A 71,674-nucleotide genomic window follows, 5' to 3' on the forward strand; every position below is an offset into this window, starting at 1 on the left:
CTCTGGGTTGGGCAACTGAGGAAGGGAGGTAGGTAAGAAGAGTTTTACTTTTCATTTTATACCTTTTATTTATTCTTTGAAGGTTTTTTTTTTTAATCATGGCCTGTATCACTTTTATAACTAAAGGCTTTTTTATTATAAAGTATACATAAAATAATTTACCATTTTAAACATTTTTTAAGTGTACAGTTCAGTGGCACAATGTTCACATTTTTGTGCACTATTAATATCATCAAGATCCATCTTTAAAATTTTTTCATCTTCCCAACTGAAACTCTGTGCCCATTAAATAATAACTCGCCACTTCCTCCTTCCACCAGCCACAAACCTACTTTCTGCCTCTAGGAATTTGGCTACTCTAGGTACTACATATAGGTGGAATCGTACAATATATGTCCTTTTGTGAGGGACTTATTTCATTTAGCATAATATCTTCAAGGTTCATCCATGTTGTCACATGTGTCAGAATTTCCTCCCTCTTTAAGGCTGAATAATATTCCACTGTGTTTATTTAATATACGGCACATTTTGTTTACTCATTTATCCAATGATGGGCACCTGGGTTGCTTCCACCTTTATGTTATTGTAAACAATACTGCTATGAACATGGGCATACAAATAACTGCTTGAGGCTAAAACCTTTTAAATTAAGCCTATACATGGGATAATTATGGGGGGAAAAATTAATGAAAATCCTGAACAGCATGAATGTGTTTTGGTGATGAGGTTATTTCATTTTTCATCATTTTAAAGTCATAAATTTTCTTTAAGAATCACACATTCCTTTAGAGGAAAAATATGTACTTTTTTTAAAGAAAAAAATTAAAAAGAATTAGGTAAATGACCTTAGGAACAGAAAAGTAAACATAAGGAAGGGAAGAAACAAAACAATATTCATGGTGTGCCTATTATATGTGAGGCATTTTAGCAGGCTTTAGTACCCTTTTTGGTGTGCTAGAAGCTTCTAAAGAGGAAAAATACTAATAAGTAAAAAGTAGGTCATTAAGTTTAGGAAAAAATGTAATTTGAAATAGAAATTTGCTGATCTGCACAGAATATTAACTAGTTAGTACATTCCCTTATTCCCAATTAGACAATTTAAGTAGAGTTAATTGCAATCCACCACAAATAGCCCACAGAAGTCCGTTTTCTTAGGATGTATTGCATAGTTCTTATTGTTGGAGAACTATAGAAATATATATTTTAATAGTTAACTTTCATGAGTTCCTTTCCCCTTTTTAAATACATCAGCTACTGTGTAACAAGGCTTTTGGTGTTTCATGCCCTCAGGTCCCTAAGTGTATCTTTATCTCTAATAAAAATTATTCTAAATGCCTTATCATAAAAAGGATTACTTGAAAATGACCACTGTGTAAAGGTGATAAATTTCACAGTTCCCTGCCTACCACTGGACCGTGTGTTAGAAGGAAAATCTCTTTCCCATGACAATAGGCACCAAATTCAGTTTCTTCCTGTTGGCATCAGAAGAACTCAACCAAAAGTGGGGGCAGATTGTTTAAATCAGCAGATAACATCATCATCCTAGAGCTGCCTTCTCTTAGCTCACAACCTCCCAATGAAAGAAAATAAGAGGAAAAATATTAAAAATCATATGTCCCTAAATGAAATTAAGAGACTATGTCAAGGAACTTGTCTCAAACTAAAACATGGTAAGTTGAGCTCTCTTACAACCTATCAAAGCAATGGCTTGAATACTAATGTAATTGGCTGCTTTTTATAGGCCAGTTGAGGTCTCCTAGGTGGCTCTGATTTTTTGGGACTTATTTCTTCCTTCTCTTGTTATTCTGCCTATCTGAATCCAGATGTAGCTAAGAAAAAAACCAATGCAAAAGAACTGCCCAGGCAGAGCTTCGTGGCTCATACCTATAATCCTAGCATTTTTGGAGAACGAGGTGAGAGGATTGCTTGAGATCATGAGTTCAAGACCAGCCTAAGCAAAAGCAAGACCCCACTTCTACCAAAAATAGAAGAAATTAGCTGGGTGTGGTGACACACACCTGTAGTCCCAGCTATTTGGGAGGCTGAGGCAGGAGGATTGCTTGAGCCCAGGAGTTTGAGGTTGCAGTGAGGTCTGAGGATGCCACTGCACTGTAACCGAGGTGACAGAGCAAGATCACATCTCAAAAAACAAACAAACAAAAAGCCCTGCCCACACTATTTAGTTGCCAGGTGCTTTTCAGCTCTGTTTGCAAACCTAGATGACCACCCAAAGATTTTAGGAATATATACAAACCAACTTAAAAAGCACTGAGTGGTTATAGTGTCCAGTAACCATTCTGTGCTGGGAATACATTAGTAAAAAAACAAAAATAAAAATCCCTGTCTTCACTGAGCTTATATTTTAGTGGAAGAAAGAAGCAATAAATATATAAATAAAATATGCAATATATCACATGGTTAAAAGTGCTGGGGTTAAAACAGTAAAGCAGTGAGGGAGAACTGCAATTTAATTTAATTTATTTATTTATTATTTTTGAGACAGAATCTCACTCTGTTGCCTGGGCAAGTGCCATGGCGTCAGCCTAGCTCACAGCAACCTCAAACTCCTGGGCTCAAGCGTTCCTCCTGCCTCAGCTTCCCAAGTATCTGGGACTAACGGGTACCTACCACCACTGGCTAATTTTTTTGTTTCTATTTTTAGTTGCTCGGCTGATTTTTTTCTATTTTTAGTAGGGGGTGGAGGTGTTACTCTTGGGGGCCTTACTCTTGCTCTTACTCTTACTCTCATGGGGGCCTTACTCTTGCTCAGGCTGGTCTCAAACTCTGGAGCTCGTGCAATCCTCCCACTCAGCCTCCCAGAGTACTAGGATTACAGGTGTGAGCCACCACACCTGGCCAAGAACTGCAATTTTAAATACAACGATAAAGGAGAGCCTCACTGAGAAAAGAACACTTGAGCAAGGACCAGAATGAGAAGGAAGCCTACACATACCCTGGGAAAGAAATCTCCAAGCAAAGGATTAGTAACTGCAAAGTCCCTGAGGTGGGAATGTTTAAGAAAGAGCTGGGAGGCCTGCCTAACTGGGGGGAGTGAGGATGGAGCAGAGCAGTCGAACTCCAACAGGCAATGAGATCAGGGCCTGGAGGGCCTTGCAGTCGCTGGAAGAACTTTGGCATTTACTCTGAGACAAGGAATCGCTAGTGGGTTTTGAGTAGAGGAAAGCCATGCTGTGACTCTAACCTGATATTTCACAATGTGTGTGTTGGGTAAGGGGACAGGGGATAGTAAGAAGAGAGAGTTTGAAAGTAGCCCCAACAGAATTTACTGACAGACTGAAAGGGAGGAGTCCGTGATAACTCCAAGGTCTTTGGCCACAGCAACTGGAAGGATGGAGTCACCTCCAGTTGTTACTTACCTAGATGGAGAAAACTGTCATAGGAGCAGGTCTGGGGGAAAGGATCAGGATTTTAATTTGGGACACCTTAAGTCCAAGTGGAGGATTTAGCTGGATATGTAAACCTGGAATGTTGGGCAGAGGTCTAGGATAAAGATATAAATTTGGGAGTCAACCACATTTAAATGATATTTAAAGCCAAGAGACTGGATGAGATTATAGGAGAAAATGAAGGGAAGAAAAGAGAAAAGATGGAAAGGTTGAATCTTGCAGAAATCCATCATTATATGTAAATGTCACCTCATCACAAAACTGGCTCTCTTTTACCCCTTCTTAGGGGAGTCTGAATATTCCATCAGAAAATTTTCTCCTCTATGAATCAAAACTCTGTTGGTTAAAAATCCTCTAAGTCACTCAAAAGGAGGGCTTACAGCAGGGGATGATCAGCAGCTCTCTGGTCATCCCCTGCCGTAGCCCTCAAGCAAGAAATAAAGCAAGAAAATAACACACATATTATGCTCACTTGTACATGCACGAGGAACACATTTAAATGGATCAAAATCACTGTTGAACTAGAGGCAAGAAGCAGGTACAACAATGAACATTTATTGAACACCATAAACCAGGCACAGCTGAACTTGCTAAAATGGGTTTTATGCAAGTTAAATAAACTAGCCCACAAAGCTGGGCTTAGCCCCATTTTGCTGATGAGAAAACTCAGAGCAGTGAAATGACAGCTAATAAATAGAATCAAAATTTAAACTCAAGTCTGACTACTGGTAGCTTCAAAGTTTTTGCCTTTCCTCCAGTAAAAGCTGCCTTGGGGACCTCAAGAGGTTCCTAAGAAGATTCCCCAGTGAAAAGAGTAACAAAAATATCTCTATCAAGTTATTTCAGATGAATGAAGCCTCATATGATTGTATCTCATATCCTAACCCTCCCATTACAGGAGTCTGGAGAGATTAAGTGATTTTTCCCAAGGTCAAATGATTATGATGTGACAGAGCCAGAAGGCTTTACTGAGCAGTGTGCCAGGCACTGGGACCAAAGGAAGAAGGTTCCAGCCCACTTCTCACTAAGTATGTGGTCTGGCAAGTCTTGTAACCTCTCTGCACTTAACCTTAGCTATGGAACAGAAGACCTCAGGTGATGATTAAATGACAATTCATACAATAAACACAGCACACAATTTCCATGAGACATTTCTCATCTCTATAATAGGATAACCATTTCTCTTAGTCGTATTGCTAAAGAGAGAGACAGAGAGGTCTCTAATGCCTCCCACCACCTCCCCCTGTGAGGCCACACTGGATAGCCTATGCCAAGACTTTTCCCCCAAGTCCCACCTTGGTCCCCGTTGGCTTTCTTGGTCCCCGTGAGAGACTGTATCCACCAGCCATTGTTACAATATTGATGCATAACACATCACCTCAAATCCATGGCATTGTAGGTCAGCTCTACCAATGGTCAAAGCAAATCATGTGGCCAAACCCAGTAGCAAGGGCTGGTAAGGGAGTAAATAGGCAGTCCTAACCTAGGGGGAGGAAAGAAACATTTTAATAGTTCAAGGCTCTCCATGCTCTGAGGCTTGTCACTGGCTGAAGTTGAGACACTGTGCCTAAAGTCCCAGTGAGAAATAATATTTCTCATTTACTCCTCATATTTAGGAACTGCCTGAAATTTCAGGTTACATAGATCTTAAAGGGTTCCTGGCTCACCCATGGTCAAAGAAAACAGGACCTTGGCCTCAAAACTGAGGGTAAGGTAGAAAAAAATGACCTCCCAACTGCTTTGGGAAAACTCTTGCTACTCACACACAAATGATACAGTAGGAACCTTTGTCCCGTATAAATTCCAGTGAGCTGTTTCATATAAGTTCTTGGCATAAAACGGACTGGGCTGGAGCAGCAATGATGAATCCTCCTGTTAGCGGTTCAGTTTCCTCCCGGAGAAATTGGCCAAGATTAGGGAAGAAATCTGGCCTGAAATAGAAGTTTAAGTTATTCGACTCTTCACAGCTAAGACAGAGCCTTCAGAGCCTTCTGACAAACAACAGTCCCAGATACTTACATCTGAGGATGGGGACTAAATAGCTATTATTTTAAATAGTTGAAGAGCTTTCACACTAAAACAAATGGATCAAATATTACTACACTTAGTCTCCCATTCGATACTCTATGTCACTAAAGAATCTCAGATGGGAAATCCTCTTCCTTGCAAACCACTCTTTCGGGAAAGGACTGATTATGCCTTAGTTTTTGTTGAAAGCAGAAAACACAGATCCATCTTTAAAGCTCCCTGTCAGAGTTGCAATCAATACCTGTTATTTCCTTGTTTTCCAGTTTTGCAGTGCAACAGTTTCTTGCCTGATATTAAAGGGTTCAACTACCTTTGGGAAACAGCTATGTGGGAAAGAAACGAATGCCATGTATCCGTTTCTCTTTCACCAAAGGGACAGACGACCTGGTGTTTCCCAGGTCACTTCCGGAGCATTCGTCAGCATTTAAAAAGGCCTTGCTTTGTGAAATATGGCAGGAACGAGTGTCAACTGGAAAGAGCCGCCTTCTTCCTTGAAGATCTGCTCCCTGGTGGCGCCAGTTGTTTCTTCTCAGAAATTGTAATCTATCGCCACCTGGCGGTCGCTCTGTATTCCTGTTTGGAATGGCAAGAATTGGGCGTTTTAAGGTTTGCACAAGGAGATTTGCCCAAATACAAATCACCTTGCTCCTCCTTGATTAATTTATTTATATTTTGAATGTTTTCGTCTTCTGACTATCTAAGGGGAAAAGACCATTTGACAATTATCTGAGGAATTCAGCTCTCTTTAGGAGAAATGATTGTAATTCCCAGAGTCCTCTCCAGCTTTCGGGCTGGGATTCAGCCTCGCCTCCCCTCCCCCCGCCACACGTTTAACCCTTTCCTGCCTCCCAGGAGTGAGCGCGGCGTGGTCTACTGGGATGGGGGTGTGGGTTTAGCTAAAGTCCAGAATGATTCGGGGAACTATCTTTAAAGTACACAAACACAGTGAATGGACCTTAGCTTCGACTTTTAAGGAAAGCAGAATGTAAGGTTAAGCAACACCTCCCCCGGTCTTCATCTCGGGAGACCGACATTTAAACGGTGAGCACTGCCATTTTTTTCTTTTGGTCATAAATTAGATACTTAAAATAGATTTTAAAGAAACAGCTGAAATGAACCAACGTCGTGGCTCTAAATTACCTTCGCTGGAGGCTAAAAATGCTAAGTGCGTCAAAATGAACCCGACATCCCTCGTCTACTCACCTTGACTGACCATGTTTTAGGCATAAAGGTCTCCCCGGCTGCCCGTGTGGTGGGTGTCCCTCGCCCCTCCTACCCACCCGTTTTGTTTTGTTTTGTTTTGTTTGTTTCCTTTGCAGAAAAGGCTCGGCCCCAAATCCGGTTCGAATATCTTTAAACCTCCCGGGGAAAGGGCATTGTGGGCGGATGGTCCTGTTCCCAAGTTCCAGCCATGGGTGACCTGAGGAAAGGTTGTCCTGGGCAGACAGGAGGGAGTCGCTGGCTGCAGGCTCGCAAACCCCCAACGCCCCGAGAGAGAGATCGGAGGGGTAGCACAACGCCCTCTCCTCCCTCTGCCTTCGGGCGTCGCGTTCCCATTTCTTCAAAGCGCTAAACCCTAGATCAAATGCGAACGAAACAGCTGGGCGGATACCACTCCCTTCCGGGCCACCCCTCATCGCCGGTTCGAGTCCCGGGGAGGATATATTTTTTTTCCACTCCCATTATCCTATGAATGCTCCCCCGGGAGTAATAAAAGATTAAAAGAAGAGTGGAAAGCACAAACAAAAATACAGATTCCAAATGTTCTGAAGAGCCAAATGACAACCACAGCCACCCTTAATCCAAATTCTTGCCAGGGGAGGAGAGGAGTGGGCGAAACGCTCCACTCCCCAACCCCAGCCAGGCAAAACGAACACAGCGGTTACCGCCAGGTGGGAGGAGGGCGGGAGCGAGCCAGGAGGGTTGGCCAAGAACCAGAGGCGGAAGTGGACAAAGGGAGGTGTGAGGCACAGAACCGCGGGCACTGTCCTTGGTGCTGAAAGAGCTGTGCCCTGTCTCAAAACTCAACCTACTGGATCTGGGTGGAATGCCAGGCCTTCAATCCCTTCCCTTCCCTGCCGAGCCCAAGTTGGAGTGGTAGACAACTGAAAATTAAATCAAAGCCATGAAGTCCTGAAGTCTGCTACTCTCCCTGCCTAACAGGAATGTCAACTCCATGCGTGCAAGACAGTATAAACTGCAGGGACAATGTAAGCTCCAAGATAGTAAGCCTGGCATAAAGTAGGTGATTAATCAATATTCGCTTAACTAAACGAATTAATCGCTAGTATTCAATTAAACGTTTCAAAATTAAGAATGAACAAGAACTTTCATTTCCTCTCCTCACCATAAAAGAGAAAGAGAGCAAAGTTCCCCAAGCTGGATATGGACTCAGCCTTAACTTGCGATCCCTAGACTTCTAAGACATCTTTTTCCCAGAGATTATTTTCTTGGCTAAACGTTAGAGGTGACCGTTTTGGATTCCGGGGTCAGAGGAGGAAGTGGCTGGAAATTGCTTAATCTCATGCCACAGGTGAAGCGAACAAATCTTCCTTTCCAGGGAATCTGGCGTTTGGGGAGAGGGTTAAGTAGACAGAGGGCGAGCGCTCGTCTACGCGGGCCAGTGAACACCTTGGGGACACTGAGATTTTTTGCCTCCTCCCTCCTGTCTCCTTGCTCCGTGCATCTTGAATGCTTTAGCACTGGCACCTGGTTCCCTGATTGGTGCGACCATCTTGTTTAGGGAAGGCTGTTGGAGGGGGCGTGGGTGGAACTCCGAGGCTCACCTTGTTGTAAACCAAACTGCTCATTTCAAGCAGCGAGGAGAAGTTGCGGTTTGGGGCGAGGTTTCCGACGCGAAACATGCACCTCCATCCTGCCTGGCCTAGCGTTTTGGCGCCCGCGCTGCGCTTACTGCGCGCCCCGCCGTTCAGGATGCTTTGGTGTCCCTAAAAAGTGCCTGGGTTTTTATTGTAAGGTGGAGAGAAGGCGATAGAACAGGTATTTTCTTTAGTATCTGAGGCAACGCGGTTATTTCAAACCTCACAGAGAGATCTCCCTGGCTAATCGGTCTGTATCACCCCGGGGCGGCATCTTCGATCTCCCTTATGGAACTTTTGGTGATTTTTAAGTTTTTCGGTGTTTCCACTGGTCATGGTGAAAGCCGATAAGACATTCAACGAGAAGAGACGGGCCTCGGCGAGCGCACGAGGCTTCAGACGTGCGCATAAATAACCCTGCCTGCTGCACCGATAACAGGGGGAAAATTGTAAAAAACGAGTAAAGGAATCACTAAGCACCCGGTGTCACCCAGACACGCACAAAGATCAACTTTGTTTTTCCCTAAAGAAAAAGGAACCGAGGGAGAGGAGGAGAACTTAAACTAGCGGAGAGGGGGCTGGGGGAGGCGGGTAGCAGAGCCTGGTGTCCGCCCCGGCGCGGGAGCAGAGACCCGGCGAGCGCAGGGTCCCTCGGTCTCTGGGCGCTTGGCGCCCTCTGGTGGGATGTTTTCCGCCAACGCCTTTTCACAGTGAGGGGCTTTTCCCATCGCAGCAATTTATTTTAATGTTGCTTAAATATTGCAAAAAGAAGAATCCTTAAACGGCGTGAAATCGAAGGGGGAGTGAGGGAAGTGGGCCAGGGCGAGGAGGGCCGGCCCGCCCCTCCAGGGCCACCTCTGTGCCCGGGTTCCTCGTGCGTGTGGAGCGGCACTCGTGCGTGTTATTAACCTTCAGACGTGATCAATCAGGACTTCTTTCCCCATCACCAAGGGAGCCAAAGCTACCAGGGTGCGCACAGCGAAAGGGAAACGGGGCCCTTTTGCCTGCCGGTGACATCGGGTAGCTGAGGCTAGGTGTGTTGGGGGGAGGGTCCAGAGCTGGATGAGGAAACTGGAGTAAGGAGATGGAGGCTGCTCCATGCTCTGAACGGTGCCCCCTGTCTCTGCCTCCCTTGTCTTGACAACAATCCTAGCTCAGTAGAGAGCCAGCGAGGACACGACCCAGAGCTCGTTTTCGCTCAAGGAAGAGTCACGGGTTCGCAGATCTGGGGGTACAGCGGGGCTGGGGGAGAGGATCTAGGCAAGCCACTGCTCTACAAGATATGGGAGGGGGAGGAGAAGGAAGGGAAACGCTCACAGAGGCAGAATTCTTCGTAGGAATGATCTTTCCCCTCCTCTCACACGACACCCTGACTATTTTGAGAAATAGAGCGTGTTGAGTATGTTCTGGATTACTCATAGGACCTTTTTTCCCCCGGGCGCAAAACCGTGAGCTGGATTTATAATCGCCCTACAAAGCTCCAGAGGCAGTCAGGCACCTGCAAAGGAGCCCCGCCGCCCCGCCAACAAGCTGCCCCCGCGAGCAGCGGCCTCGTGATTCCCCCGCCGAGCCGGTCCCCGCCTCCCTACTCCGCCCCCGCCTACCCCGTAGCCGAGCTGCCGCCTCTCCGGATCTCTCTTCTCCAGGCGCTCGAGTGCGGGACGGGACTAGCGAGAGCGAGGAAGCAGCTGGAGGTGACGCCGGGCAAGTTACACCAGGCAGGGCCGAGCGGAGCCAAGCGAATCACCGTGCGCTGCGCGGAGAGCGGGAGTGCCTGGCTCGCGGTCGCCAAGCCGAGGTGGGTAAGCGCGCGACCACCGGGACTTACCAGCGCCCAGCCTCGGTTGTTCAGCTGTGTCCTCTCCGCCCGCGGCTTCTCTGCCAACCCCTACACCCGGCGCCCTCCACGCTCCCTCCGGAGCCGAGTGCTTCCCACCCGCCCCAGTCCCAGCTTTCCACTGGGGAGTTGCACAGGGATCCCCGCCCTCCGCACTCTTCCTGTCTCTGTCCGCTGGATTCAAGCCCCGGGGACACACAGAGGCTGAGGCTGTCGCTGAAGTGGGGCGAGAGCGACTTTTTCTTACGTGTCCAGGATGCGAGCGCCGGTCTCCCCAAAGGGCGCTTGGGCAGCAGCGGCTGAAGGCGCGACTAGGAGCGGTAACCTGTTACTTCCCCAGCAACCGTGGCCCACTCGCTGCCAGCGCTGCTGTGCGAGTGCGCGCGCGGGCTAGATATGGGGCCTGAGGGAGGATGTGGAGGCGGTGGCCAGTGGGTCTTAAATCTACCCAGATTGGCCCACACTCTCCATCCCGGGGCCTTCGGACGCCTTCGCGCCAGCGCGGAGTGCAGAGCAGGGACGCCGCGCACCGATCTTTGTCCGCCGCCTCCTGCGCGCTGGGCGCAAGTTCGTTTCCCCGGTGACGTTCCCCTTTCTTACCTCCCCCACCCTGTCTGGATCTGTAGTGTGAAAAATCTGGGGTCCTGGGGGGGGGGGCTACATAGAGGAGAAACACCGAAACCGGGACGAAGCCTCGCCCAGGCTTTAGATGGCTCAAAACCCGGTGGGACAAGAGGGAGATGAGCGAGGTTCCGACCCGCTGCTTTCTGGCTGTCTGGAGTGCAAGGTGACTGTGTTTCTTCCTCGGCCAAAGCTGAGCGAGAACATAAAGATACGGACCTTTTTCCCCTCTCACCTTGTCTCACCAAAGTCCCCAGTTCCGGGAGCAGTTAGCCTCCTTCTTTCCAGGGAATTAGCCAGACACAACAACGGGAACCAGACAACGAACCAGACGTGCCCGCCCCGTGCGCCCTCCCCCCGCCTTCCCGCACGCCGGCTGCAGAGAGTCCAATGGGGCTTGTCGCGGCTCGGCTGGAAAATCGCGCACCGAATGCTCCCTTGTGCTCCTAACCCATACCCCATACCCCCGCGTCTTGCACTGGCCTTGGACCCCCTTCGCCTCGGCGCTGCACCCCAGGTCTCCCAGCCGCACCTCCAGATTCGAGAGCCACCCAAGTCCCGGAGCTAGAGCGCACGTCTCCTCTGCCCCCCACCCCCGGCGCACTCGGACCGGGCAGGCTCGCTGCCCTTCCTCCTCCTTCTCCCTCCCGCGCTGGGACTTCAAGGAGAGCGTCGGCGCCCCCGGCCGCTCAGTCCCTCCAGTGTGCAGGACCCCGGAAGCCCTCGCCACACAGCTCTCGCTTCTCTTTGCAGCTGGTTCCTGCGCGCGACCCGCAGAGTACCCGGGACAGTAGAGGCCCTGGGACAACCGAGCCGATGGCGTCTTCGACCCCATCTTCGTCCGCAACCTCTTCGAACGCGGGAGCGGACCCCAATACCACCAACCTGCGCCCCACAAGTAGGTCCCGCCCCAGTTTCTATCAAATGGTCTGCGGGGAAGATGGGGGCGCTGAGACGTCGGGAGGCTGCGCCGGCGGAAAAGGAAGGGGGAGCGCAGAGATGATGGAGGCTGGGAAATAAATGGGGTTCTGATCCAGGTCCCCGCCAGAGGTCATTCGACTGTCAGGGACGCTAGGTGACTACCAGGACACATGAGAGCGAGAACCACGCAGGGTCTGAGCAGCGGCGATTGTTGAGGGCTTCGCGGCGGGGGAGGGACGCGCGGCCGGAGTGGTGTTTTTGTTATGTTGCGTGTGGTTTTTTTGCTGGTTAGGACGACAAGGGTCAGGGCAGGGGGGCTGTATGAGCCGGGAGTCCCAGCAGGAATAGAGTTTTCTGTCTCTAGCTTTCGTTGAGCCAAGATCTGACCTCCTCCTTTTCCCCTGCGCTGTGCTCAAAGGCTATAATCAGCGGAAATTTCGACGTTAATTGCAGCTTTTAGAAATCTCAGGGTCCCTAATTGCTCCAAATTTGTGTCGGGCTATTGACGAGTGAGGGAGAAGCCAGGGGCGGGAAAGGTGCATACAACTGAGACTGAACCTCGACATTTCATGCAATTAATTACATCTCGGAGACAAAAGGGGGGAGGGGAGCGGGCAACATCCTGAATGGTTGAGAGACGGAGAATTGGGAGGGGGCAAAAAGGTTTGTCAGGGAAAGAGGAGAGAGCACCCCTCTCCTTTCTCCCGAGCAAGAGACTTGTCAGCAGGTGACACCTCCGGAAGACAGAAGAAAGGGTAAACCAGATAAAAGGAGAGGAGGCAGGGATTTATAAACCTCTACTTTTAGCTCCACGCACTCAACCAATTTCCAGAATCTGTCTTTAATTTGGATTGATTTTGTACCTCTGTAGAGGCGTGGGGATGAGGGAATTGTTTTTCTATTTTTTTTTTGTTGTTGTTGAAGTGTCTCCCTACCCCACTCCCCTAAAAATCTATCGGCTAAGACCGGTAAGGCTTGCAGATTTTCTATAGCGGAGGGGCTTAGGAAGGACAGTGTGGCTAGAAGGAGTGCCCACTGCTGCGCTTTTATGGCTTTTAAGCTTGACAAAACAATTGTCCTCATCAGTGAAGGTGGGGAATGTCATCCCGAAAGTCCTCTCTCCACCCCTTTGGTGCTGGCACTGGCTCCTGGGCAGGAGGCCTTGTCTTAAGTCCTCAGGCTGCGCGCGTTCCAGTCCCTTTGCAGCTCCCACTTCCTGCCACCCAGGAGGGCTACAATTACCCACACAACAAAGAGGGGCTCGGGAGAGCCGCCAGCCCTGTGGCACATGAGCCGTGGTTGCTGGCGGCGGAGCTGGCTGGAGCAGGCCCAGAGGAACGCGAGCCCTGCGCGCCTTTTGTCTGTTGGTTTGGCCTTGATAGATTTCTTTTCTGACCCTCCCCACATTTCCTGCCCCTTTTTTTGCTGCCCGAATGCGGTTGGACGCAGTTGCGTTCACTAGTCCACGCCCGCACGCCCATATTTCCTGGAGGCCACCGGGCGCAAATGCCTGGCCTGTGTGGGGAGATCCAGCAGAGGCGATGGCTCGAGCCGCACGTGGCCTGGCGCGCCTGGAAGCCATGGCGGCGAAGGCAAAAGAGCCGACGACCCTGCCGGGGAAAAGCAAGCAGCACCGGATCCCGAGAACACCGCCCCAGGCTTTCAACAGTCCAGCTGCAGGGTCTACACCCCAGGCTGCACCTGCACACCCCGGGCACTATCGATTCTCACCCTCCCTTGTAGACACACCCTCGCCCGCCCAGCTAGCTCCACTTCTCACCCCCTTCAAGGTCTCCTGGGAGGTAGCCTTGCCCAGGGCTCACAACCTGGGTGGGGCACGGAGCCCTCCTAGTCGTGGGCCACTAGGTCTTCTAGACCCCTGCCACGTCCAAAGATCTCTCCCCAGCTCCCTTTCTTTTCTTTTACTGTGACCCCCAGTTTTTGAAAGGCAATGTGTGGTGTCTGAACTCCAGCCTTCCCACCGAGTGACCTTGGAAAACTTGCCTAACCTTTCTGAGACGGCAGTATTTTTGTCAAATGTCTTAGATAAACACCCCTTCCTGTTTCGTAGGGTTGTTGTGAGGGTTCGTTGAGGTGGTATTTAAAGTGAAAGCATTTTATCGGTGGAAATAGCTCTTCATCTGCCAGGTATTAGGGCTTTGCTTCGGCACCGATTTCCTATCACTGGAACTCCATCTGTGGCACGCCGTCTCATCGACATCGGTCTGCTTCTTCTACCCGCTGGGGCTCTGTTGTGCCTCGGGTTTAATGGATGTCACTCTCCTTATCGCAGCCTACACTTGCGCGGGGCTGGAGGGGCGGGCGGGGGTGGGTTGGAGGGTGGGAGCAACTGGAGGCGCCTCTCTTGGAGGGATAGAAAGGGGATTTCGCTCTGGGTCCACCTCACCAGCCCGCACGCGGGCTGAGCAGGCACGGGGCAGCTTTCTGCGCTCCTTGCTGGAAGTTGAACCCCAAAGGCAGGCAGAGAAGGAAAATCTCGCAGCCCCCGGGTCTGCGATTCGGACCCAGAGGAAAGGTGTCTGATTCCATTAGCCTTCGCCTGCTCCAGACCCGAGGATGTCCACAGGAAGGGTTAATGAGGGGCAGGTTGGAAAGAGGGGGCCGGGGGTGAGGACCCGAGGCGCACTATTGTCTTCCCGACTCCCCAGTCTGACTGAAGAGCAGTCATGCGAGCCCGATCATCTAGTCAAATACTATTTTTCACCCAATTAATTCCTGAACTCTTCCGCGACCCCATTTCATGCCAGTTTATTTTAAGCTGCCACTCGGCTGGAGACCCGCCAAGAAATTATGAGACGTTTCGGTCCCAGATGCCTCGGTGTTCCGTTTCTGGGCTGCCGTGGTCGCCCATCGGGTCTGCGGGACCTGGCCAGTGGGTGCTGGGCAACTCGCGTGGCGGGGCCTGGCCCTTTGCGCGTGGGTCCGCCTTCGCCCCGCTCCGACCCCACCGCCGCAGCGACCGGACGGGGGTCAATTGAGGGTACCCCTACGTCTCAGAGACACCGTTCTATCCCTGAAGCCAGCCAGCAGTAGGAAGGGAGTGTGATGGGGGCCCAGAGGGCACGAGGCCGCCTGTCGGCTCGCAGATTCGGCCCCCAGCTTCATTCAGGAAAGAGCTTTCGGTGAGGAGCACTGGCGAAGACTTCCCCCTCCCCCCAAACACCTTTGCCATTCACCCACTTCCCACAGTCTGCCTGACCGCACCTCTCTCTCTCGTCCTAGCGTATGACACCTGGTGCGGCGTGGCCCAGGGATGCACCAGAAAACTGGGGCTCAAGATCTGCGGTAAGTAGAAGGCCCCGCTGGGGCCCGGCGGGCAGCGCGGCGCGCGGGCCTCGTGGGTTTGGAACAGTGGGACGCGCTCGGAGGGGATCCCGGCTCTTGGGTCTGATTATCCAATTACAGCCAGGACGGCGGGCAAAGACGTTCCCCTACAGACCCTGACACTCCTCTGCTCTCCCCCGACCGGGTCCCGAGGGGAGTCCCCAACCCCAGCGATCGCGTAGAGGGAATTCCGAGCGCCCCGTCTGGCCTGGCACGCGGGAGCAAAGCGCCCCCGCGCGGCTGCCCGGCTTTCCTCGGCCCGCGCCCGCGCGGCTCAGACCCTGAGCACTCTGCCCGCGCGTCTCGCAGGCCGTGTGCAAATGTGAACTGGTCTGGCTTGCTCGAAGACAGACCAAAGGCGCGGTACCTGCCTGAGGCTGTGGATGGCACCTGGTCCCTTCTTCATCGTCGCCCCTTTCATCCCTACCCCCACCCTTGGTCTGAGCGCGTTGAAAGTAGCATCCCTGGCTCCAGGTTTTTGCCCTGAGATGTCACAACGGATTCAAATTGTTTTGAGGCCAAAGGAAAAGATTGCCTGCAGCCCTCGGTGGCCTGCCTGGGGGAGGTGCCGGCAGCGCAGGGTTTGCCTGGCGCTTCCTTCGAGGCGAGGAGGGAAGAGAAACGGGGCGGGCGGAGCGGGCGGGGGTGGGGGGCTGGGGGCTGCAGCGGGTGGGAGCACCGGGAAGTGTCGGGCACGATTTGCCAGGGAGGAAGGAAAATAGATCAGGGAGCTGGAGAGGAGAGAGAACTGCTCTGTGGTGACGCGAGGGTCTGAAATGAAAACGCCCAAGGGATGTAATTGAAAAAAAAAAAAAAAAGGAAAAAGGGAGATTTGTTCGAAGGGACACAGCTGAGCGGCTCCAGCTGAACAATGAGGACTTGCTTTCCTTGCTACATTTCACCGTCTAAAATTCTCTAGCCTTATCGGGCTGGAAAATACGGATGTCCCCAGGCAGAGGGTGGGGAGGCGGGGGAAGATTAACGAGGGGCTTATTAAAGAGCCATCCGTTATCCCGCTGCGCGCGGGCGATAGCGGCCGAGCAGGCGCCGGACCCGCCCGCCCCAGCCCGGAGCGCCGGGAGCCGGTCGGCCGCTGGGTGCTCCCTGCACCCGATCTTTCCAGCCTCCCTGGGTCTCGGTCCCTGAGGGCGGTGGCAGTATGGAGTCCCAGCAAAGACGGGGTATTTAGCAGCTTTGAGGAACCGCGGCTTCCCGGCTAGGCTGTGCCGCGCCCCCCTGCGTTTCTGAGGCCGTGTTCCCTTGGTCCCGGGAGCCGGCATTGACCGTGGGGAAGGGAAAGCTCTATCCCTAGACCTCGCCATTTTCCAGGGAAAGCCCAGCCCTGTCGAGGGGCGGCCTGGGGGTTGCTCCTCTCCCCAGAGCGCCAGGCCCGAGGGCCGAGGCCAGGGACGCGCCCTGGAGCTGGGGCAGGTGGCAGCCCCTGAGCTTTGTTCTATAAATAGCCCCTACCCCACCCCCACTTCCACTCCCACCCTGCCGCCATTCCCGGCTTAATGGCCCGTTTCGCGCCAGGTCCCCTCGGCGGCCGCCGCGCTCAGCTTCGGCAGCAGTCGTTGTCATGCAGTCGGGCAAGCAGAACTGAGCGAGCCCTGGGCGCTCGCCGCAGACGAGGACAGGGTAGGGGCAGGCTCGGGATGAGGGCTGCGATCCCTGCGGTCCCGGGCCTGCCAAGGGTGGTGCAGGGGCAGCCCTCATCCACCACCATCCCGCCCCCACCTGCCCGGGCTGCTGGCCCTCGGGTCCGCCAGAATAAAATGTCTAAGCGCCCCTTTGGGGACATACCATATGTGACCCGAAGGGGTAAAGGGGCAGGAGACAGTTGATCTTCGCTGGGTTCGAGAATTGGGAGCCCCAAGCTGGCATCAACTTCCCTTCCCTGCTGTCAGCCAATGCCAAGAGGGAGAGCTCTTGGGGGCTACAATCCTCAGAGAATTCCTTCTCTGTTGCTAACTCATCAACCCCCTTCCCCACCACCAAACACTGATTTCTGAAAGTTGCAACCCATGGGACTGGAGAAGACAGGGTAGTCTGTTGAGGGAAAATTGCCCTTGGCTAAAATGCTCTGTATTTGGGGACACAGGTTAGGAGGCTTCCCATTAGGTTTGATTCTGAAAGAATACAAAACACCAGTAAGATTTATTTTCCATACTTTGGGCCAACTCTGGCTTTCCATTTTAATCTAGTGGAGACGGAGTGCCATCTTCGGTTTCAGCCACGGATCCACAGTTCCCTGGCTGGCACCCCCTTCATCCCAAACCTTCATGAACCTTGGAGGGTACCCTCTTGTCCTGCCTGACACCATCCAGTTTGGTTTGACCATTCACCTTAAGCGAGCCCAAGAACTAATAGTCTTCTTCCCAATTCTAAATTCATTGCCCTGGGTGGCCTCCATAAGCATCTTCAGTCATTGCCAAAATTCAACCTGCACCCATGCTCCTGCCTCCTTCCTCCAAAGTGGGGGAAGGAAGCTGCAAGGAAGGCAGTGACTAGTGGTATTCCTGGCTCTGGAGGTAGACTCCCCTGGGAGAGTAATCAGCTAGAAGAAACCCAGGGTCTTGCCAAGAGCTGGAGAGTGGCTGCAGGCATGGTGGCATGACCTAAATAGAATGAGTGACAGGGATCCCTAAGTTCTGGCTCTGGGCGCTGCTAACTTTCCAGTGTGTCCTTGGGCTTCCATCACTTGTCTATGCAGAGGTCCTGAACTTGCTGCCAATTACAGCCCTTGAGCTGTTTTATTCAGCCCACACTCTGAGTGTGTGTGTGTGTGTGTGTGTGTGTGTGTGTGTAGTTTTGTATCAGCCAGTTGCCAACTTTTAAAAAGAGACTTCAAATATTCTATATTTCTGATTTCTTAGAAAGTGGGGGGCAGAAGATACAACAGGGTGCTGCTAGCCCATAAAAGCAGAAAAAGAGCCCTTTCCTCCAAGTAGATACAGTTCCGTGCCACAACTTGGTGAATAGAAAATGTGCTGGGCTTCAGCTCCCACGTCCCAGTTGGACACACGCACCTTGTCACGCACCTATGCCATGAGCACCTGTGCCGTGCACAGCTCGAAGCCCCACTTTGGAAACAACTGACTGGAACCAGGGAGTCTGGTCACACACACACTCACTGGGCCCCCAGGCCTCAGAGTTTGGGAGCAGGGTTGAGGAACCAGCTGCAGGAGCTCCCCCTTGGCCCAGAGGTGGAGTCACAACAGGGCTGGTTTCCTGTTCTACCCTGTTCTACCCTTGCCAGCATTCTACAGTCTAGCCAACACCACAGCAGTTGTGCCTCTGCTCAGCTTTCCTCTTTGCCTCTAAGGATGTAGAGCTCCATTACCAGTTAGCCACGGGCTTAGCTAGGTCCTCACAGCTGGGTGTAGAGAAAGTCCAGTCTGCTGCATTGTTAGGGACATCTTCTTCTGGGACCCTGCTAGCCAGAGAAGTTATCAAAGCACTGACCTCAATGTCACCCACCACCTCTTCATTCTTGGAGAAGTAGTTCCTTCCAGGGCCTCTCAGAGCCAAGAGAGGGCTGGATCATTTACCTCTTTTGAGGGTCCCAATATCTTAGAAAATAAACACCTTCCTAAACAAAGTGAAAAAAAAAAAAGACCATATACATTAAATGTTTACATTGGCAAACTAGTATTTTTTAACACAAAGCATAATGCAATGTAAGTGTGCTGTTTATAAAATACAGAATTTAGAGAAATTTCGTGTTTTTAGTGCACTGCAGGAGGTATGGCCCAGGAAAAGGAGGCAGGTTGGAAGTTGTGTCATACTTATCATCTCTCAACCCTATCAGGACATCTCTGGGGCAGCCTGTGTCAAAACCTCCTTTGGAGATAACATCCAAAGCCTACACCAGGGTCCTGCTCCCTGCAGCTGTGCAGAGGAAAAGGGTTTCAAGGTAGGGAGACTTAAGGCATTCCCAGGGAGCGAGACGGAGGCCCAAACAGAGGTCAGAGACTACAGAGTGGAGGTTCAGGGGATAGGACCTCACCCCATTAGGCCACGTGGATGTGACCTTTCTAGCCTGGCAAATTCCACAGCTTGCTGTTCTGGGACAAAGGGGGCAGCAGTGTCAGAGTTCAGGAGCCAGGTGATCCTGCATCCCTCTGGCAAATGAGTGCTGGCTCCGGTTCTGGAGGATTTGGAGGAAGAATTCAGAAAGTAGGAGAGGCGAGGGAAAGGATACCCCCCTACACCCTGTCTTTATATGTGAGCGTGGAGCTCTGTTAGAGTGTACTTCTCCCTCTCTGATGTCCTTTTGGGCTTTAGCGATAAATTTAAAAGGCCCTAAAACAATGAAGGGCCTGGTGCCTCTGCCTTCTTACTCTTCCCTCCAAACATAGCCCCTGGCTCCCGTGTGTGGGAGGATTCTAACCACCACCAAGGCCTTCCCCATGCATCCTCCTTCCACCCATCACCGTTGAATTGCAGTCCTGGGGAAGCAAAGCTGAATTTTCCAGATTAACTTGCCTTTCTCAAATCTCCTGGGACTTTCTTCCAAACCTGCCTTGTGACGTGTGACTCCCCAAGGATCTTGGCATCTACAAAGACAGATTTGGGATCAGTAAGAAGCTTAGAACTTTCATCTACTTTTTAGTGTGTTGCATTTTGGGCTAAGATTGAGGCTGAACTGGAGGAAGGGAAGCTGAGGGAAAGAGCAAGTTGCAGGCCAGGTTTCCAGAGGCCGTGGAGGGGGCGTGGCTCCGGGCAGATTCTCCAGCCCCTCTGGCTCAGTCCTGCCTCCCTGTTGGCGGCTGGTGTTTGTCCCGCTTCTCAGGTAGGAGGGACTGCCACTACCTCCCAAGGCAGAGGTGAGGCGCTGTGTGTCCCATCTTGGGCTCAGAATTCATGTCAGTGGAGTTCTTGGATGATTTTCTATTTCTGCTGCGACGTTAGTCACCATCTGCTGGACTGTAAGCTCGTGGTGGGTAGGGGATCTGTCTCTCTGATCTTCATCTGTCCCCCATCCTAAATGCTTAGCAAAGAGTTTATATACAACAGATGCTCAGTAAGTGCTTATAGAATTAAATGTCAACACATGAGATTTTCAGCTTTCTTGTGTCTTTCCCCTATACCTGTATTCAAGCAGACAGGCTGATACAGGAAAAGCTGCATTTCAGGTTTAGGTCAGAAAAATACTACTTATATTCAACCCTGGAAGCATTACCTGCTGCCAGAGGAAAGCATCTTCCCTAATCCTCAGTGATGGACCTCACCCCTCCTCCTCCTGCTGTCCTCACCCCTCTTCCTTCCTCTGCTGGTCTCACTCTCCTCCTTCTGCTGTCCTTAGCCTCCTCCTCCCTCGGCTGTCCTCCTCCCTCCTCCCTCTGTGTCCTCACCCTCCTTCCTCCGCTGTCCTCTCCCCTCCTCCCTCTGGCTGTGCAGCCCATAAACCCAGTGCTGGCAGCCTCCTCTCTGATTGTGCCCCCTCCTTTAAAACCCCATCCTGGGGCTGGTTACTGGAGTGGAAGCTGTCCAACTGACTTAATTCTGAGTTCACTGTCACGTTCAGAGAGGAGAATGGGCTTCGCTTACTGATTTTCTTTCTTGCATGACTGGGTCTGTGCCACTGATGACACTTGGCACTGCCCCCTCCCCGCCCGAAGGCGAGTGGTGCCACAGCCACTATATACAAAACACAGGCATAAGCGAGAGCCCTGCTCGGAGGGTTGGCTCAGCCCGGCAGCGGACGCTCGGGGGCCAGGCTGGGAGTTTGGAGTACTCTCTCTGACCTGGCTTCTTGTGCCACAGGCTTCTTGCAAAGGACCAACAGCCTGGAAGAGAAGAGTCGCCTTGTGAGTGCCTTCAAGGAGAGGCAGTCCTCCAAGAACCTGTTTTCCTGTGAAAACAGTGACTGGGATGCCCGCTTCCGGCGCACAGAGACGGACTTCTCCAACTTGTTTGCTCGAGGTAGTCCTCCCCCCACCCTACCCCTGCTCCCAGCCCTGGTGCTGTCCAGTAGTTTTTGAGTTTCTTGCCCTTTTTCCTGAAATTTTACTTCTTTTATCAAGAAATATCTTTACTGACCCGGTGCAGTGGCTCACGCCTGTAATCCCAGCACTTTGGAAGGCTGAGGTGGGAGAATTGTCCGAGGCTGGGAGTTCAAGATCAGCCTGAGCAAAATAATAAGCCTTCGTCTCTATGAAAAATTAAAGAGAGAGAGAGAGAGAGAGAGAGAGAGAGAGAGAGAGAGAGATGTCATTTACTGTCTCTGAATTCTCATGAAACTGCTTTTCCAATATTGGAATATAATCAACCCCCTCCGTCTCTACCGCCCAGGTCCCCATCATTTTAGAAGCTGCATGAGGGAAGTCATGAAACAGTCAACTCTGAAGGCAATTGCAGGGGAAAATACCGATTCATAGAATCTCAGAATCCAAAGGAATCTTACATATAAGGAAATCTAATGATTCCCTTAATAACATTTATCCTCCAAGATTGGCTGCACACTCACGAAAATCACCCTGTGGGAAGCTGGAAGTCTGGGCCTCATAACCAAAGAGTGTCTGGAAATTCATTTTCCCTGGCGAGCTCTTCCACTAGTTTCTGCAGCCCCCACAGCACTGGTCTCAGGAGGTGCTTTGCCAGACTCTCCCCAACAGCTCAAAGGTAGACCCACCCTGCCACTGTCTCCCACTAACTCCCCACAGGGCCACAGAAGCCAGACCAGAACATTAAACATGACTTCACTAAAACCTCAGAAATAATTAGCAGAATAAACATAGAACGTCATGTATAGCCAGACAACCTGCTCTTGAGCTACGGCTGACAACCTCAATTGGTGTCCTACCCCTCTCCTTGCTGGCTAACCTCCCAGCCCACTGTACTGAGCAGAACCTATAACCCAAAGTCACCTCCAGACATCTCGGAGTTGAGGCCCTTAAGGATGAGGTCAGGAGAGAATCAAGGGTCTCTTTTCCCGCCTTCTTGAGCCCCACCTTCTAGTTCCAGTCTCCTGTCTGACGACACCAAAGGACCACCGTCTGTGGGGGGAACTAAGCCTCTATCCACAGAGGCCTTCCCCTCTGCCAACAACAGATCAAGCACCTCATAACACCAAACCAAATGTACAGGGACACACCCGGTCCCAGGGAAAGTCTCCCCATCACACTCTTCATGGGTGCCCCTATAGCTTACAAATGGGCAGCCACACTGGCAGGCTGCTCATGGCTTCTGAAAGCTCCATTCCACACATGAGTAGCCTCTCAGAAAGCCTGTGAATCCCTGGAAAGTGTATGCAAAATATCCATGTATGTGCATTTTTCTGGGGATATGATACATCAGATTCTCAGTGCATATATTAATACATATCCTGGAATGAGATTAGGCCTACACAGATATCAGGGCTAATATTAGGAATCTCTGGGCCAAAGAAATCCAGATGAGTCAGATGACGACCACACCGTTGGCTTTTCCCCCTCAGATCTGCTGCCGGCTAAGAATGGGGAGGAGCAAACCGTGCAGTTCCTCCTGGAGGTGGTGGACATCCTCCTCAACTACGTCCGCAAGACGTTCGACCGCTCCACCAAGGTGCTGGACTTCCACCACCCACACCAGCTGCTGGAGGGCATGGAGGGCTTCAACCTGGAGCTCTCTGACCACCCTGAGTCCCTGGAGCAGATCCTGGTTGACTGCAGAGACACCCTGAAGTACGGAGTTCGCACAGGTAAGGGTGAGAACCAAGTGGCCACGTAGCGGTCCCCATGCCTGCCATCTGACCCTCGCCCGCTGTGAGGATATCGGATCACACTGACGGAGAAACACAAGCCTGGTGCAGGAAGGCAGCCAAGTGCTCAGTGACCACAGGAACAACCCTGGGCAGTAACAGTTGGAGGAAGGCTCCAACCCCAGCAAAAGGTCATCGTCATTTATTGCTGTAAAAGTAGATCAAAAAGATACAAATAGTGCTAGGTCAGTTCTGTATCAAAAGTTTTGGTTTTATGTTATTCACATTCTTGGTTTTATGTTTTTCACAATCTAAAGAGAGCAGAGTGACCCATCTTCTATTTCCTTTCTCACCTCCACTTTTACACCAATTTCATTCTCATAAATCCTACCCTTGCCTGTCCCTATACTGGGGAGAATCGGGCCCATTCCCCTCCCTTTCTGTATTAGTTCCTAGGGCTGCCATTACAAATTATCACAAACTGGGTGGCTTGAAATAATATAAATTTATTCTCTCACAGTGCTGGAGGCCAGAAGTTTAAAATCAAGGTGTCGGCAGGGCTACGCTCTTGCTGAAGGCTCTTGGAGAGGATCCCTGTGTCTTAGTCTGTTTGTGTTGCCATAAAGGAATACCCGAGGCTGGTATTTTTCTTTATAAAGAAAAGAGGTGTGTTCTGCACACAGTTATGCAGGCTATACAAGAAGCATGGTGTCCACATCTACTTCTATTGAGGGCATCAGGAAGCCACCACTCATGTTGGAGGGTGAAGGGTAGCAGATATCATAGGGTAAAAGAGGGAGCAAGAGAGAAGAGGAGGTGCCACTCTTTTTAACAACCAGTTCTCTCAGCAACTAAGAGTGATCATTCACTCATTCCCTGGAGAATGACATCAAGCCATTCATGACGGATCCACCCACATGACTTAAACATTTCCCACCAGGCCCCACCTCCAACACTGGGGATCATATCTCAACATGAGATTTGGGATAGCCAAACAAACCATATCCAAACCATAGTGTCATCCAGTCTCTGGTGGTTGTGGGCAATCCTTGGCATTTGTTGGCGTGTAGGTGCGTCACTCTAGTCTTTGCCTTCACCTTCACATGGCATCCTCCCTGTGCATGCATGTCCAAATTTCCCTCTTCTCATAAGAACGTTGGTCTTTGGATAAGAGCCCACTCTAATTGAGCATGACCTCATCTTAACTCGATCCCATCTTCGAAGACCCTATTTCCAGATAAGGTCACATTCACAGGAACCAGGGATTAGGCTTGAACTCATCTTTTTGAGGGACACAGTTTCACTCACAACACCGTCTACTGACTAGGCCAAAAAGTCACACACACACACACACACACACACCCCCTTCACATTCTACTCCAGCTTCTAGAGTTTAGACACTCTGAGTCATTTCCACCTGGGAGTCCTATTTCCTATTTCCTATTTCCTAATCCTATTTCCACCTGGGAGTCCTTCAGGGTGCCCTCTTGCTTCCTTTTCACGTTACAAGAGCTCTCTCTAATTAGCAATCCTGGCCAAAGTGGTTACTCTTCAGTTGCCTCAAGTTCAAGGACTTTTTGGACCTCTGTCTGAACTATTTCTAAGCCTAGGAGAGAAGCAACAAATTCTTCTCCTTATAACTCTTTCCCCACACAGTTCGGCTTTCCTGAGCTCCTGGGCAGACAGATCTACAGGAATCGGCTGTCCCTTGCGTGGTTGTGACCACAGGGAGAATCCCCAAGGCCACAACTGGCAGCCCCTGGTTCTTTTTTCTTTTTCTCTCCTTCTCCTTTATGTTCCTTCTCACTCTTCTTAGTCATCTGAAGGTAGATTTAAGACCAAGACTGGGAGGCTGAGGATGATAGAGCTGAGTAAGACTATTAGGTGTCAAAAACAAAGTCATATAATGAAATAATGAGGCTGGCCAAAGAAGCTTTTTAAAATAAGGAATCTCAAATAGCTTTTAAGGTCTGCCAACACCACTGGAATAAGTGTAGCTTCATTAAATAACTGATTCATAGACAAGACTCAATTATATGTACAAAGTCTGTGGTGTTTGACTTTTAAAGAAAAGCGCTCTGGTCAATTTACATCAAGTTGCAGCTCTTCTTGGTCTGAGAGCTAACCTATTCCTGATGGAGAATAAGTAGTGTTTGGCTGAATTTTTAAAAGATTCAGAATTCCCCATGTACGTTTTAGCTTGACATGGTTTGGTCCAATGTTTTGTTTTTTGTCAGTTTCTTCTATATACACTTTCTCAGAGAGATGGAGGCCCTGTGGTTTTATTATTAAAGAAAGCCCAGATGATATTGTTCCTCAAAGAAAAATACATGATTTTTTCATAATGGCATATCATATTGTCTGTAAACCTAAAGCATCTCATGAGCAGAGAGAGTGTGGACTTTCATTAGCCCAGTGTATGAATCCTCTCAGGTATTTAGCCAGCAAATACCCATTTCTGTTCTTTGGAGCCACTTCTGGGAGCAGGCATTTGCCTGCATTTGCAGAGTTACAATCTCTCAAGCAGTCCGAAGCCTTCTCCTACACCTTAGGTATCGACCCTGGTGAAAGTGTGCTGTCGCTGCCACGTCACAGCACAGCTCCTGGTCGCTGGTCTCTAGTCTAGATGTAGGTACAGGAGCAATAGAATAAACGCGTAGCTACACACAGTGAAAAATATTTTTTTTGAAAAAGGACATGAGCTCAACCAAAATAATGAAGTGGCTTTTAATAGTGAAAACATACTGATCTGGGTGTAGTCTGTGAAGGAATTTTGATGGCATTTGGAAATTTCTCTACAAATTAACAAAATGACTTTAAAAATGTTTAATAGATTTAGGGGGCACAAATGGTTTTTTTGTTACGTGGATGATTTATATAGTGGAAAAGTCTAGGCCTTTATTGTACCCATGAATAGGGTACATTGTACCCAATAGGTACAAAAGCCTTCTTTAAAAAAGGAACCAGCATATATAGATTCTTCATGAATTTACACACATACTAGTTAGCCTTCAGTAACAGCTGCTACTTAGGTTATTTGTAGATATGCTTGACTCTTTTAACTGTTCTTTTTTAAAACCTTTTTTTTTTTTTTTTTTTGAGACAGAGTCTCACTTTGTTGCCCAGGCTAGAGTGAGTGCCGTGGCGTCAGCCTGGCTCACAGCAACCTCAATCTCCGGGGCTCAGCGATCCTCCTGCCTCAGCCTCCCGAGTAGCTGGGACTACAGGCATGCGCCACCATGCCCGGCTAATTTTTTGTATATATATATTTTTAGTTGGTCAATTAATTTATTTCTATTTATAGTAGAGACGGGGTCTCGCTCAGGCTGGTTTCGAACTCCTGACCTTGAGCAATCCGCCCGCCTCGGCCTCCCAAAGTGCTAGGATTACAGGCGTGAGCCACCACGCCCGGCTAAAACCTTTTTATTATGGGAAATTTTTTTTGTTTTTTTTGAGTCAGAGTCTCACTCTCTTGCCTGGGCTAGAGTGCCGTGGCATCAGCCTAGCTCCCAGCAACCTCAAACTCTTGGGCTCAAGCCATCCTCCTGCCTCAGCCTCCCAAGTAGCTGGGACTACAGGCACGTGCCACCATGCCCAGCTAATTTTTTCTATATATTTTTAGCTGTCCAGCTAATTTCTTTCTATTTTTTTTTAGTAGAGACGGGGGTCTCACTCTTGCTCATGCTGGTTTCGAACTCCTGACCTTGAGCTACCCACCTGCCTTGGACTCCCAGAGTGCTAGGATTACAAGCATGAGCCACCGCACCTGGCCTATGGAAAGTTTTAAACATACAAAAGTAGAATTGTATAATGAACCCTATATACCTAACATCCAGCTCTAACTAGTATAAACTCCTAGCAATTTCATTTCACCTGTACCTCCATCTCCTTGCCCCACTTTTGTTTTATATAAAAGCAAATCCCCAACATATTATTGCATCCATAAATATTCTTCACCCTCAAGAAATCTTTTTTTAAAAAATCAGTGTCACTGTTATACCTGAAAAAAAATCCACAAGATCTACATACAGTTCCTTATATCATGAAATATTCAGTTAGTTTTCAAATTTCCAATCGTCTCATGAATGTTATAAATGTTTTGTTTGATTTCGTTATAACTCATTTGAATCAGGATCCAAATCGGTCCCTCACATTGCAGGTAGTTACTATGTTTCCTAATCAATAGGTTTCCCCTCCGTCTCATCTGTTTTTCTTGTAGTTTATTTGTCGAAATGCTTTATTTTTAAAAAATAACTCTTTTCCCCCCTACCTGAATTTAGGCCACAAGCTACTCAGTCTTTCATCTGTTATTTTCATTGACTATAGAGAGTTGAAACTGAAATTAAACTAGGTTATGTTGTTACTTGGTAGAAATTGTGGTACGGTATAAGATATGGGGGGTGGGGGGGAGGCATAAGATTATAACCATAAACTAAAAATAAGGTTTTGGGGGACATTGTGTCCTTTATATTTTATGGACAAAGAGAGATTGTTTCACTTCACATCAGTCTGACTTTGTCTATCTTTGTCACTACCATGCTGTGTGGTTTTGCTATATTATCAAGTAACACGATTGCATTTATTTATGATTCAGTCCTGTCTTGAAATGTTTACCGTTAAAAGTTTTTAAATGGTAATTGCATATATATTTTAATGGATTTCAACAAAATATGTTTCAGGAAATTTTAGATTCTGTTGACACTGAACAAAGTAGAGTAAAATGGAATAGTTTAAGCTATTGGGAAGTCTCCATGAATGTCTAGAATCTGGCCCCTTAGTAAACTTACTAAGTTTACTGTTCATGCTTCTTTGATTTTTTTTTTTTTCTAAAAATCAGTGTTATTTTGTGGGGACTCCTGAGATGCAGGGATTGGTACCTTCTTATATAAGAAGTCACAGTCCAGATGTTCTGAATCACATCCAGGGAAGAATAGCCATTCTCAGAGAGGAGAGTTAGACCAGGAACATTCAAACACTAGCTCTCTGGCAGTTATTTCAGAGGCAAAGGCAATTTCCACTGGAAACACAGTAGTCAGCATATCTTTCTAACACCAGTTCTCTGTCACACATCCCTAGATAATCTATTGTGTTGACTCCTTCCTGACAGCCAAGCCAAGCCTGCCGCTGTGGAGTTGAGTTTCCTGGTGAACGCTAAGTTGGCAAAAACTTGGCAACACTCCTGAATTGGCTGAGAACAAAGCCTGTTAAAGCATAGTGTGGGTTGCACAGGGCTTTAGAGTTATGCAGCAATAATTATTTCACCAACAACTCAGTGAGTGAATGAGTCTGTGGCTGCCCATTTCACAGAGGAGATGCTAGGTCATCTTAGCAATAAATTTAGTGTTACTGTCACTAGACTATATATGGGCAAAACACATCAATGCCTGTTGTCATATTTGTCATAGAGACCCAGAGAGTGGTGAGAATTCTCAGCAGCAGCATCAGAGCTGATACTTTCCCAAAACTTGACTTGATCCACAGAGCCATGAACCCTCCCTGAGGCCTTCAGCCTCTCCCCCATTAGCAAATCTTGATTTGCAGACTAAAATTCTTGGGATATTGAATTAAAGTTGAAGCACTTATGGAAAAAGTCAGGACTACCACATCTTCTATTGTAATTTTAAAAAAATAAATGTGACAGAAGGGTTCATCTGGAAGTCAACAAGTATGATATTAGAAAGCATTATTAGTTTTATCATACTGTATTTTTACAATTTAAAAGCATGACACTTTAGAAATGCAGAGGTTTGGGGGACATCATTAATGCTAAAGGCTGGTATAGGGTGGGTCAACCTGCCCTTCCTTCTCCAATATTCTTGAGCAGCCCTGTTAGACAGACCACTGGGATGGTGGCCCCATCAATGGGACCCAGTGGGGCAGGCCTTTTGGCCTTGAAGACAGCTTGAGAAATCTGGATCTGCCTTGATGCTGTCCTGTTACTCACCTCTCTAGGTCATCCTCGATTTTTCAACCAGCTCTCCACTGGATTGGATATCATTGGCTTAGCCGGTGAATGGCTGACATCAACTGCCAATACCAATATGTAAGTTCCACATAATGTTTTGATACAAGCAACCCTGATGTATGGCTATGACTTATTGCTTTAAAAGTCCAGTTCCAATGGTTCTATTTTGTTAAAGTTGTCCTGGTCATCGTTTCTCTTAAAATCTTTTTGGTTTATCACATTTCTGATATACTGGTAGGAACTATTTTTGAATTGAATGATGCTGCTTAATAAGAGCATGGTCATGAGAACTAATAACTCTAGCTTTTGAAATTTAGTATGAAATTTCATGTTAAAAGACTCTTTTTATTTTAATGGGGTATCTAAAAAGGTCATATTTTGGGGTATGATCTTGGTTTCCTTTTCCCAGCCAAGTACATTGGTCCTTATCATTTAGTTCATATTTCCTCCATAATTAAAGCAGCTGTAAAGCCACTAAAGCCATTGATCAAATCAATTTGATCAATCTGTTGCTGAACTAAAAGTTCTGAAACAAAATCCAGCCAGTACTAATATGTTATATATTCCTTTCAAAATAAACTGCTTGTTTTTCTGAATTTGACCTTTTCCCCCATACTTGTTCATGTAGACAAAGCCTTTGTTTCTAGGTTCTTGTAAATTTATATGAAAATGACTCTAAGGGCCTGGTGGGTGCAAGTACTCCCTGGGTAGTCTTCTGGCAATCACACCAGAGTTTCCTCTACATACATGTGCCCTCTTTGGAGACAAGTTGACAAAGGGAGGCCATAGCCTACAGAGTACTATCTTTGCTCTCAACACCAATGATAATGTTTTACCACTATCTATACATCCAGACAATGGCACCACATTCTTTTAAAATGTTCAAAGGAAAATATTGAAACAAATTTTTTACAATAATTTAACTATAAAGCAATTATATGGGTGTTAGTCACTGTGGAAATATTCAGAAAATAGACACCCACTTTTTAAGTTCATGGTAAAGTAGATTCTGAAAAATGAATTTAGGTGAAAGGGTAATACAGTACTGTTTAAACTGAGAAATTCCATTTGATATCAAAATAGAATTTGATATCAAGTTCCAGATACTCTATTTTTCTTAAACAAATGACTACCAGCCACAAAACCCGAAGGACATTTTTAAATTATATATTGATTCATGTGTGTTCTAAAGCTGTTCAATGCTGTGACTCAAAATACTTAACTATGTTCAGAAAAGTTTCTATTAATCAAAGATTCCTGCTTTGTTTGCTAATTTAAAACAACAGTGACAAATTTTAAAAGGCAGGTGTGACAAGTGAAGCCTTTGGTGCTAAAAGGCATAAAAGATTAAACTAATTGAAAAACCAAAATGGTTTTCATGCTTCCTGCTCGCAAGTCATGGTAAACTTCACGGAGTGTCCGTGTTGGATCAAGGAAAGTCCAAAGGACTGAGAGGAATTCAGGTCACAGATTATAGTTGCTAGGAAGGTCTCCTCAAACAAAAATCTCCACTTTGTAATCTTTACTGTATTATGTTATGATTTGTGAGATAAAAATATATCAGCCAGTACAGAGACAGACATTATAATATGCTAAATACAACTTGAAAAAAGACACCAATACTTAATTGTACATCTAACACTAAGAAACAATTTAAATTAGAAAGTGCGGTTGCATTTACCTCAACTATTTGGAAAATAAACGAGAAAAACAGAGTAAAATGTACATATTCATTAAGGTCCAGGTACCCATAGTATTAAATAAAATAAGCACTGAATTCACCCAGCATCTGAAAGTGTGTTCTGCAGGCCTCGCAGATGCTATTTCCTCATATATAGCCATACTCAAGGTAAATAAAGGAACTCACCCCATTGAACTGTTTATGGCCAGATAGTCTCCCCAAAGGATTTCCTTCAACCAGAAAGGTCCCACAGATTCTCCCTTTTTTTGATATGTGTTCATAAAATCAAAGTCCCTTACTCTTCTCTTAGCTCAGCTACAAAACACTAAAATATGTCCCAGCCATCCGAGGTCAAGGCCAATCCAACTGAATGACAGATAGTAATTGCAGCTGTACTGAGCAGTAGATATTTATAAAATATGATCCGATTCCAACAGATCAATAGAGAAGGTTATTTAAAATAGTGAAATAGTTTCTGTCAGTTCTAGAGACAGGGAATTGTCTGAAGAAGTAATAACTATCATCTAGAAATTGTTCTAAGCCAGTTCTCCTGGAAGCTCATGGAAGGTGGCAGCACTGTCAGGAGCTTAGGCAGAGTGTGCTCCCTTGTGACAATTCCTCCTCCAATTGGGAACAGTGTGTAAACTAAGTCTGGGAGAGAATGGCAAAGGGATCTTTCTTTGGCAGAACAGGATTTAATCAGTGATATACTCGGGTTTTTCACCTGTACTCTCGCTGAGTTTGGATGGTGCCTGGTAACAGAGAATAATAACTATATTCTTCAGCATGGTCTTTTTAAAAGAACCATCCAATATCCTAATTCAAACAGCAAAACGTAAGGTGCTTGACTGTTAAAACAGAATGAACGTCTATGTTCATGCCATTACACCTGCCTGTGCATACAGCTTTGAGATATATGCTTCCAAGCAAGGATCCAGTGAAGATCCAAAGAAAACTTCACAAATGTGTAGTTGTGCAAGGCTCATCAGCTCTTTCCTTCCAAAACAGGGCCGCCCAGCACAATTGCGCAGGTTGAGCAAGGCCCAAGTGTAAACAGCAGCCTGCCGGGGATGCCTGATGACAATACATAATCTTAACGGCAAGATCTATCACGGCCCTTTGTTGTGAGGTTATGATTTCAAGCATCTAGCACTTTATTGTCATAGAAATTACACAGGAGCAATTTTCCATGGGAATTATCCATCATTTTACACCACTAGACAGGTTGTGAGAAAGGAGCCTGCCATGGGCAATTCCCGTTTGTCACAGAAAAGCAGCTCCGATGTAAAGGACTTGGAATTCTGACTCTGAAACTTACTAACTGGGAGATCTTAAGACAAATCCCTGAATTTCTCTGAACCTCAGTTTCTTCATCAGGAAAATGGGAGATAATAGTATCTGTCCTACAGGGTGATTCTAAGACTAAAAAAGGCTCCAGTCCTAAGTGCCTAGTGTATAGAAGGCACAATGCATGCACCTAGGAAAAGCAGCCACCTCACGGGTCACTGTTGCCATTGGAGACCCTTCCCCTCAGCCTCTGACTCTTGTTTCTGTCTCTCATATCTGGACAGTTGAGGGTTTCACTAAGCTATCCTCAGTTGTGTTACCTGCCCCATCTGTGAGATATAAGAGGCAGTCTAAGAAGAGTATCAAGGTAGAGTCAATATGGAAAATTATTTCTTTGTCTTATCACAGAGGTTCCTGGTTGGACAGTCACCAGAGATCCAGGTTCCGTGTGCCTTTCTAATCCCTGTTGCAGCATGTGACTTTCATCCTTTAAGTTGCATCATGGTGCAGGCTGGCTGCTGGAGCTCCAGCCATAACTCCTGAGTTTCAGAACTCAGGAAGGATAGAGGAAGGAGGAAGGGAGGGAGAGAAGAAAGAAGGAAGGAAGGAAGGGTGAACAAAAGGCGGATGTACTCCTTCCTGCTAAGGAGTCTTCTCAGAAGTCTCGTATCACATTCCCATAGGACCTTTTTAGCCAGAACTAAGTCCCATGGCCACATCTAAAATATAGTCTTTGATCTGGGTGAACTGCAATCCTAAATAAAATAATAAAATTTAATGAAGCAAGGGAAAATTGATATGGTTAGCTACCAGCTGACTTTGTCCTAAGAGAACTACAGTTTCTTGACAATCAATTTGCCTTAGTTCTGAGCAAACCCCACTGGGCAGCTGAGTTGAACCACTATAAAAGGGCAACCAGCCAGGCTCAGTGGCTCATGCCTTTAATCCTAGCACTCTGGGAGGCCGAGGCAGGAGGATCGCTCAAGGTCAGGAGTTCAAGACCAGCCTAAGCAAGAGTGAGACCCCTATCTCTACTAAAAATAGAAAGAAATTACTTGGCCAACTAAAAATATATAGAAAAAATTAGCCGGGCATGGTGGCACATGCCTATAGTCCCAGCTACTCGGGAGGCTGAGACAGGAGGATCTCTTGAGCCCAGGAGTTTGAGGTTGCTGTGAGCTAGGCTGACACCACAGCACTCTAGCCTGGGCAACAGAGTGAGACTCTGTCTCATTAAAAAAAAAAAAAAAAAGGGCTGCCTCTTCTCCCTACTCAGAATATAGAAATGCTCAGAACTCTTCTTCAGTGTCACTCCATGAATGTCACTGTCTTAGTGCATCCAATCCCATGTTCTTATGCTTCAACCCAGAGCTTTTGGCAGGTATAGTTTCTTCTTCTGATTCTGAAATATAATCTCGTACTCTGAGTTTAGCATCTGAACAGCTTCGTTTGCATTCATATTTGAGCTTTGATCTCTTGACTTCATCTGCTTTCATCTGTCATTTAGGGAAGGGCACCTAACCTGGGTCCAGGTTGTAAGAGAAGACTTTCCTATAGTTGTGTACTAAATGATGTGCATGTCTTTATTTTTTACCTGGAGAGACTATAGCTTTCCCATGACTCTAAAGAGGACTGCGAGGGATCCATTGCTCTGGGATGAACGGCAAGGCCTTCCATAAGGCTGTGGGTGCAGCCTTATAGATTGTAAACATGGCCCAGGATGGGAAGGCAGGGTCAGAAGAAGTGTCAGGAACAAAGACCTCCATGTTAGCTCATCTGTCAGGCCTGGCTGTGGATCAGCAGCCATGGACTGATATACCAGCTTTCAGCAGAGGATGTCAGGACTAAGCTCATGAGTCAGGATAAACTTGGTGTTAGCTATAGGATAACTGGTCCTTCAGACCCAGGCAGGGACTACCAAACAGGATGCAGCTAAGGCCAAGAACCAGATGCTAGATTCATATTAGTAAGCTTCCTCCTTTAGGTTGAGAATGGTGTCTTATGTTAATATTATCTTAGTCTCCTCAGTACCTGGGATGTCACCTGGCAGAGAATAGTCACTCAGTAAGTATTTGTTGAATAGAACTGAAAGTAAGTTTCAGGAATCATGTACCTGGCATAGATAAGGAACCTGAAATACTAATAGATGATATCAGATAGTCTCATGATCAGAGTCTCTGGATGCTTCCTTATAAACCTGAGAGTAATGGCTGTTCGTGGCCCTTAGACAGAGAGGCTAAGTCCTAACCTGGGTCCTAAATTGATTGAAGTCATTAAGCATGGAGTTGGATCAGCCCTTGGTATTCATCTCCATCCCTTCTCCCTTGCCCGTGTGGTTCCTGCCTGGCCATCCAACACTGACTTTGCTGTAATGCAGCTTTCATCCAATCCTTGATACGGTTCTGATATTATGGTGTACGGTTCCATTTGTTCCTTGTCTTACCCCAGAGAGCTTTCTTATTTGGCATTGCGCCACCAGTACCTCTTTACCATGCAAACATTTTTGCCATTTCAACATTTCCAAAAAGCAGTGGAATCACTGATAACACATTTGCTCAAGAATGGGATTCCAGAGCTAACCTCTGGATAGAGTCACCAGAATGGTTAGAAGCCCTTCATGAGTTCGCCTCTTGGTACACTCAGCAGCACAGGCTAAACTGGGAATCCTTTTCTTCTTCTTCCTTTATCAGGCCATCAGACATGAGGGAGTGTTGGTTGCTACGGTGATGGGGCTCAGAGCAGAACCAAAGCATGATTGTGACCTCCAGAGGTGATGGTAACTGCACACATGGTTTCCAAGGGTCTTCCTCCTAACTTTCCAGGGGCCTCCCAAGGAAAATGGACATGTTCTTTTTGAAAACAAAATGCTTCTACCAACAGATGTATCCTGAGGATCCTCCTGGATCTTTTTGTCCTCATCTATCACGATGTGATTAATGTGATTGCTCTTTTCCTCCATGATTAAAGCTTAGTAGCTTCACCTGTGTCTCATGTACAACAGTAGTTACCCCATCCTTACAAATAGCTTTTCTAAATGACTAAGCAAGCAAGAATTCCCATTAGTCCTCAACATTCGCATTCAGCTCAAACCCCATAACCAGTGGCAAAGCCTCCCCATATCACATGACTGAGTCAATCTAGGCATCTCTTTTCAGGAAGGATGGTCTGAGCCCAGCCCACAGACTCTAATGCTTAAGAAGGCCAAGTGAAAACAAGCAAGACAAACAGCCTCAGAGCTTAGTAAATATCTTTTTGTTTTCTGGCTGAATTTTCTGTGGATGACCTTCCTTGATTTCTCTTAGGCCCTGTGTGGTACCATGATCTTGTTTCAGTGACTAGTCTACCAGGCAGTGCCTCTGTTTTGAATTGCTTTGAAAAGAGTATGGCTTGCTACTTTCAAAACAGTTTGTTAGAAGGCCAATATAGCCCACCAGAAAATCTGATGCCCAGTTAGCTGTGTATGCCACTTGACCATCTTCTTGTTATTTATAATTAATAATTAGAAAATCATCACTTATAATCATTCTTGACAGATATTGACTTCAGAGAATTATAGAAACATAGCCGTCCTTGAGGATTATCAGCAGAAAAACCATGTAGATAATTATATTGAGATCTTTAAAACCTGGGTCAATATTTCCAATTATCTTCACAGTTAGCTTCTGGATATTTACATTGTTTTTAAAAGATAGACTTTGGCTATGGCTTTTATGGATTCTGCAAGTGTGAAACTGGCAGTCAGTTTTCTTTTAAAAAAAAAAGTTGCAACCAATTTTATGTAGAACTTAGAATGCTTTTTCTTTAATTAACATTTGCATTGTCCTACAATCTTAGAGGTAAAAGGGACTCAGAAAAGTCATTTTCTTTCCTTTTGTTCCTCTGGGTGGGCCACAGCTAGGACATTGCATTCAGATGAGAATCTGATTTGTTGGTGAAGTGTCACAGTGCAGGCACCTCCACCACCTCTCTCAGTAACCCAGGCTGGTTTCTCACATTTTATGATTGGTGACTTAATGCATTTCCAGGAAATGAATCATTTTGTAATAGTTGTTTTGAACATCTTTTTAGAGCCCAAGTACAAATACTAAACCAGTCATCTGTGTTCCAAAAATAAGTGGTTTGACTTCTTTATCTTTTTTCAACCTTTTTCTCAACCACCCTTCCAGGTTTACATATGAAATTGCACCAGTGTTTGTCCTCATGGAGCAAATAACACTTAAGAAGATGAGAGAGATAGTTGGATGGTCAAGTAAAGATGGTGATGGGATATTTTCTCCTGGTAGGTTTCTCTTCTCTTCCGCTGACTCTTTTCAAGGTGTGCAGTATGGGCCCTTGAGATTCTTGGGAACACTAAATACAAAGTGACTTTATGGAAGAATAATGTCCTTAACATTTTTTTTTTTTGATACTCTGCTGTCCTATGTTTGTCAGGATGAAGGCCACTAAGAATGCTGAATTCTATATGAACTAACAAAGGTTGTGCCTAACATTGTACAAACTGACAAAGGCTGTGCCTAGATCTTGCTAAACAGCTCCATTCTGCCAACAGTAGTTTGATTGTGCTGGGAATTAGTGAATCAAGATTATCAACTGACTGATTGATTTCAGTCAAAAGAGCATATCTACTTTGAATCTCTAGTTCAAAGTAGATACAATAAGAATCTTTAAAATAAGGACATTAAACCAGAGGTCTGAAAATAAATAAATAAATAAATAAACAAACAAACAAGGACAGGTATTCTTGGAGGTAGGGAGGAGTTATAGATGGTTTCAGAGACAGTGATTGTGTACAGTGCAAAAGAATAAATCAGAATTGTAATTGCTAGGCCAGGTGTGGTGGTTCCCAGGGGGCTTAGGCAAGAGGATTGCTTGAGCTCAGGAATTCGAAACCACCCTGAGCAAGAGCTCAGCGAGACTCCGTCTCTACCAAAAATAGAAAAATTAGCTGGGCATGGTGGCACATGCCTGTAGTTCCAGCTACTCTGGAAGCTGAGACAGGAGGATCACTTGAGACCAGGAGTTTGAGGTTGCATGAGCTATGATGATGCCACTGTACTCTACCCAAGATGACAAAGCGAGACTCTGTCTCAAAAAACAAAAAGAATTGCAATTGTCCAGGCAATTCAAGTAGACCACAAATTTGCCTTATTTAACTGTTAGGTAATTAATGTAAAAGTGACTAGTTTGCATTAGCAAAACATACATAGTTACTTCAGTTCTTCTTTTGTCTTTATTTAGGTAAACATGAATTTGTTTTTATTTTAATAAACTTAGAGCTCTCCTAAATGACTCAATAACTGAGTTGGGCTGTTCTTTGAAAAGAGTACCCAGGCAGGTAACCAAGCAATGTCATTGTTTCCTTCTGTGGGCTCCATTACTCTCTCTTTCTCTGTCTTTCTGAACTCAGGGAACAGATTCATCTTTGTTCAGTAAATAGATTGAGCAGAAAATAGCAGGAAGGTTGTAACTCACCTATCCTTTTGCAGCCACTGCTACTGCTACCTCTTATATTTTTGTCTAAGTTTCATGGGGGAAGGGCACTGGAATATGTGAATCATCTCCAGCCAAATTGCCTATATAGCTTCTGTAATGAGTGTGACTACTTGTACTCCCAGGGCAGAGAGAGGGTCCAGAGGGAAGCCCCAGCAACAGGGAAGCTGGCAAAACCTACCAGGATATTCTCCTTCGCCTTCCTGGCCTCCCTAGTCTCTGGAAACACTAGCTCAGCCTTGTTAGACATAAGAGCCCTTACACTTCCCACTGTGTCTGCTTGCCTATAGGGGGAGCCATATCCAACATGTACAGCATCATGGCAGCTCGCTACAAGTACTTCCCTGAAGTTAAGACAAAGGGCATGGCAGCTGTGCCCAAACTAGTGCTCTTCACCTCAGAACATGTGAGTCGGGGGCTCTTGTTCTTGGACTCTGGTGTTTTCCAACAGTCTCTCTAATGTCTAATCTCAGCCTCTGTTTGTTGCAGAGTCACTATTCCATAAAGAAAGCTGGGGCTGCACTTGGCTTTGGAACCGACAATGTGATTTTGATAAAGTGCAATGAAAGGTAGGCAGGGAAGAGTGAATATTAGGTTCTTGATGTATTAAATGTGTTCATCTGTTAAATTTGTTTTATTGTGCTTAAGGACTGGCTTAGTACACTGTGCCAAGCTGCTAATGGTCTGTTGAAAATATCCGATTAAATTACTTTTTGCTGCTGCTAAAGTTTTTTTCATGTGCAATCTCATTGATTCTTCATTTTAATTCTCTCCTTTTACAATAACTATAGGGGGAAGATAATTCCAGCTGATTTTGAGGCAAAAATTCTTGAAGCCAAGCAAAAGGTATGCCCTCTAGTCTATGGTACATCTAAACTCCAGTGAATACATATTTTTAAAAATACCTTCCTTCTGCCCCAAACAATAAAAGTCTTTGATAAGAGAGAATTTTATTGTGTTTATAAAATCCTATGCCCAGATATTTGCTTATTTCCAACTTGTGAAATGATTTTGTTTTAAAGCTATATCTACACAATATAAATTTTTTTAAAAAATGAAGAATTCATTTCATTAAACTACTTGTCCTGTCTTCATTGTGCCAAGTGCTTAATTTGATGTTCTTCAATAAATCAACTACCTGAGCATCATGAAGATACAGCCTAATTGAACTTTTCACTTGCTGCTTGTTAGGTCTTATCTCATTTTAACAAATACCTTTTTAGCTCAAGATTCTGTTTAGCAAAGTGCATTCGTGCCCTGGCAGATGGCCCATGGTACTTGGCAAATCCAGCCTCAACAAACCCTCTTAAACAAAAAAAATCTCATAGAACAGATATATCCACAAGTCACTGCCAGGTAACTGTCGGCCATTTACCAACACATTGTTGTTTTGTTTACGTTCTTATACCTTCTTCTCTAATAGTAGTTGTTTACTGGAGTCTCGGCAGAAGAGGAGACTGTAAATGTTGCAAGGACTGAGCAAGGAGCAGAGGTGGAGCTGAGCTTCAGAAAAGTCTAAGACTCATAGATTTCCCCAAACCCATCTTAGCTTTATTACCCCACTCCCTCATTTATTTCCTGTTCATGTCAAAATTTCACTATGTCCACAGTTAGTGAGTGTTTCAGCTTTCACAGTGTATAGACTTATTTCAAATAACTAAACAATGCTTTTGTGTAAGCATTATATTAATACACTTAACACAGCACCTAAAAGAGCAATGTCTAGATGATATTCAGAACTCTCTGCCCATCACTCCAAATACTCCTTATTACTTTCTTGCTTTATTTTTTGCCATAGAATTTATCCCTATCAAACATACTGTCTATTCTGCTTATTTAATTTAGTTTATTGTCTATCACCCCCCCCACACACACACACACACACTAGAATGTAAACTCCACAATGACAGAATTATTCTTCTGTTGTGCTCACTGCTGTATCCCAGCATCGACAACAGGCCTGGTGCATAAAAGTCACTCAAAAAATGTTTGTTGAATAAATGAATGAAGTAATAAAGAATTCTACCAGACATAGTACTTGACACCACACCAGCTTAGCTGATCACTGTTAGGAATAAATGCTACTACAATTCTTCTACTTCGTGTGGAAGCGAGCAAATGAGAAAGGTTAAAGAGACTAATCAGCCTCTCTCTCTCACCTTGTAGGGCTACGTTCCCTTTTATGTCAATGCAACTGCTGGCACGACTGTTTATGGAGCTTTTGATCCGATACAGGAGATGGCAGATATATGTGAGAAATATAACCTTTGGCTGCATGTCGACGTAAGTACCATAACTCACAGAGCCCAGTCCATGGGGGAGGGGAAAGGGGAGGTGGAAGCAGTTCCACTTTCTGATTTGGCTCAAGCTCCTCCTCATACCCCAGCCAGCCCTTTCTCCACACCACATTAGCTTCAGCTCTTCTCAGCCCCCAGCCAGCCATTCACGACTGGCTACATACCACAGGCCTGCGTCATGCTCTGGGACTCATCCCATCCTTGTACTAGCCAATTGCTGTCTTCTGTGGTTCATCCTAGAATAGGGTCTCTGTCACCTTCCCAGGAAGCTTTGTTTGGACAAATAGCTACAGAGTAAAATATCACTGATTTCAGAGGAAAAAAAAAATACCTAAGATAGAACATACAGAAAGTGGCCATGAATGTGAACCCTCAGCTGCCAGCCTTCAGCCCAGCCATCTATGATACTTTTCTTTAAAAAATGCATAGCTACTATATTTAGGAAAAATAAAGCAATATATGGAAGGTATTATCAACTAAGAGATTTAGTCCTGAATTTTTCCAGGCATACAAAAGGTGCATTTTCACATGTGTGACTGTGGGTATTTCTTTCTTTCTGTCTGTCCATTCCCTTATGGATTTAACTTCTCACAGCTGAGCAATGGGGTAATCTGCCCTGCTATTGAACAAATGACTAACAGAGGCTGTTATGTCACGTGGCATCCCAAGCTATTCAGTAAACATGCCTCATGGTACCCACAGAAATGTCGTGCTGTTGCAGGGGCTGTTGTGAGACCTCCAAACCAGGCAGGAGCTGCTGCTGTCTGTGTTTTTTAGGAGCAATTAGAATTCTACTCCAGGAAGAGTCAGGCCACAGGCCCCAGTCCTTCAAGTAGCTTCCAGAGCCACCTGGGGGCTCCCTGAGTATTCCTGGCTTTCCACAGTCCTTTGGGCCTTTGGCTCTTACCAATGCAGGTGTCACGGGCTGGGACCCAGCTTACTTGTATCACTTGTGCAGCTTCTCTGACAGTAACCTGGAGGGACTTTTGAAAAACAAATGACAAACAATGAAAAATCACAGTGGCCACTGGTTGAGCAGTCAGTGTGGGCTTGTGCTGTCAGGGAAGCTCATGCTTTTCACCTTTTACGTTCTGTCTCGTGTTTGATTAGAGTGTGGAGTGACTGGTTTGGGATTCCTGAGTGTCACCGCTCCCCTCTCCCTCTCCTTCCTCTGTCCCCACAGGCTGCCTGGGGCGGCGGGCTGCTCATGTCCAGGAAGCACCGCCATAAACTCAATGGCATAGAAAGGTAAGAATGACTGCGCTCTGGCATCAGTCTGTGCCCCCCTGCTCCGCCCTGCTTCCTAGCTGACTGAGCCCACTTGAGTTCAGCAGGCATTTATGGAGCAGTTATTGTATGATTGATTTCCTGGTCAATCTTGGCCTCAGTGAGCTCCCAATTTAGAAAGAGAGGAAGACAAATAAATAAGTAGTTATATCACAATGTGGAAAGTAACAATGGCTGAAGTGGCAGGTGCCCATCTAGGAGAAAGGAGAGACTAACCAGTGAGTGGGGGGATTGGAGGCTAAATCAGAGCCGCTGGCTCCCTTCACTCTTTTTCCTCATTAACCTTACTGCTGGGAAAGGGAGCAGGACGCTTAGCTCACCTAACTTCCTTTCGTTTTCACCATTCAAGTTCAGTGGGTGTTCTAGGACAAATCTGATTTTGACCTGGCTCCTAAGTCTTGATCCATAATGAACTCATACTGATTTATTGACTCACTCAGCCTATATTGACTGAGCACCTATCATGAGCCAGGCGGGTGTGCACGTGAATGTTTGGTTACCCGAACTTCCAGCCACCTATGGCACTTTTCTAAAAAGAAATGCGTATCTGGTACACATAGGAAAAATAAGGCAACTACTTTATGGAAGGTGTTAGCAACTAAGAGACTTGCCTGCCTGAAGCTTAATTCCGAATGGGCTAGATGTTCATAGACAAATAAATATTTAATCTGTCTCATAATAAAGAAAAATAAAACAAGGGCAGGTAACAGTGAATGAGTGACGAGGCATACTATTTTAGGGTAGTAAGAGGCCTTTCTAAAGAGGTGACATTTCAGCAGATACTGAGACAGAGGGAAACGGGAAGCAAGGGTATTAATAAGAGTATTCCAGGGAGTGGGAATGGCAAGTGCAAAGGCCCTGAGGCAGGACTGTTCTTGACAAGTTGGAGGATCATCAACAAGGCCACTGGGGCTGAAGCAAAGTCGGAGAGGTAAGAGGCAAGGTTGGAGAGGTGGACGAGGAGCAGGTAGCAAGGACTTTGGCTTTTGTTACCTCTACTGTGCTTCCTCTGTCTCAATTTTGTAAGGCCAGTGTCAAGGTGAGTGAAACTGGCTCTTTGAAGCATAGTTATACAACTCTATAACCCAGAGGATAATATATAAAATGTAGATAGCCAGCGCAGCAGTACTTTAAATTTTTCAGGTGATTTTTATTTTCCTTCTTTGAGTCTAGGAAAACTTGAAATATTTTACACTAGAATTTCTCTTTTCTAACATTTTAAAGCACATATGTCTTCTAAAGGAAATTGAATCCATATCATGTCTTATTACTTTCCATTTGCAGTAGCAAAGAATCATCTACTTCAGACCTGAAGGATATTCAGAAAACCATTTAAGACATTTTATGAGACCTAAATATAATTTTTTAATGACTTGGTAAATGATAGCAATGAGAAAATTGATTAAATTCGCTACCTTTTAAATATGGCCTGACACTGATGCTTTTTAAAGAGAGAAGCACTTAGTTAATTTTTCTTGGAACTTTTCACAGGTCTCTTTTGCAAAGGTTTTATCATGCGTTTAAAGGAAAAGTACTTCAGGCCTTCCTCTCTTTTTCTTGAAACACAGTGCTCATATATACTAAATTATTTTCCTTCTAAAGGACCTAACTGAGCAAGGTGAAGAGGTTAAAAATTCACAGCAAGAGGTTAGCTCCAGGGAGAGCAGGGGCAGTATAATTCTAAGCCAATTGCTATGTCAGGGAGAAAATATCCTTCACAGGTTTGGAAACACAGAGCCCAGCTGTGGGCCAGGCCATCGGGAAGGAGTCTGTAAACCACTGAAGCAAGTTACCCAAGTTTGAATCATCATGCATTAGACTATAAGTTGTTTCTGCAGTGCGCTAGCTAGTGTGCTCCTTAACCATCTAATTGTGTCTGACAGAAGCATGCGGTTGCTAGGAGACCATGCTTGTTAAGCTATCATTGCAGCCCAAGCTGGCAAAATCATGCTCAGTTAGCACTGAAACAATGCTGCTAGGTGGTCAAAGTCTAGGATAGTCCAGCTAGTCCTTGCTTTTGGGGTAGCACTCTTGATAGTGCCCCATAAGTAGGTAGGTCAGCCACTAGCCCATTCATAAATGAGGACAGAAAGGCAGAAAGAAGCCAAAGTCTGCTGCCTAAAAGGACGAAGTCTACTAGGGTGGCTGTGAGCACTGGCTCTGCAATGAGATGCATTGAACTTGAATCTTGGCTCCAACACTTCTCCCCAACCATATGACTTTGGGTAACCTTTTTGTGTGTCAGTTTCTCCATCTAAAATAGGAGTAATAACAGTACCTCCATCATAAGGGCCGTGGTGAGAATTATGCCAGGCACTATTTGTAAGCATTTTATCTTTATTAATTCATTTTATCCTCTATTCAATTCTGTGGGGTAGACACTCCCCATTTTGCAGATGGGGAAACTGAGGCACAGAGGAATTATGTGATGTGCCCAAGCTAGCAAATGTCAGAGCCAGGAGCCAGACTTGGAGAGTTTGGCTGCAAATCCTGAGATTTTAACCACAATACTATGTTGATATAATACTTGAAAGCTTTCAGAACACTAGAACATATAATAAGTTCTTCATAAATGTTAGCTATTATTAACAGTAGTTATTTAGAAGATACAGTGTGCAATGTAATACCCTGAGACTGCCCATGAAATATTTGTTTACTACTTGATTAGCCAGTTTAGGAGAATAGGCATGGAAAACACGCGCTGACTTGAGTTGGGATGGGTGGTGTTTTCCTCAAGAGGACAGTCGCCTCTTTCCGACTCCTGTACCTTCTCCTCAAAGTATCATGTGCTTCTTCCAGGGCCAACTCAGTCACCTGGAACCCTCACAAGATGATGGGCGTGCTGCTGCAGTGCTCTGCCATTCTCGTCAAGGAAAAGGTCTGTCCTCCCTCCAAAGACACGCTGGTGGCCTGCACACCCTTGAGCAGGCACAAGAAGAGAAAAGTGTGGGGTCTTTTCCCAGCACTTGTTGGCTAAGTCCTGAGATTGGCAGCCCCATTGTGAGGCTGCCGTTGCTGTCCTTCCCTGCCCTTGAAGCTGACCTAGTTTCTCCTCCTGGCTCGTGCTGTCTGCTGCCCTGCCTCCCTGCTCAGTACTCGGGCCCTGTCAGTGACACCCTTTAAGGGAATTATTTAATTGAGTTTAATTCATGTTTGCACAGACAAAAGTGAGAGTGATTGGGTGAGGCACCCAATCAATTTTGCCCCCAGTGAGAACAAAAAGGGCTCACTGAAACACACTCTGAGTTCTTAGCATGAATTTGTGGTCCCAAGAGCTGAAATAAATGAAGCAGAATAACAACTACAAATATAATAGCAACTTAGGGTAACAAGAAATGTTAAGAAAAGCTCTGTAAATGGGTTAGCACTATATTCCCTCCGTTAAGCACATAATAATAGGACCCTGCCCCCCAATGCACTGTTGCTCTGGTAAAACTTGTGCACACAGAGCCATTCCCACAAGTCTGCCTCCAGCCTGTAAGAGCCAGAACCCACGTAGGCTCTTTAATCCACCCATATGTGGAGTCCCTATTAACTTCATAGGAGATTTTAGAAAGGTCGGAAGACTTTTGGGGGGATCTCTGGGGAGGAAAATTCTTTATGGCATGAAACTGTCCCACCTACTGATGACATTTATATCCCTCACCGTTGCCTACTGAATGCCAAAACACTTCCTAGTCTTTTATTTTTTTTATTATTTATTTATTTATTTATTTTTGAGACAGGTTCTCGCTTTGTTGCCCAGGCTGGAGTGAGTGCTGTGGTGTCAGCCTAGCTCACAGCAACCTCACACTCCTGGGCTCAAGTGATCCTGCTGCCTCAGCCTCCTGAGTGGCTGGGACTGCGGGCATGCGCCACCATGCTCGGCTAATTTTTTCTATATATATTAGTTGGCCAATTAAATTCTTTCTATTTATAGTAGAGACGGGGCTGCTCGGGCTGGTTTCTAACTCCTGACCTTGAGCAATCCTCCTGCCTCGGCCTCCCAGAGTGCTAGGATTATAGGCGTGAACCTCTGTGCCTGGCCAAGTGCATTGTGTTTTTTTGTTTGTTCTTCGTTTTGTTTTGGTTTTTGTTGAGACAGAGTCTCACTTTGTTGCCCAGGCTAGAGTGAGTGCCGTTGCGTCAGCCTAGCTCACAGCAACCTCAAATTCCTGGGCTCAAGCAACCCTCCTGCCTCAGCCTCCCAAGTAGCTGGGACTACAGGCATGCGCCACCATGCCTGGCTAATTTTTTCTATATATATTAGTTGGCCAATTAATTTCTTTCTATTTATAGTAGAGATGGGGTCTCGCTCTTGCTCAGGCTGGTTTTGAACTCCTGACCTTGAGCATTCTGCCCGCCTTGGCCTCCCAGAGTGCCAGGATTACAGGTGTGAGCCACCTCGCCCTGCCTCTTCCTAGTCTTCTAAACAACCGAAAATACCCACACACATTTTCAAATGCCCCATAAAGGGATGGTGGGACCCTTGCAGGCATTTGAGACAGAAGATCATTTCTAATCAGAGGGAAAGGGGCAATAGTTTTTCCAAGAGTGATTTTAGAGAAGGACATCAGAACAGGTGGAAGGTCTCATAAAGGCATCAAAAGAAAGATTGTACGTGCCCCAAAATCCCTCCTTCCAGTCAGCCCTGCTGTAGAGCCATGCACATCTCTGATCTGTGAATACAGATGCACCCATCTTGACTTCCTCAATAGGGGATACTCCAAGGATGCAACCAAATGTGTGCAGGGTACCTCTTCCAGCCCGACAAGCAGTATGATGTCTCCTACGACACTGGGGACAAAGCAATTCAGTGTGGCCGCCACGTGGACATCTTCAAGTTCTGGCTGATGTGGAAAGCAAAGGTATGAAGGAGATAATTCTAAAAATAGAGCAGAAATGTAATTTGCACAGACTGGCTGGCAAAAGAGAGGCAAAGATATATCACAGACAACCCACCATGTGTATAATCAATATCTAGATAATTGAGTTAACTGTATATTTCTTTGTGAATGAAATAACTTTATTCCTTAGATAAATTTTCCTCTTCTTCCATTCATTCTCCTCAGTTTGAATTATCTTGAAGTTTTCTTATAACTTTCTGTTGTAACAACTAAAAAGTATGCCATGATAAGGATTTCCACAGCAATCCTTAGAGATGCTGGAATTATTTAGTGCAGATATAGAGAAAGCGATAAAAGTTAAAATTACTGCATTATTCTGAGTAGCACCTTGAATTCCTTTATGAGGCCTCTCATCATGGATATATGACAGTTTTAAGTTCTACTTAAATAATGACTTTCCCATTATTTGTACTTTATACACTATTCTAGAAAATGTATACTTTATTCTGAGAAGTTCTACTGCTAGACTGAAGCATGCTGTATCTGCATAATTAGCCTCTTAGGTTGTGTTTCTTTACCTAAGTAAAAAGCTAACTGTAGGAATTGCCCCCAAAATATGAGTGAGGGGAGGATTATCATTTGACTATTTATATCAGAAGCATTTTTATGCAATCAAGCAAAGGCAATTTTGACTTCACAGCTTTATATTGCACCATTGTTTTTATTTACCTATGGTAAATTAATTTTAATAATTTCTATGTTTAAGATCGAGTCTACCTAATACTCAGACAAGATTTTCCAGCAAAACATCTAATCAAATATTTCTTCTGTGGGAAAAAATTGGTGGATTGTTTGTTTTTTATCATTAAGTCATTTTGTCTTAATATAGAAATAGTCTACATTTGATTTCTACCATAAAGTAATCACAGGTATTTTAAACATCTAAAGAGCCATAAATTGCAACCAAAAAAAGAGCCCTATCATTTTGAAATACAGTGACCACAGGGCCTTTCTCAGTGATTTGTATCTTCTTCTGCTTTACAATAACCTCTTGAAGCATCTGCCGGAGGTTTTGGCCATAACGTGTTGGTTGCTGAGGTGGGACCCTGGTGCAGGCTTCATTCCCAAGTGGACTGGCCAGAGAGTACAGTCAGCCGTGACACTACTTGGGCAGGCTCCTGCTTTGCCAGTGTTGGACTTCACTCGGGCCCAGTAGCAATCCACAAGCCAGCCTTGTGCATCTGCTCTCCCTGTTAATGCCAGCCCATTCAACAACCCTCACGCTGCTGTTATTAATCTGCCATGCTGGCTTTTGAAACTCATGCTCAACCAGTTTGTCAATAGTCAGAGCTATTGCAATCTCAGGGCATGTACTGAGACCAATGTCTTCCCCATCTGCCTGCCTGCCTGTTATGGAAGAGGCATAATACTGTCATGTGAAATGCAGCCTGCCTAGGAGGTGTGGGACATGTTCGGTGAGGACTTATTGCTGGGGAAGATGAGTTCTACAGAAGTATCTTGCAAAGTATCATGATGCTGCACCAGTTATTTGGTTTTGTTAACCTATCACAGATCAATACAATAAAAATGAATTGCTAGTAAAATGAAATTTAAAAACATACACAGTACAAGCCACTATTTTGTATTAGACTCAATAGGTACAAAATTACTCAGCTAACTTGCTTAATCTCAATTTCTGCACTCATTTTATCACGGAGCAGTTAACAATTTGTGGACTAGCTTCAGTCCATAGATGGCACTTTGCGTAGTTCAGTCCTAAAGCAAACCAGAATTAAGCCTCAGGTCTAGGCTGTGAATAACTAGCAGGAAGCTAAAAGCCCTGTTGAGAATAACTGCCCAGACACTAGAGTGCCTTCAAAAGAGAAAACAGGCATGCTTTATTTTATTGCATGCAGAGCTGTGAAGAAGCTGTATATTTTTAATTAGATGGTTCTTCCTAACCATCTCTAAGAATACTCTTTTGTATATTTTCCATAGACAAGGACAGCATAGCCTTCCCAAATTCCCACCACAGGAAAATGCAACCATTCACAAACTTGACTTTTCTCTTTAAAACAGGGCACAGTGGGATTTGAAAATCAGATCGATAAATGCCTGGAACTGGCTGAATACCTCTATGCCAAGATTAAAAACAGAGAAGAATTTGAGATGGTTTTCGATGGCGAGGTAGGTTATCATCCTGGACCAGATACACAGCATTTCCAGAAGAACTACTGAGGGAAGCTCCTGAAGCCATGTTTTCCTACATTGCCAGAAAGTGCTTCTGAATTTTCATTCTTATGCACCCTTCATTTAATTCCTTTCACGTCCATGAGCTTTTCTTCTGTAGCATTGGGATGACTTTTCCCTTCACCTCTTCTAAAATTGTGTAGCTCTCAGCCAGTTTTTTGCAGACAAGAGGTCTTTCCTTGACAGGTCTGACTGTTTCATCATTCTTGAGTTGATCTTGTGTTGAACCTCTGTGATAAAGTACTTCTCAGTTCTAAGAAGTTTATAGGATGGCTATGCTCTTGCCTTGCAAGACTGGTTCTAAAAGAAAGTTCTACTTTACACAGATTCATTATGAGGAGAGCAAAACAAAAATCGGTTCTGCCTTGAGTTCAAATGCACAGTGCATATATTTGTCATACCAATATTTACTGAGAACCCGCTGTGCACCAGGCCCTATGCCAGGAGCTGGATTATATGGTGTTAATCAAAACAGATACTCTTTCTGTGCTAATGGAGCTCTCAGTTGAATAAAGAAAGATGGAATAGGAGTCAATGCTGAACAAAAGCAAATCCACTCATAACTCAGTAAATATAACACTACCTACACTCAATGTTAGTCTATTTATCAGGCCACTAAACTATTAGGAACACACATGAGAGTCACCAAAGGAACAAAAAAGAGCCCTTTAAAATCAATGATACAGTGCTCTGATCATTTACACATTATCTTAAACATTCTAATAGCAGATTAAAAGCCACAAATGTGGGTGTCTCCAGCCAGTTAGAGGTAGGCACAGTGATGGCACACAGCAGTGAGGGAGAAACTAAAAAACCATCTCAAGAATACAGAAGAACTCAAAAAGCGGGTTGGTCCAAGTGCAGTGGTGTTTAGAACTAATTGATCGCAACCAGTTAAAGATTTCTTTGTTCCTTCTTCACTCCCACTGCTCCACTTGACCAGCCTTAAAAAAAAAAAAAAAAAAAAATCAAAAAGCACATAAATCTTTAGGGGAGGGACACTAAACCATTTTAGGCATCTCAAGAAGTCCTGTCTTGGCTGGGCGTGGTGGCTCACGCCTGTAATCCTAGCACTTTGGGAGGCCGAGGTGGGCGGATTGCTCAAGGTCAGGAGTTCAAAACCAGCCTGAGCGAGACCCCGTCTCTACCAAAAATAGAAATAAATTAATTGACCAACTAAAAATATATATACAAAAAATTAGCCGGGCATGGTGGCGCATGCCTGTAGTCCCAGCTACTCGGGAGGCTGAGGCAGTAGGATCGCTGAGCCCCGGAGATTGAGGTTGCTGTGAGCCAGGCTGACGCCACGGCACTCACTCTAGCCTGGGCAACAAAGTGAGACTCTGTCTCAAAAAAAAAAAAAAAAAAAAAGAAGTCCTGTCTTATGGTTTAGAGCCAGAATTAATATTCATTATGATGATAATGAGTCATTAAGAAAAGATTCAGTATCAACAAACTCAATAAAATATTCAATATCAATAAAATAAACTATATCATCTGTTATATGTGAAGCACTACAAAATGGCAAGATGGATAATACATTTTATTCAATGGCCCAAACGTAATTATTTTTAGCATGTCAGTGTTTAAAGGTGGTAACTTTAGGTTATCTAGAAAATCGGTTGTGGGGAACAGCTTTCTTGCCAGATAGGATTGGATAAATGAGGCATTGGTCTCCCTGATGTAGAAGTAACACTGTCTTCGAGATGGACATTCTGGCTCTGTATTTGGTCTGACAGACTTCCACCAAGTGTGCGTATGGGTTTGGGAACAGCTTTCTCTCAAGTTCTCATAATTTTCTTTGTTTTCTTTGTTTGTTATAATCTGTGCAGCCTGAGCACACAAATGTCTGTTTCTGGTACATTCCACAAAGCCTCAGGGGTGTTCCGGATAGCCCTGAGCGACGGGAAAAGCTACACAAGGTATGGACTTGCTCTTTGTTTCATTTAATCCTCTGCAATTTCTCTGAATAATGAGGACATCTTCTTTCTAATGTGTCTTTCTAATGGGGGAGAAATACAAAATAAAGATTTGGAGTGGGTTTCTAATAATGAATGGGGTGGTGGGCGCCATCTTGTTATATTCTCCTTGAGTCTGCACTGTCCCCCTTGATGTGGTTACCGTAGGAACCTCTAAAGCAGTGGTCCCCAACCTTTTTGGCACCAGGAACCAGCTTCATGGAAGACAATTTTTCCACAGACTGGGGATGGTGTGGGAAGGGATGATTTCAGGATGACTCAAGCACATGACATTTATTGTGCAGTCAAACCTCTCTGCTAACGATAATCTGTATTTGCAGCTGCTCCCCAGCACCAGCATCACCGCCTCAGGTCCACCCCAGATCATCAGGCATTAGATTCTCATAAGGAGCAGGCAACCTAGATCCTGCGCATGTACGGTTTACAGTAGGGTTCACGCTCCTGTGAGAATCAAATACCACCACTGATCTGACAGGAGGCGGAGCTTATGCGGTGATACGAGTGATGGGGAGCCGCTATAAATACAAACGAAGCTTCACTCACTTGCCAGCCATTCACCTCCTGCTGTGTGGCCTGGTTCCTAACAGGCCATGGACTGGTAGGGATGCAGCTTGGGGGTTGGGGACCGCAGCTCTAAAGGATGCATCCTTGTCTTTGGTTGGTGCTCTTCATTAAAAGAGCTCTATGCAGAACAACTGAATAATATACATACTCCTAGGAACATTCCATATTAAACTATGTTACAGTAATCCTCTATTCATTCAAGCCTATTCTAATGCTGATTCATTCCAGCTGTTGATTTCTATATCTAGTTTATATATTATTCATAGTTATTTAATTTATATAATATTTCATTTACCCAATTATTTAAAAAATATTTTTTAAACACAGTCTATGTACCAGGCTGTATCCTGGTCTCTGGGTTATATAAAAGGCTCAATTTGTGTTGTTGCCTATAAGAGGTTTTTGTTTTTGTCTTTGTCTTTTATTTTATTATTATTGTTCCATGACTGACTTTCAAAATTCAGTCACACAATACTTTCTGAGGGAACTTGTGATTGGGCAGACTTAAATAGTCATTGGACGTTAGCCAATGAAGATGTTTGCTTATGAAATATTTCTTTGCTTTTATGTCACTGTAAACATAGCAAAAAGCAAGTTGGGTTGAATTGTTGACAAGAGAGAGTGTTAATATCAGTCTTGAGTTTTATTTTGTGTTCTCCATCACAAGGTGGCTCCAAAAATCAAAGCCCTGATGATGGAATCGGGCACCACTATGGTTGGCTACCAGCCTCAGGGGGACAAGGCCAACTTCTTCCGGATGGTCATCTCGAATCCAGCTGCTACCCAGTCTGACATCGACTTCCTCATTGAGGAGATAGAAAGACTGGGCCAGGACCTGTAATCGCCCCGGGCAGAACACAGTTCACGGGAATTCCCTTTCCCCTCTGGCACTCTAGAACAAACCTCTATAAGTCGCTGAAACACATAGGCCCTTCCATTGAGGGAAAATAGAATATCTTGAAGAATACTGTTAAAACCTTACTTAAGCTTGTTTGTTATAGTTAGCAGGAAATAATGTTCCTTTTCAAAAGTTGCACATTAGGAACACAGTATATATGTACAGTTATATATACCTCTCTCTATATATATGTATAGTGGGCGTGGCTTAGTCCTAGATCACAGCATGTTTCCCACTCCAAGAGAATTCACTTCACCTTCAGCAGCTACTGAGGGCTAAACATGCTGCAAACCAGCTTGCCCAGCAGCCACAGGAAAGATGTTTGTCGAAATGCCAGGTCCTAGGGACCAAAGGAAATGCTGCTGGTGGGAGTTGACCTCACTGTCAGGGTTTCTCTCACCCGGAGTAATGATGGATTAGAAAAAGCAGCACTGGATGACAAGACACACCCTCTCCATTAGTACCTTGTTAGGGGAAAATAGTAGCAGAGTCATTGTTACAGGTGTACTATTGCTGTATTTTTAGAGATTCATTTGTGTGGATTGTGTACATTACTGTTGTCTGAACTTGGAGGGGAGAACACATGTAATGATTTCGATGACTGTTTAATTGTAGGTGCGTGAAATATTTGCTTATTTATATGCAGAGATTTACCATGTTAAAGAGGCATCTTGTATTTTCTTCCCATTTGTAATGTATTTTATTTATATATTAATGAAGTAAGTTCTGAATACTGTTTATAGTATTTTCGTGGATTTGTGAGCCAAAGAGAAAAGATTAAAATTAGTGAGAATTGTATTTATATTAGAGTGCCCTTAAAAAATGATTAAAGCATTTTACTGTCTGTAAAAGAATTCTGATACTGTACATAGAGTCGAATGTATGGAAATTCTATTACTTAAATAGCATCTGCTCTTCTATTACCCTGTCTGGCTGTCCGTCTGGTGTTCTCAATGCTTTTCTAGTAACTGTTGGATAATAACTAGATCTCCTGTAATTTTGTAGTAGTTCATGACCAATCTCTGTGACTTGCTTAGCTGAAACCTAAGGCAATGTTTCTGAAGACTGTCTGAAGATCTCAGATAAATTGACCAGGCTCACAACTGTTTTTGAAGAAAGGAAATTGACACTGTGCGTTTTAGAGTATGCAAGAAGAATATAAATAAATAAAAATATTCTCCATGGAGAATTTAAACAAAATTGTCTTCCAATTTGTGTTTCATACCGAGAGAGATATTTCCAAGTATAGTTACTTGGATCAGCTCAGCCCATTCGCTTTTCACTAGCTGACGTTGGGTGATGATCAATACCCTCACTAAGCCAAGATTCAACCCACTGTCATGGCCTCTGGAGCCCCTCATCTATAAAATCATTCTGATTGTACCTAAATAAAATTTGCAGGTCAAACCTTGAGAAAGAAAAGCCATCCCTGCTTCTCATTTTCCTATTTGCATCTTAGAGTTTCATTCATTTAGTCATTCATCAAACACTTTCTTCCTCTGTATCAGGCACTGTTATAGGCACTGAGGTTACAGTGGTGTGCATGGCAGACAAATATTCCTTCTAGTGGGGATCTTGCACCACCTGGTGTCTGTGGTATCTGAGTGCCTCTAAGGTCACAGAATCATATCTTCCTGCTGCTTATGCTTGTACTGTGGTCCCAACTTACTTCCTCAGAAAATATATTTTGGTGCTGAATCATTAGGAAATAGGGCCAATTTTCTACAATATTCTATGAAGCTATAATAATACCACCTCACTCATTTGGAATACAAGGACCCTTATGTGGCACTTGTAGGGATTAGTGAAGAGTCATTTGTAATTAGCATACTGATTGGAGGTGTAACCATCGTATGAAACAAACTGGACTCTATACGGAGGGATCATAAAGCCACTGTATTCTTCCTCCTACTGTTCATTCAAACCCACTCTGTGGGCTGATTTTTTTCCCATGCCCCTATTTGAATTTAGGTCATTTCCCATAGGTTTTCTGGCCTCTTGGGCATAAGAACAGTCTCATTTTCACAATTAAAGGTCCTGCTCAATGTCACAAGCAAAGCTTCAAATTTTTATACAATTTAGAGTCCCCCCACCCACACACTCACACATACACACCCCATCTGGCACCATTTAGGACTACAAGCCCTCAGTGGCCACCAGAGCAAGGCTGGAGGTGGGTGAGGTCATTTTCTTTGCTTACTCTTTCAGCTCATCTCCCCAGCTACTGTATTTCCTTATTCAGGGTCAGGCCTACGGAGAGAAAGGGTTAAAGTATCAAAGGCATAATTTTACTGGCTGTTAAATTGTCATCTGGCATCAGGGCCATGAGCTTTTTTTTTTATGGGACAATTTTTTTGTGGGGATGAGGATTTTAAAACTTAAAGCGAAATTTAGATTCAATAAAATTCACTCTCTGTAGTGTACTATATACAGTTTTCTGTGAATTTTGACAAGCCCATTCAGTCATGTAACCCCACCACAACAGAGGTCTAAACTCAGTTCTGTCACCCTAATGCATCCTCCACGTCCCTTTATACTCAACACCTCGCCCAACCTGAGCCCCTGCCAACCTCTGCTTTGTTTTCTGTCCCTACATTTTGCCTTTCCTACAACCACATGTAAATGGCATCACAAAATATGTGGTGCTCTGAGTCTGGCTTCTTTCACTTACCATAAAGCATTTGAAATTCATCCAAGTCATCTGGATCAGTGTTCATTCCTTTTCATTACTGCATACTATCCCATACCTCGGTTTGTTTATTCATCCCCTAGTAGAGGGAAATTTGGGTTGTTTCCAGTTTGAGGCAATTAAAATAAAGCCTCTGGAAACATTAGTGTGCAGATTTTTTGTGTGTACATAGATTTTATTTAACTCGGGTAACTTCCTAGGTGTAGAGTTGCTAGACCATGGTATGTTTGACTTTATAAGAAACTGCCAAACTGTTTTCCTAAGTATTTGTGCCATTTTGCATTCCCACCAGCAATGCACAAATTTTCCACTTGCTCCATATTCTTGCTGACAGTTGATATTTTCTATTCTTTTTCTCAATTTTAGCCATTCTAAAAGTAGTATCTGATAGATCCAAAGTAATTGCCAAATTTGTTAATATTTTTCCATTTCTAAACCATCCTTAAATAAAATCATATATGGGGTCCCCCCATGCTCATGGTCGTCCAGTAGAGCAACCATGCCATCTGAATTCATGTTTTCACCAATAAAGAACTGGTAGGTTTTTTAATTAGCAAGGATGTGTTTGATTTGTTCTGCAGCCTCTGTCCTAAAAGGTTTTACTCTTTCTGGTCTTTGTTCTTCAAGTTTGCCTTTGATTGACTTCATGTAATTTTTGATGTACTTCTTATAGGCTTCTTTTGTGAAGCTGGTTTCCTGCAAGTGATGATGGTTCATGACAATGTCAATACCACTGACTACTGTGCTTTGGTACCTTCGCCCTCAGGGCCTTCAGCGAAAGCATTTCCACCAATGAGCGAGTCATCAATGTTACCCTCTGTCCTACTGATCATCTCCCACTCCACCTCCAAGCACAGGCCGTCCATGATCTCTCGGATCTTGTAAATGTCAGAGAATGTCTCATCGTGGCTGATGAGGTCCCAGTAGATAATCATGCTGGCGGCTGAAGGGAGACAACTGCGGTGCTAGCTTAGCAGGAGCCGGGAGCTCGGAGCCAACGCAGTGGAGCCGGAGCAGTGCTCAGAGGGGTGGGGGAGCAGGCAGAAAAAGCTATCTTGTGGTTTTAATTTGCTTTTTCATAAAGCACTTTTGAAATTCCATTAGGGTCTTCCCACTTTATGGCACAAGAGATAGCGAAGGTTTCTCTTCCTGTGACCACTTAGATCTCAGACCCTCAGCCCTGGGCCCCTGGCAATCCACACTTGCTAGAGCTTATGCTGGGAGTCCTTCTTCATGCAGTACTTTTAGGTGGGGTCCTTTTTCTTTAAAAATCAGTTATTGTAGATTATGTAAAGAGGATTTTTAAGATACATGTGTAGGACAAAGGGTGACAATAACAATATATTTGAGTACCCACTACTCATTCTAAAATATAGAACATTATCAGTACCTTAAAGCTATCCAACCCCATCAGGACCCTCCCCCAGTTGGATTCTCCCTTCTCCCCCTTCTCTTAAGAACTAATCACTATTCTGATTTTTGTGTTAATCACTCTCTTGTTTTTCTCTATAGTTTTAGCACATACATATGCATCCTTATTGTTTAGTTTCACCTGGTTTTGCACTGTATATAAATGGAATAATACAGTATTTTTATACTTCTGTGACTTGTCTTTCTATTCAACATTGTGAGTTTGTAGGTGCAGAGTTGACCCATAGGGAGACTTTGTGCAGTTAAAAAAATATATACCCCTTCCTTGAGGGACACATTCCTATGCCAGTGGAGCTGGAATAGCTTTTAGCATGAAATAGACCCTACTGCCTACTCAATCCATTGGCACAACCTGCAAGCACAGCCTTGTGTGGGACCCTCATGTGTTTGAGATTCACCTTTGATGATGGTTCCAGCTGTAATTCATATATTTTTATAGCTATGCTATTCCATTGTATAAATATACTTGGGACAGTTTATTCATTCTATTGGGTGTGGAATATGAGTTTTTCCTTTTTTTTTTTTTTTTTGCCTTTAGGGCATTACTAAATATGAGCGTTCTTGTACTTGTTTTCTGGGGCACATGTCAAAAATGTTTCTAAGGTTTATATTTTAGTTTCCTTTTGCTTCTTCCTTCCGGTGTACAAGTACCTAAGAAATGTAGTCAAAGTTCTTTGTCTTCATCTGCTCACAAAATGACTGAGTCTCTTTGTGTGCTTTTTGTTCTTGTTCTCTGAAGTTATTTGGGAAAATACTCATCTCTCCAGCTGGATTTTTCCTCTAGGAAAGAGTAAGGCAGCTTTACTACTCTCAGAAGAAAACAAGATCCTTGGTGCCTATTCTGCCATTATCGTAAATTAGCTGTAAACATTTGTGAACAATGCTAACAGAGTGGGATGCAACGTGAACTATTTTGTCTTCCAGTCTCTGGTCCCAATTATTGAATCTCTTTTTCGCACTAGGTAGTGGACCCCTTAGTGCCAACTTAGATTCTACAACTTCCTGATCACTCACAATTATCAAAGACGTTTGAGCTTTTCGAAGTTGTCTACTTTCCCATCTTGCCAGGCTTGTGACTCAAGGGACCTGTAGTGCTTGGGGCAGGGCCATGAACTGCTCTCATCCCCTTCCTTCAGCCCCCGCCCCAGAGTGGAGGGGCCTGTGTCTCCTGTGGGATGCCTCCTTCCCTTCAGCCTCTAGGCTGTAGCTGCTCTGGGTGCTGGGCCCTAGTTCACAAGCCTGACACATGCCTTCTCTCCTCTCTGAGAAGGTGTTGGGGTTGGGGGGATGGTTTGAGGCTACAACTGGTGTTAGAAGGCCGTTCTACCCTCCCAGTAAGCTATGAGTGGGGTGAGAATCCCAATGGTTGGCAGCTCTCTTTAGAATGTGGACTACTTACTGACTTTTCATCTCTAACACTGGATCCTAAGCACCAATTTGGGGGCAAACAGAAAAACTCCACTCATTAACCTGCTATAGAGCACAAAGCCGTCTCTCACACCCTGTTCCCTTTCCCACACACACAGTTGGTGCGAGGGCTCACCAATCATGTCCTCCTGCCTTTGGGTCTGCTCACGCCTGCTGGAGTGACCAGGTGGGTGCAATGATGGCCAAGTTGTCCTGGCATCGGAGCAGGAAAATCCGCACCACTGACAGCAGGAGAGCTTTGTCCTTTACAACTCTTTCTCTTCCCTGGAAGCCTGGAAATGTATTTATGGGTGGGGAAAAAAAGTCTTCAAAAGTTAACTGTTCTGAAGCTATCATCAGTAGAGTCGTTGTCCTAGCCACGCTTAATCTAGTAACTGGAGTTGCAGGCAGAGCCACACACCCCATTATGGACCCCACTCTGCTATGCGGCTCTGAAGCCATGCCAGCTTGTGCTCTCAGTTTCTTAGTGTGTAGTGTAACGACTTCTCTTCTTACCACCCCCCTCCTCACAGATTTCTGGTACAGGTTGAACATCCCTAATCTGAAAGTCTGAACTCTAAAATGCTCCAAAATTCAAGCGTTTTGAATGCTGACGTGATGCTGCAAGTAGAAATTCCACACCCGAATATCTTTGCCTTCTGATGGTTCAGTGTATACAGACTTTGTTTCATGCACAAAATTATTAAAAAATATTGTATAAAATTACCCTCAGGCTATGTTTAAAAGTTTTATATGAAATATAAATGAAGTTCATGTTTATTTTGTTATTTTTGTTTTTTAGAGACAGGCACTCGCTATGTTGCCTAGGCCGGATTTGAACTCCTTGGCTTAAGCGATTCTCCCGCCTCTGCCTCCCAAATGGCTGGGACTACAGGTGCACACCACTGTGTCCAGTTGGGGTTATATGTTTGGAGTTGGGTCCCATCCCCAAGATATTTCATTATGTATATGCAAATATTTTTAAATCTGAAAAAAATCTGAAATTCAAAATGCCTCCGGTCCCAAGCATTTCAGATAAGGGATACTCAACCTGTACTAGTTCTTATGAATAATCTAAGGTCTCCCTTTTCAACAAATAATCTCAGAAGACATTTCCAGCTGAATTTAACAGATTTCTGTTCACACCACTCATTGGCCTTAGACCATCAACAGTCTCTTCTGCAGATGAGCTTTTTGTCAGGAGGCCCTTGGCCCCTAAGCACATTTACACATGTTAGATGCTCCCCATAGGCTCTTGTGGGAGGCCAGATAATGCCCCCACTGAATGTTCAAATGTCCTTATCTTTGCAACCTATGATTGTGTTACCTTAATGTGGCAAAAGGGACTTTGCAGGTATGATTAAGTTAATCTCTTGATATAGGGAGATCATCCTGGATTATCTAGGTAGGCCCAATGTAATCAACAGGGTGCTTAGAATGGAAAGAGGAAGGCAAGAGAGCCAGAGCCAGGGATGGGATGTAGGGCCACGCACCAAGGAATGCACACAGCCTCTAGAAACTGCAAAAGGCAAGGAAACAGATTCTTCTCTAGAGCTTCAGAAGGAACACAGATCTGCCAACACCTTGATTTTAGTCCACTGAGACAGGTTTTAGACTTTTTAACATAATTGTAAGAAAATGAATTTGTGCTGTCTTAAGCCGCTAAATTTGTGGCAATTAGCTGCAGCAACGGGAAACTACTACAGGCCTCCAGATAAGCTCAGGCTCTATTAAAGAATCTTAGGGTGAGCGGGGTGTGGGCTTGCAAGATGGGCCCTGCTCCATCTGTCACATCAAGGCCAAGACTGCTCAGGCTCTCAGTGCTTTGCTCATAGAATCCTCACTGGTCTACGGCTTCATGATCTCACTTCAGGAATCTCCTCACTCTATCTGCAGTCAAATGTCCATCTCTGTGGCTAAGGGGATGGAGTACCCTGACTGACCACACCTGAGTCAGGGGACCACCTTTGGAATCAGAGGGTGGGCACATCCTTCCACTGGGCAAGAATGAACAAAAGCTATTCTATCAAAGGCAAATAACAGTGATGTGACCAGGAGAAGAAAGAACAGATGCCAGGCAGACATAAAACCCAAATGTCTATTATGGAGAATGAGGGAACCAAGAATAAGAGTTCTGAAGTGGTTTTATTGGAATATTAAAGTAAACAAAAGAGAGTCCATTCTAAAAGAAAGGCTATTAATAGGCTTCAATAAAGAAAAGTTCAAACACACGCAGATCAAGAAAAAAGAAAATACCCCAAATGAAAGGTCTGAGATGTAAGAAGGAGTAAGTGTAGTGGTAAATATGTGGGTCTGTCTAAGCAAAAATCAACAGAATAAAATTTTTAATAATGTACAAATTGTGGGTTTAAGACAAGACAAACTTAAAATGCTGTTTAACATTGACATATATATTGGGAGGAAGATAATTAGAGTAAAAGTATTCTAAGGTTCTTATATGATTCATAAAGAGAATAAAATTATTAGCTTTTGAAATGGGAAAGTATTCATGCTATTACATCTAGGATAACCAATGAAAAACAGTCAAAGAGAGTATGGGAAGAGGGGAAAAAACAAAAGAAACATAACACAAACCTCAATCCAAATCTTTTGACAGGAAAGGAGGGGGAAAAAAACAGAAAAAGTGGAGCAAAATAATGCCGTAGAATTAAATCTAAATATACCAGTAATCACAATAAAAGAAATGAAGACATTCTTCAGTTAAAAGACAAAGATAGTTGGAAAAAAATGATAAAATATATCTCCAGGCCATTTATACAAGACAAACCTAAAACATACAGATACAGAAATATTATAATTCAAAGAGAAGAAAATGTATATTAGATAAAGACTAATCTCAAATGCGGCATAGCTGTATTAATATCAGACAAAAACAGACTTAGACAAAAAAGCAAAAAAATGTTGGTCACTACCTAATGATAAAAGTTTTAAATCACCAAAAAATATGAAAATTATAAACGTGTTTATACCTAATAACTCAAAAAATTAACAAACTACAATAGAAAATTGATAAATCCACCATATTTAGAATTGAATAATAACAAAATATTGTATGTCAAAATTTGTAGTATATAGCTAAAGAGATGCTTGTAGGGAAATATATGTTTTGTTTGTTTTCTGTTTTGGTTTGGTTTGAGGCAAGTTCTCACTCTGTTGCCCAGGCTAGAGTGCAGTAGCATCATCATAGCTCACTGAAACCTCACACTTCTGGACTCAAGTGATTCTCCTGCCTCAGCCTCCGGAGTTGCTGGGACTACAGGCATGCGCCACCACTCCTAGCTAATTTTTCTATTAATACATGGGGTCCAACCAAGGAAATGGCTCCATTATGCCAGGGCATGGCCTTAGGGTCCTTTTCCGTGTTAATGAAGTGACCACAGGGGCATGGCCTACAGACCCAGAAGAGCATATCCTATGCCATGGCCGCCAGGCAGCCGCCAGTTGGACCTCTGGTGCATCACCGCGGGAGCTGAAGGGTGCGTTCCAGCCTGGCTGGAGGAAATGGCCAGTTCCCTGTGGTACGTGAGGGCGTAGCATCCCCACCTGAGGTTTCCTGAACTAGCTAGGAAGAGAACAGAACTCCAGGCCCGCTCAAATTCTCCAGGCCAGCTCCAGATAAATAGGATTTTGCTACTAATGCTATTATTACTTGCATTCAGCTGTGACCTGGGGAAAGATGGATTGCCCAGTGTGAGACAGCAATGAGGAAGCCCTGCGGCAAAACTCCAACCTCTTTCTTCCCCCGTAAACTGATCTAATAACTCAGTTTTAAACTACAAACCACTTTGAATTTCCTGGAAATGGCAATGGCTTTCATTGGCATAGCTTTAGTTTTTATTTTGTGGGAGCAAATCCATGTAACCTCTCACTTCTCCGGCCAAATCACACCCTCTGCCTACATAGACGCGCACCGCGTGGGCCCTGTGTTAAGTCCTGCTCAGTCAATAGCAGAGGTTTCTTTCTCCTACTGCTCCTGGTCCAGAATAAACATAAAATGGAGCAAACTTGAAAGAGAGAAATAGAGAAAGGAGAAACGAAGAAAAAGAAGAGACAGAGAGAAAAGAAAGGGAAACCTGTGTCTAAACTTCCTAGTTGTGGGCCTCAGAGAAAATCAGCTGAGAGGAAGGAACGGAATGAGGTGAGAGGTACTGGTGCTCAGTGGCCTCCAATTACGACCGACCGGATAAACAAAACTGGTTGGGCCACATTACAGACTGAAGATAAAAGAGCAGCCCTCTTGTCTGGGGGAGTCTGAGAGAAGCTGGAATCCTCCCGGGAGAGAGAATTAGAGAGGTGCCTTGTTTTAATGTTCCTTTTAGGACTGCGAGGGTGGGGGTGGTGATGGTGGTGAATGGAATAAGTAGAAAGGAAAAAGGAAAGCAAAAGAACACTTCCTTTGTGCGTGTTTATCAGGAAAGCCCTCATTCTCTCCTGGGCCTCCGAGACGCCACCTAGTGGGCAAACAACCAGCTGACGCTCAGCCGCGCTGCGGTCAGCCCGGCTTTGACATTTCATGATTCGTATCGACCTCGCTCCACCTGCCAAACGCAGGTGTGAAACGGTGTTTCAGGCCCTCAGAGGCCTGAGGTAGAGGTGACAGCTATTAGCACTGATGGAAAGTGGCTCGGGAGAGGCAGGGAAGCCCTGGAGGTGGGACAGAGCAATGGGGAGTCTGGACTGCCAGACCCAAGCCAGGAGTGTGGCACCAGAGAGGCAGGACACTGGGGGGCGACAGCTGTCTGTGGGCAGCCCTCAAGCCACCGGGCTGGAATCTGAGGCATCCGGCGAGGCAGGCTGGAACCCACTGGTCCTCAAGACAGAGATCTGGTAGTCAGAGGTCAGTGCTATTCAAGACAGTAGCACCAGCCAGCAGAGAGATAAGAGGGTGAGGTTCCTTCCAGGCAAGAACTCTGACCCGTGCTATATTTTATGCCGCTGTGCATGCATTCCGGGCCTGGAGAAGAATTCTGGGGTGCATGGAAGTCAGAGTATACGGACTAGTTCAGCCAGCCTGAATTGAGTTTATGACACTTATAATCAGAAGAAGCCTAAATAATACAGCTGCTGAGTCCTTTACAAAGGACTATGGAGAGTGCCAGTGGTCAGAAATCGAGTGGCGGTGAGGCAGTAAACATGATCACTCTACTACCCACCTACCCACAGCCCCTTGTTAGGGGCTGCTATGGTTTCAGTGTGTCCCTCCAAAATTCAGGTGTTGCCAATGTGATCATATGAAGAGGTGGAACCTTTAAGAGGTGATTAGGCCATGGGGGCACCTCACTCATGAATGGGATTGGGTGCCCTTATAAAGGGGTTTAATGAGGGCATTTTTCCCTCTTGTCCTTTTGCCTTTGGCCAGGTGAGGGTACAATGCTTCTCCCCTCTGGAGGGTGCAGCCTTCACCAGACAACCAAACCTGTCACTTTGATCTTGGACTTCCCAGCTTCCAGAACTGTGAGAAATAAATGTTAAGTCATGCAGTCTTTGGGGCATATTTGTTATAGCAGCCTGAACTAACGAGACAGTGACAAAGCAGAAGTACGTGGACACCAGCTCGTCTCCCACAGGAGCTGCGAAGGCCAGCTCTGGCATGGCTCCTGGATTTAGATTTCCACAGGATTCCTCCATTATCCTGTGTATGCCCTTGCCACACACTCCTTTTGCTGAGCCAACTTGAGTGGGTCTCTGTTCTTTGAAAATCAAAGGACCCAATTAAAAAGTACGCTTGAGACAATCTAGGGAAGTGACACCACTTTGAAAATGGGGAGAATCACTTCATCATGGAACAAGACTAAGGTAGGCAAAAGTTTGCCCCCTATGACCTTTGTCCCTTGGTGCCACTCTCATTAAGTTTACCAATCAGTTGACCTTGAAATAGGGAGATTAGCCTGGATTATCCAGGCAGGCCTGGTATAATCAATCACCTGAGTCTTCAAAGAAGCAGCACTTAGACAGAAGCAGCAGAGGGAGAAGTCAGAGGGATTTGAAGCATGGAAAGGACTCAGTGCACAGTTGATGTTTTGAAGGTGGAGAGGACCCTGTGAGAAGGAATGCTGGTGGCCTCAAGGAGCTGGGGATAACGCTGAACTGAACACCAGCAAGGAAGCAGGGACCTCAGACCTACAGCTGCAAGGAACTGGATTCTGCCAACAACTTCAATGAGCTTGGAAGCAGGTCTTCCCGAGAGATTCCAGATGGCAGCCAAGTCCAGCTGACCTCCAGAGTGTAGAGAGTCCAGCCAAGCCCACCCAGACTGATGGAACTGTGAGAGCATTACCATGAGTGTTGAAAACTGCTAAACTTAAGTTAGTCTATTATGTGGCAATAGAAAACCAATGCCAGTCTTCTGTCTTGTGGCTGTCCTGTCCTCTGGCTCTCTCCTGGGACACAAGAGTTCTTCAGAGGGCTCTAGGCAGGGAGCCTGCCTACTGCCCAGGTGCCCACATGGGAGCTCACCTCTGGCCCAGCCTCTCCCAATCCCTGCTGACTCCTGCCAGCCCTCTTAGCACAATTTCAGTTACCCTCGTCAGGGGCCGCTTTACCAATGGGAATCTCAGCATCCTTGCTGCACAAACCAGTGGGAGCCAATCTTCCACCTGGTCTCTTGACCCTTCGGTCATTCTCCAGTTCTTATTTCCCCTGCTTAGAAAAGTACAGGACAATTCACATATCTAGTTAGTGCCTAACTAGACAGCCAGCAAGAGAATAAAATATCTAAATACCCCCTTTTCAAGCGTTCCCACTCTCTATGAGTGGGTCTCTTGGAAATCCTCTCCCATCATTTTATCTTGGAGGGGAAGGGGCAGTCCCTTCCCTCCCCTTCACTAAAACAATGTTCCTTGCAAAACTCACAGCACAGCCCACAGGGGTGAGGGCTTGAACGATGGATGCAAGTAGGAGAGCCAGTTATGCCACAGCTTAATACTCCCAAGGGAGGTGCCTAACCCAACAGTTGGTGGCTTTCCTTATCATGAACATTTAATGCTCTGTGTCCTACTCTTTGAGTCCCGGTCACTGATTTCTGGGCAACAGAAATAGTTCTCATTCAACATCCTTTTTCAAAAGTAAAAGAAATGAAGACTGTCTCAATACAAACATAAAAGATTTCTTTCTTCTTTTGCCTGACAACATATAGTGTTAATAGAAACAACACTAGTCTCATTGTTCTCCACCCTGCTTGGGCCAAGAAGCAAGTGCAGTCCTGGGAACCACCTGGAAAGGGGTGGAGAGTGCAACAATATTGACAGAGTCCAACAGAGAGAAACTGGATGGGAAGGTGCTTATATAACTGGGGATATTTCATTTGGATATGACCTGAAGAAAGAGAGAGGATAATGATGGCTCTTTGAAGGGCGTTGGTAGTTCCAGAGAGCAGAAATGAAGCCAGTGAAAATAAGTTACAGGAAGGAAGACAGCAACTCAATACAAGACACATTTAGCTTTTAGAATTATACTGATATTTATCCCTGAGTGCTCACCATGAGCCTGGTGAGCACTTAATATGTATGAACTTCTTCAATCTTCACAGCAACCTAGAAGGTGGACGCTATTATTATCATTTTATGGATGAGAAAACTGAGCGACACCAAGTTTAAGTAACTTCTCCAACATCACAAGATCTTGAGTGCTGGGGTCAATGCAAATCCAGGCAGTCCAGCTCCAGAACCTATGCTCTACCTGCCACCCTCCAGTGCCAGTCCACGCAGTGGGACGCTGTCCTTATGCCAAGGGTTCAATGGGCTGGCTGCTTTAGAGGGTTTTCTGCATGGGGGTTGGAGGAAGGTTTGACTAAGAGCTGTCTGAGGTGTTTCCAAATGCTGTAATTAACTAAGTATGATTATCTTTCATGACAATAACTTTTCACTTAAAAGAACTCATTCATTTTTTTCATTCAACAAATATATGTTGTTCACTTAGTATGGGCCATGTGTAATAGTCCCATGTGTAATAGTATTCACAGGTGAAGTCCTTCAAAAACCAACTTATCTCATATATTTAAAATATGACTGATAACTATTTTATCTCAAAATTTTCAGGAATACATCTATGAAGGAAATAAAGCACATGCATGCCTTCCATCTTTGCTATGATGATTTAGTTTGCTGCATGTACCAGGTAAACAATTCATCACAGTAGAGCTACAAGAGTCTTTACGGAAGGAAACCAAGGTCCATGACTTACACCTGTACCCCAAAAACTTTTTTTTGAGACAGAATCTCGCTCTGTCACCCCACGTAAAGTGCTGTGTCATCATCATAGCTCACAGCAACCTCAAACTCTTGGGCTTGAGCGATCCTCCTCCCTCAGCCTCCCAAGTAGCTGGGGCTACTGGTGCACACCACCACACCCAGCTGATTTTTCTATTTTTAGTAGACACAGGATCTCTCTCTTGCTCAGGCTAGTCTTGAACTCCTAGCCTCAAGCAATCCTCCCACCTTGGCCTCCCAGATTGCTAGGATTACAGGCACAAGCCACTAAGCTTGGCCTGTACCCAAAATTTGTTCCTAGGTTTTCTTAGATAAATGATAGCTTATTAATCCATGCTCAGGGAAAATTTGTTCCATCTTTTTTAGAAACCCACAGTAGCCAAGTCTCCTAAGCATCCCAGGAATAGAGTGATGTTTCTCCCAAGAGACTCAACATGTATCTATTACCTCTTCAAGATGTGGAACCCACAGAGGACTCTGTTCTGAAGAATCAGAGAAGTCTTGGGTCACCTGGAGATCATTCCAGAAAGAATAAAACACATCTAGATGTAACCAGCTTACATTTTGTATCCAAAATAAACATAAGGAATATTTACTTATTGATTTAGAGACAAGGTCTTACTCTGTCACCCAGACTGGAATGTAGTGGTGTCATCATAGCTCACTGCAGCCTCAAACTCCTGGGCTCAAGCAATCCTCCTGCCTCAGTCTCCTGAGTAGCTGGGACTAGAGGCAGGTGCCACTGTACCCAGCTAATTTTTCTTATTTTTTTTTTGTAGAGACAGCATCTTGCTATGTTGCCCAGGCTAGTCTTGAACTCCACAAGGAATATTTAAACGTGACCAAAATGCTACAATTATTTAGTGACAAAACCACGTATAATAGGAGGTGGGGAAATTTATTTTAAGAGCTGGCTAAAGTTTAGGGAAGTCAACTGGTAGGAAAAGATCTGCTCTTTTGTTTTAGAAAAACAGCCTAGTAGATGGGGTTGGTTACAAACAACTAGGCTCCTTGTGGATTAAGCTATATGGGAAAGAGTTAGTTAATAAGAATTCAATTGCTTTTCATAATAACACCACAGAAAATTTGAATCTTCTTCAATTGTACAGGAGAGAAAGATTGTAGGAATAGAGGAGAGAGTGTGAAAGAGAACAGTCTTGGTGGAGGGGACCTGGGTACAATGGTATATTAGTTTGCTAGGGCTGCATAACAAAGTAGCACAAACAAAGTGGCTTAAACAACAGAAATTTATTGTCTCACATTTCTGGAGACTAGAAGTCCATGATCAAAGTTGGTTCCTCCGGAAAGCTCTAAACAAGGATCTGTTCCAGGCCTCTCTCCTTGATGGCCATCTTGTCCCTGTGTCTCTTATTTTCTTCCCTCAGTGCATGTCTGTCTCTGCGTCCAAATGTCCCCTTCTATAAGGATGACACTCATGTTAGATTAAGGCCTACACTAATGACCTTATTTTAACTTGATTACCTCTAAAAAGACCTCATCTCCAAATAAGGTCACATTCTGAAGTGCTGGGGGTTAGGACTTCAACGTATCTTTTTTTAGGGGGGCAAGTTTTTTGGGGGGGAACATAATTCAATCTCATAACACATAAGGAGAAGGTTGACGGCAATAAATTCTCTGGGGAAGGATAGTGAGGACCTTTAAAAATAGCAATATTTGGCCAAGCATGATGGCTCACGCCTGTAATCCTAGCACTCTGGGAGGCCGAGGTGGGCGGATCGTTTGTCCTCAGGAGTTCGAGACCAGCCTGAGCAAGAGTGAAACTCCATCTCTACTAAAAATAGAATGAAATTAGCTGGACAATTGAAAATAGAAAAAATTAGCCAGGCATGGTGGTGCATGCCTGTAGTCCAAGCTGCTTGGGAGGCTGAGGCAGAAGGATTGCTTGAGTCAAGGAGTTTGAGGTTGCTGTGAGCTAAGCTGACACCACAGCACTCTAGCCCAGGCAACAGAATGAGAAAGACTCTGTCTCAAAAAAAAATGATGTTTAAGATTCAATTTAAATTTCTGTTCTGTAAATCCACCCCCTCCAAATCCACCCCCTCGGTAAAACGTCCACAACATACAAACAACATTAGGGCTTTGGAGAATGTGAGTCTGTCTGCGGAAGCACTCTCAGCCTGCTTGTCCACTTTCAAAGCAAGCCTGGAAAGTGAATATCGCTGAAGCAGCCCCAGCCTCTGCCGGAGGAGGTGGGTAAACGCTGACTTCCTTGCCCCCTGCTTGGGATGACTCCAAGGTGCGTCCCAGTTGCCCACAGTGGAACATGCGCTTTATGCACTTTACTCGCTTCTCTTCCCGGCACCAACCCCCACCCCCGGCCTGTCTCACCCTCTTCTGGTGTTCTGGGGATCACTTCCTAAGAAAACTGCCGTGACCAAACCCTAGTCTGAGGGTTTGCTACCAGACAATCCAAAACTTGGATAATGACTAGAAATCTGCAAACTAAACTAGCTTTCTTAGCTTAGTATGGGGAAAAAAATCCTAATACTCCTAGTTAATGCTCATGAATGTCTTTGATAAGCTTCTGCCCTGGAAAACAACACCTGTACCAAAGTCTTGTTCGTTCATGGCTCTCAGCATTAAATTTGAAAAGTTGGAAAACAGCAAATAATTGTATTTTTGAAGTTCAATTTTACTTTGCTCCCTGCCAGCACCTGAAAACAGATGGTATCCATTCAGATGAAAATGAGGTATGAAAGTGGATTTTATTAAGATTAACATGCAATTTCGGTTTTGCTTTATTATGCATACCACAGATAACTGTGAGTTTCCTGTAAATAGATCTTATATATGACATAATTCATAGTTATTCATGGTCTACCAATTACACTGAAATTATGACTGGAGTTACTGCAGAAACTCAATAATCATTACTGTGTAATTTGCAGTTCTCCGGATTGGGGAACTCTTTGGAAGCCGCAAGTAACTAGCCAATTGTTTTTAGAGAGTACAGTAATGACTGTTATTACTGAGAAGTTGAATGAAGGAAGCTCCTTTTTATGCCCTGACAATTACTTGATAATTATACTTGATGCTATCATTAAAAAAAAAAAATAGCCAAAAGCCCAACAGATAAACAGACAGCAAACTAAGTATATAACAGTCCAATAATGTAGGCCGGTATTGTTGGCTGTGAAAATTAACACAATCTTGTATTGATTTTTATTTCTCTAATGGGAACACCTGGCTATACAAGTCTACTTAATTAGATGGATTGCCTTGGCTTGTGAATGGTGTTAGAACAGCAAATGAAATTGAATGGAAGATTTCTGAGATTTTGTTTATTATATGGAAGTACAACAGGCTGCAAAGATGATTCAAACTAAGTCACCCTCGCCTTACTCAAAACAAACCTAGCTCTATCCTCCCTTCAAAGCTCCTGGAATACTGTGTCCAAACCCACTTCCATTTCCTTTCAGTTACCTGACCCTGGACTAGAGTTTATTACTACAGCCCACTTCTCCGAAAATCTTCATCTTCTAGAGATAAAGCCCATGCAAAGACATTTAAGTACTTGAAAAGCAATATTCCGCCTCTACTTTTTTTCTCTTTTAAACTAGGCCATAGTAGGCTTTCTTCAGACATTTTTTGTACAGAAAAATATACTTCTCCTTGAGAATGGACCCCAGGCTAAATAGTTGGCCATTCAAAGCTTGTTTTTCATCCCAATTACCTCCTTCCTCACCCGATTCCTCCTCCACGCGCCTTTAGATGTTCAGTGCACGCCTGAGAAAAAGCCTGCTTTTATGACAGCATCTCATGCCAGCCCATGTGTTACCTTTCCCGGTGATCATTGCTCTGGAAAATTACCCTAGGGAGTGAATAAGGTTGTCTCCCTTTCTTAAAGCACCTCAGCCCGTGGGTGGGGAAGGCATTTGGGGAGGGCCAAGTGGCTTCTGAAATGCGGTGTCACAGGCTGCACCTTACCAAGTTACCTTCCTGCAACCATGGATATAGCTGGCGAAAGAGTATACCACCCTGACTTCCCTGCTAGAGAAGTGGAATTCTGTCTGAAAACAGCCACCATGACAGCAACAAGACTTAGTCTTTGATGCCCTCATTTTCTGCAGTGGCTCTTCCAAAATAAAAGCTCCTGCCTTTCACTGTTAAGTTGCCCTGGGAACCACTTTAATATGTTTATTAAGATCTTTGTTCATGCTCCGTCTCACTGCTAGTATGGGGCTCCTATTTTTAATTTTAATAAGGCTTACACTAGCCAGCTCACTGAAACCTCCCTCTTATATTTTTATTGAACCCATCAACTCCAACTGTTTATGACTAAACCATTTTATTTAACAGTCTCCAAAAGCACCCCATAAAATGCTTCATGAGTCCTTTCTTGGGGATGTTTTAATGAGCAAGACCTACTATACTTTCAAAATTCCCGTGATCAAAGTCTCATTCACTTTTAGAAAACTCCAGTGGGTGGCAATACCATCTGTAGAAGATCTGTGGAATGAAATGACAAACTGACATGGTGCTGCTCAGCTCTCCCTCTTCTGGGTAACTTCTCACCTCCTTCCACAGAGGTGGGCCACCAGCAGCCATGTTTATACCACACATCTCCACAGCCCTGGCCAGAGCCGATTGGACCTGAGGGGAACACCTAACCAAAGTTGGGCCGATACCATTCTCTGTCTCGGGAATTTGGAACTGAGACTGAGAACTTAGCTGGTCTGTGTGTAGCTTTGCAAGCTCAGAGGGTAGATGTCATGTGCTGCACTGTGGACAGGGAAAGCCAATCTGAGGAGAAAAAGGAATGAGGTCAACAGGTAGGGAGGACTAGACATCAGGGCAGTTTTCTGACTGCATTCCAGTGCCTGGGTCCAGCCCTGGCCCAGCTCAGTTTCATTTGTGCCCGCCTTCAGGTTCCATGAGTCTCTCTGCAAAGCCCTCAGTTCTGCTAAAACTGGACTCTTCCCATGGGCTAGGTGATGCTTTTAAACATATTCACAAATTCTCTGACACTATTGCCTTCCAATGGTGAAGACTAATTTCCTTCTCCTTGAATGTAGGCTGGATTTTGTGACCTGCTTTTTTTTTTTTTGAGACAGAGTCTTACTCTGTCGCCTAGGCTAGAATGCCGTGGCATCATCATAGCTCACAACAACCTCCAACTCCTGGGCTCCAGCCATCCTCCTGCCTTAGACTCCCAAGTAGCTGTGCCTAAGGCACCATGCCTAGCTAATTTTTTCTATTTTTAGTAGAGATGGGATCTTGCTCTTGCTCAGGCTGGTTTCAATCTCCTGACCTTGAGCAATCCTCCTACTTCGGCCTCCCAGAGTGCTAGGATTACAGGCGTTAGCCACTGTGCCTGGCCTCCTGTCCCACTTCTAACAATTAGAACAAGATGGAATTAACAGAGTGTGATTCCTGATGCCAAGTCATGTAATGTGTTGCCACTCCACCTCGCTCCCTTGCACCTCGCCCACCCTGGGGCCATCCAGCACCCATGTTTTGAGAACACTCAAGCAGCCTGTGGAGGAGCCTGAGTTGAGTTCTTCTTGCCAGTCACAGCATGAGCCACAGTGGAAGTGGTTCCTCCAGCCCCAGCTGAGCCTTTATTGACTGCAGCCCCCGTCAACATTTCAAGTAAAGTCTCATGAGACTCCAAGCAAGGATAATAATTGTTTATTGTTTTAAGTTTTGGGGCGATTTGTTACAAAGCAGCCTTCAAGGACCCGAAAGGTCTGGGCACCCTTTCAGTTGTCACTTCCAACCCTGCTCTCCCTGCTCACAATGTTCTGACCATGTATTTCCCTCCTTGCCACCTGCACATGGGATCCCTGTGACCTGAATAGCATTCCCCAAATAGCACTTTCTCCTCTTTTAGGTCTCAGCTTACATGTCAGTGCCTCAAGGTGGCCTTACCCCACCCTCAACCTACAGCCTGTTCTTCCACCATCCCCTCCATTCTCTCCCAGGATCCTGTCCTAGTCTTCATGGATTTTACTGTAACTTAATAATTATATATTTATTTGATTGGGCGTTTTCTTGTTAATATCTACCTTTCTACTCTAAGTCCAGAGCCAAGCACGTAGTAGATTCTCAATATTATTCGCAGAATAAATATTGTAAATGAAGAGGTTTCCATTAGTTACACCAAAGGGTCCTAATTAATGCCCAACACAGAAACACTAGGCCAAGAAACACAGATTCTATTTTCTCATTTGCAGTAAGCCAAATGACCTTTTCAAGGTATTTTTAGCTCTTCAAAGAAACCTGCAGGACAGGTAGAAACTCACCTACTGGAAAGGGCTTGGAGCCCAGGTGGGGAGGCTGTCAGAGGCCGAACAGTTAAAGAATCGTGGACGAGCTGGCCCATGACTGCAAACCACAGGCCCCAGCTCTCACAGGCCACTCTGCCACTCTGCCACTCTCTGTCCACCCGCAGGCTCCGCATACCTTGTTTTCCAGCCCTTCTTAAAACGGCAGCATTAACCCTAATCCCAGAAGGTTAGAAAGGTTTTGTTCCCACTACACCTGGTGTAGAGTTCCTGATTTCCTTTCTAGAAACTATTCATTCTCCTGCTCCCCTCCTTGATGACACAGAAGGGAGTTCTTCTCCTCCCCCTCACTCCACCACCCCCTCCCCAGGTTTCTCGGCTCCTTTCTCCCTGAAGTCCTCTGCTCCACCACATTCTCCAACTGTCTGACACCCCCAGCACTGCCCCCAACTCCCACCTAAGTCTGTAACGTGCCCCTTGGGATC

At 45.1% G+C, this 71,674-nt stretch overlaps 1 protein-coding gene and 1 pseudogene across 1 annotated transcript; one reads left to right on the top strand and one right to left on the bottom strand.

The window, feature by feature from the left end:
* The first annotated feature begins 9,802 nt into the window (after positions 1–9,802).
* Positions 9,803–52,387, top strand: GAD1 (glutamate decarboxylase 1). The gene is made up of 17 exons (XM_012781916.2): positions 9,803–10,052; positions 11,466–11,610; positions 14,877–14,939; positions 20,748–20,906; positions 22,420–22,662; positions 28,615–28,705; positions 35,762–35,874; positions 37,376–37,491; positions 37,575–37,654; positions 37,877–37,931; positions 39,252–39,368; positions 40,566–40,630; positions 43,469–43,547; positions 45,367–45,516; positions 47,575–47,682; positions 49,578–49,667; positions 50,956–52,387. The coding sequence occupies exons 2-17, from the start codon at positions 11,529–11,531 to the stop codon at positions 51,127–51,129; spliced, it is 1,785 nt and encodes a 594-aa protein (XP_012637370.1). The 5' UTR covers positions 9,803–10,052; positions 11,466–11,528; the 3' UTR covers positions 51,130–52,387.
* Positions 52,388–54,289: 1,902 nt separating this feature from the next.
* Positions 54,290–54,810, bottom strand: LOC105880663 (translationally-controlled tumor protein-like; annotated as a pseudogene).
* Positions 54,811–71,674: the final 16,864 nt, after the last annotated feature.

Source organism: Microcebus murinus, chromosome 8 (assembly GCF_040939455.1).
Source record: "Microcebus murinus isolate Inina chromosome 8, M.murinus_Inina_mat1.0, whole genome shotgun sequence".
NCBI lineage: Eukaryota > Metazoa > Chordata > Mammalia > Primates > Cheirogaleidae > Microcebus > Microcebus murinus.

What these genes read in the sequence shown, in the direction of transcription:
- GAD1 (XM_012781916.2), top strand. Translation starts at nt 11,529, where the DNA reads ATGGCGTCTTCGACCCCATCTTCGTCCGCAACCTCTTCGAACGCGGGA. An exon ending in ACTGGGGCTCAAGATCTGCG is followed by an intron (nt 14,940 to 20,747) that starts GTAAGTAGAAGG and finishes CTTGTGCCACAG; the next exon opens with GCTTCTTGCAAAGGACCAAC. An exon ending in GGCTGATGTGGAAAGCAAAG is followed by an intron (nt 45,517 to 47,574) that starts GTATGAAGGAGA and finishes TCTTTAAAACAG; the next exon opens with GGCACAGTGGGATTTGAAAA.